This window comes from Amphiura filiformis, chromosome 6 (assembly GCF_039555335.1).
Source record: "Amphiura filiformis chromosome 6, Afil_fr2py, whole genome shotgun sequence".
Lineage (NCBI taxonomy): Eukaryota > Metazoa > Echinodermata > Ophiuroidea > Amphilepidida > Amphiuridae > Amphiura > Amphiura filiformis.
This window is the reverse complement of record NC_092633.1, coordinates 23,254,325-23,326,413: the sequence shown is the minus strand read 5'-3', so window position 1 is coordinate 23,326,413 and position 72,089 is coordinate 23,254,325. Positions and strand designations below refer to the sequence as shown.

General features: G+C 36.4%; 1 protein-coding gene across 2 annotated transcripts; it reads right to left on the bottom strand.

Moving 5' to 3' along the window:
• Window positions 1–31,459: 31,459 nt before the first annotated feature.
• On the bottom strand, window positions 31,460–71,881 carry LOC140155166 (uncharacterized). Of its 2 annotated transcripts, XR_011859350.1 has the most exons (9): window positions 71,761–71,881; window positions 67,044–67,153; window positions 66,355–66,433; window positions 65,276–65,343; window positions 64,166–64,277; window positions 63,266–63,384; window positions 61,747–61,892; window positions 33,606–35,447; window positions 31,460–33,522 (listed from the first exon to the last, which is right to left on the bottom strand). XR_011859350.1 is itself a non-coding variant. In XM_072177897.1 (8 exons), the coding sequence occupies exons 1-8, from the start codon at window positions 71,834–71,836 to the stop codon at window positions 35,342–35,344; spliced, it is 816 nt and encodes a 271-aa protein (XP_072033998.1). In that variant the 5' UTR covers window positions 71,837–71,881; the 3' UTR covers window positions 31,460–35,341. The 2 variants fall into 2 exon arrangements, 1 of the variants encoding a protein (XP_072033998.1); XM_072177897.1 differs by having other exon boundaries at window positions 31,460–35,447.
• Between the last annotated feature and the right edge of the window lie 208 nt (window positions 71,882–72,089).

Genomic DNA, 72,089 nt, shown 5'->3' with positions numbered 1-72,089 from the left:
CTGTTATAGACAATTTCCAGTCCCAATAACAGAACTCGTAACTTGTGCCGTAAAGACTCGTAAGCATTTCCGTTTTCAGATTTAGTTGTCGCCTGAGATTTCTTGCGTCGCCGTGGCTAGAGTTTCAGTACGGCTAATGTCTGACCATTTGGCAGTGGATAATGCTGACTTAATCATGTTTTGGTGCAGACTATATTACCGCTTTACGTAGACTGATATTTGCGTGGGCAAACTTGCAATGTGTGATACTTTTAAGAAAACCATACACGATACTGATATGAAGATAAACAGCTCATCCATTTTTGCGGTTGTTTTATGTGCAAAAATGTTCAAAATCAACTTTTGACCACATTTATCAACAGCTATAGAGAATATTTTGAAACGTGCATCTAATCTTTAAATAACCCAATATTAATATCATGTTATTAAACTGTTTTACGGAAACGTTTTACAACACTTTAAATCATTTTTATGTTTGCTGGTTTTTACCCTAAAATCTGTGTTGAGCTTGCGTGGCTGTCTAATGATGACTGTGACTGCTTTGGTGAATATTGGTTTCATTTTTATTTGCATATAGGAGCTTGATCGTATCTGTCCTTCAGGCTTTTGGCCCATTTCCAGCCTGATACTTCTGACGTTAATTGATCATTTATTTACGCCAATATTCCAATTAAGCTAGACAAGTACTATCTGTACCATAGTCAACAGCCATAGGTAACTACGTTTTCCAGAACCAGCCACTCATCATCTTGTTTTCATTCAAGACCAACACAAACAATTCAATGGTGTGCCACAAGGCAGACTAACTTGACAGGCAGGAGCTTCCTTGAACATAATTAAATCACAACATAAATCAGATTATTATTAAATATATATTATTGTACATAAAATCGCCGAACCATGTCTTATATAACGGAGAAACCTGTATGACATGCCAGCAGTCACATTCCACAATCCTGTCATTTGAAACCGACTGAAGCGAAGCTTGTAATACAGATAGGATTTTGCGCAGCTGCAATTCATGATGCTCATGGAGACATATTCTCAGATATTTTGTAATGCTTCTGGTAATTTTAGCTTATGAACTACAAATTCGCAATTAAAATACGGAGATATTTTATTTCGGGTGGGTGGTATGAAGAATGTTATATGTATATTGTGTGTAGGTACGCAACCGCCTATCTTATCCCGTATATTCTACTCAATAAAAGTAAATTTCCCTCTACCTATATCTTGCTTATGCCGTCAGCTAGCTCAACAGCAGACAAATCTCTCTTGATTTCGAGTAGGCGTTAGGTGTCAGATTTTTCATGACTCTTTTCAAGCTCTTCGCGATTTTATATTTCTATTTATGGAAACCTCCGGAGATGCGCATCTCGGTTAATTTTGTTCTAAATGGTTGATTGAGATCTAAACACAAGTAATTTTAGATCACATTAATATTTCTTGCTGCACAAATCAAGAATAAAGACAGACGAAAACATATCGTGTTCTATAACTATGTAATGATCCAATAATTTCTATGCTACATTAAATAATCTTCACTCCATAATTTGTCCAGATTTATCCTTATAAAAATAACCATCTAACTTTCAAGAAAATAGATTATTAAGTAAGGGTTTCTGATGAATGTGCGCGGATGTTCTTTTATTCTTTTTACCTAACCATCGCCCGAATAAAAGACTAATGGGCACTGCGATTCATTAAAATGCGATAGAATAATTTAGATAATATAAAAGCCACATAATACCGCATGCGTGTCACAAGGCATGTAACATATGTATGAAGGTGATTTTTTGTACAAAATGCACGGAAACAGCTATCACTCGCGCTTTTCAATAAGAATGATTTGAGGTATGTCTAGTCACAAACCGACCGGCGTCTTGATACAATCCAGTGACAACGTAAAGATTGGGTTATCTTGTCCATTGTTGTTAAAAGCGCGCTATGTGTCGAATAAATCGATATATGAGATGACTTAAACATACAGCTTTTCTGACACATTACACTGTGAAGTCGCTCATATAACAAAATATGGCGATTGTTATCTTTACTTACCTTATTCATGTATTGTATTACGTAAGCTAATGGCTCTGTAATACAGCCATTTACGGGTTAAATAAGTAGCTTTAAATATATTATTGATTCTACGCAAAACTTGGATTGGGCATTTTGCTTTGGCAATGCAAACCACTTGTTCATTTATTCACAGGGTCGATACTTAAAACTGCTTGCAAGTGCAAATTGGCATGTCAATATTTATTTAAAGAACACTGGATTAAGCAACTTGAAAAAAATCAACGAATGCTGAAGTTCAATTGCATTACAATCCTTTCCTGTGAATTCATGACCATTTTTGTTTTCAATTTTGAAGTTCAAAAGCATACATTGCATTTGAACTTGCGCACATTGTTGTAATGTTTGCAGTGTTCACTAGAAGACGTCTCCGTAGTCCACTTGCCGTTGTGCAAACTCTGGCTATTTACATAAGGCTCCGATCTGTAGTAATTTGTGCACAATTGTTAGATTTTCTTGATCTTTTCAGTTACCATACTCCCTCTGTTTGCTTGCGGACATAGGATCACTAACGTGAGCAATCCTCCCGAAATAATGAAGAGAGCCCTCTTTCAGCAAAATAACAGACAATGATTGTTTAGCAAGGCAGGACAAGAATCACTCATAATTATGCCTAGATTTGAAGTACACGATATCGAGATTATTTCAAAATTTATTTGACTATTTATTCCATCTTTATTATATCGAATAAAGCTGAAAACTTTGATCAGGATTAATAAAATTATGTTTATATTTCTCAAAAGCCGACTGTGACATAGTCTACCTACATTGCGGAATATATATGCATTAATTATAGTTTGTACGTACATAAACTTCAAGTTATCACACCAAAGTGTCCTTGAATATACAGGTTTTACATATTCAATGAACATTCGTAGTTATGGATATCTCAGCTCCGAGGATTAGAGGTGCTGCAAAACAGGAATTATCCAACATGTTCTTTGTACATATATCAATAATTTTTAACACTCGATGGAATCTTAATGGAATTAAATGATATTATCCATTCACTGAGTCCAATTATTCAAAACTGATTTCCTAATAAATCTCTTAACATTATTTAATTTCTTTTCGTATTGAACAGACCCGGTGAACAGATCATTCACTTCGCGACTAAGATCATGCACTTGTATTTCTAAAACTCGATTATTTTTCTTCTTAATTCGCAGCTGTAGATTTTATAGCTAATTTATACTTGCAACTAAGAAGCTAAGCATTACAAAACGTGCGATATTCACGGGAACTTACTCAGCTACAGGCGACTGATGGTTAATAAACTCAAATTTTGCCATTTTGAGATTGGAAATAGTGTTTTCAAGCAGCAATGGGTCGTGGAAAATACTTTAAGAGCCATCAATCTTCACTGCAAACTCTAATTGAAAATTCAATTTATTCTTGCCCGAATCATACATTATTGTGTAACGGTACTTTCGTTTTGTCTGTATCGCTGGCAGTACACTGTAAAAACAAGAGCTCAATACTTACTTAATAAACACTAAAACGCTTTTATGGCTAAGGTTTGTACAGTGGAGGTATAGGGGTGTTAATTTATAAACACTAAAACACGTAAAATATGAAAATGTTTTACGATTACCTGCCAACTCATCTGAGGACATCAAGTAGTTTCCGGAGTTTCGCAGGAGTCGATCCTTGGACCCTTGCTTTTATTTTGTATATCAAGTGCATGTCAGTGTTGGCCAAAATGCAAAGATAGCTTTATTTGATAATGATGCAAAATGTTATTGGATATAAAGAATGAGCATGATCGTGTCTCCACAGCACCTAAATGCACTACTTGATTGGAATAAGATATGTTGACTACACTGCCAGCTATCTGTATGTCAGGTCTTTAGTATGTCTAGGCGTAGAAATCCGTCAAATTTGATAAATCAAACAAATGGTCACTATGGTTGGTCAAATTAAATTAAGCCATCGTGTCTTGAAAGAATGGTGAATAAAATGTAACGGGAAATTAATACGTTGTTTTATATTAACAATTGGGTGAAATGCAATAAATCTACTCTTTCCCAACAAATATTCAAATGATTGTGAATTAAGTCTGACACATTATTGTAAGTTGGGGTTTGGATGCAGCATATTTGTTTTAATTTGTTGAGGGTTTTTTGCCACCCACCTTTCATCATTATATGTAATGTGTAATGTCTAATATAGACGTTAGATACACTAGCCAAAAACTAACTTATAATTTTTAACAAGGTCATATCTTGAAATCATGTGCATCAAAATGAACCAAATTTGTACTCCAATACTCTACTCTAAACACATGTAAATAACCAAGCAGTTGTGCAACGTACACAACAGCCAAATGCACTGACATTGTACAACATTCCCAGTCCAATAATTGGCACCCAGTTGGTGCCATTTATTGGGCTGTGAATGTGGTCCAGGAAGCTGTTCCATGTTAGTTTATTTTGCTGTTGTGTCAGTTAGATAACTGCTTGGTTACTTACATGTGTTTAGAGTAGAGTATTAAAGTAATCCTTTGTGTAATTTTGGTTCATTTTGATGCCCAGGATTTTAAGATATGACATTGTGAAAAAAATACATGTTTCTTTTTTGGCTTAGTGTATGTAGGTTTTTCATACAGGGACGTATCGGGTATAAATTGCACAATAGACTTACCGGTCTCTGGTTATCCGTACAAAAATAACCTTGATCTATGATAATCAAATGAACTGGCCTTGTCCAAGCATCGTCCTCGCCATTGCTATCATAGCATTTTATAACATCAGCTACTTTTCTAGATGTAAAATGAAGACGAAGTCTGAAATATAACATTTGTTGAACCCGGTATCATAATAAATACACAAACGTGTTGTGTTTTCTTTATTTGCTATTTCAAAGTGCGTGGTTTAATGTGAAATCCAATGATTGTATGACTACGGGCAGTTTGTCTGGATAAACAAGAATACCCCAGACACACGTAAATCTTGTTAACTTCACGTAACCAGTGGTTGCAGGCTAACACACATAGATTATCACATAAAATAGTATATAAAAAGCATATCATTAATGTTTAAAACATATACCATTGCATATACATGAATATGATTTAAAATTAAAAGCCATTATTATTAATGAAAATACGCGGGACCTAAATATTATGACATTGCATGTATTTTACCGATTGGTACCGAAGGTACTTCTCCTTTCGCTTCCGCTCCACTGTTTTCCCAGCATCGTGGATCTTCTTCCTCCAATTGACCCGGTCACTAGCTTTCGTCTCCCATCATTGCCCATGTATCAACATCCATGTCCGCTGTCTTCAGATGACGCTTCACAACATCTCTATACCGAAGTTTCTGTCCACCACGTTTTCTCTTTCCTTCTGTGAGTTCAGCATACATCACAGCTTTCGGTAGTTTTTCATCAGGCATCCTCACGACATGACCGGCCCAGCGCAGTTGGCTTTTCACTAGGATGGCTTCTACGCTCTCCATTTTGGCTCTCTGAAGCACCTCTCCATTAGGGACTCAGTCCTGCCATGTTATTCCCATGATACATCTAAGGTGGTGAAGTTGTATGGAAGTTAACTTCTTGATGTGTCTCCGATAGAGTGTGTAGGTCTCAGTAGAATACAGCAGACAGGGTAGGACAAACACGCGATACAGTTTACATTTGGTCGCAAGTCTTATACCACGCTGGGACCAAACTCTTTTTTCCAGAGATCCAAAGGCACTGGTGGCACTCTGAATTCGTCTTGTGATCTCCAGATCGACGGAATTGTCCATGGAAATCACACTCCCCAGGTAGGTGAAATTGGTGACCGATTTGACAGGTTCCCCATGTATATAGAGATCAGGATCTTGGTGCTGAGTTCCAGGAGCAGGTTGGTAAATGACCTCAGTTTTACTGATGTTGATTGTAAGGCCAAATGCAACTGATGCAGTCACAAAACAGTCCAACATGTTCTGCAGGTGTTCAATGGATTGAGCTACCAGGGCGGTGTCATCAGCATATAGAAGCTCTTGCACACAGACTTCTTGACATCGGGTCTTGGCACGTAGACGGGCTAGATTGAAGAGTTTGCCATCTGTCCTAGAACGGAGGAAAACTCCATGCTGACCATCTGATAGGTTGTCAGATGACATTTCCAAAACAGCTGCCAAGTAGAGACCAAACAAGGTTGGTGCCAACACACATCCCTGCTTAACACCATGACAAACCGGGAAGGACTCAGTTGTATCACCATCAACTAGAACAGTTGCCTGCATTCCATCATGAAATTCACGAATGATCTTGACAAAGATGTCTGGACAGCCATAATGCTCCAGTAGTTTCCAAAGTAATTCTCTATCGATGGTGTCGAATGCTTTGGTGAAGTCGATGAAGACCATGAAAAGTGGTCTTTGCTGTTCTATTGATTTCTCCTGAAGCTGGCGCAGGGTGAAGATTGGATCAATTGTGGATCGACTGGCTCTGAACCCACATTGGCTTTCAGGTAGTATCTTACTGGCAACTTGTTGTAATCTGGCTAGGAGAATCTTTGCAAGAACTTTACCAGCAGTTGAGAGCAGGGATATCCTCGATAGTTACCACACTGAGTGCGGTCACCCTTCTTAAAAATGGTGATAATCATTGCATCCTTAAATTCTTGGGGCAGTTCAGCTGCACCCCAGCAATTTTGGAAAAAAACTGCACAGAGCTTGGATGATGCAAGGCCCGCCAAACTTGTACACCTCAGAGGGAATTCCGTCCATTCCATGAGCTTTACCATTCTTCATAGACTTGACAGCATCTTCAATTTCTTGCATGGTTGGCGGCTTTTCCATTCCAGTTTTGCTTGATGGTTTTACAAGGTTATCCAAGACATTTGGTGCAGTGCTAGAGGGTCGGTTAAGGAGATCCTGAAAATGTTCCTGCCATCTGATCTTGATGTCATCTTTGTCAGTTAGAAGAGTTGTACCTTAGCTATTGAGAAGAGGAGAGGCAATTGAATGCTTAGGTCCATAGACTTCCTTCAGGGCTGTGAAGAAAGCTTGAGAGTTACCACTCTCTGCCAGCTCTTGCACGGCTTCTGCTAGTAGGTAGTAGGGGTGCTTTTTAAAGGAGGTTTCTATGTAGCTCTTGTCTGTAATCCACTAATAGTGGTTTATAAACATTATTCCAAGCATGTTTGTAATTTACAATAATCACAATAATTTAGATAATTCTGAAAGCATTACTGGAGTTTAAATGGTCGACTCATACATATGACTGGCTATCATTGAAGACTGTACTGAGTTACGCAGTCTATAGCCATTCACGCACGAAAGCGCGTGAAACTTTCGTCGCTCTATACATTTTTATAATGTGCACAATTGGCCCAGATTCAAAACCCCCTTCCTATGTGCGCATTTCATTGGGCACAGCTTCAATTCGCTAGTGTTCGCTCAAAGAGCTGGTGTACACGCGCACGCGCTACCTGTTTAATAGTTTTTAAACACATAATAGGCTGAAGGACATCCGACTAAGGCTAATGACATTAGCCTGTGACTGACCTCTACGATAGTCTCCTACACAGCCAGTTTGTGTCAGTCGGTCTGACACTCGTCGATCCTGTATGTTCGTGATAGCCACATACAGTCTGGCCCGAGACTACCTCCACGAGGGTCTACGCTGCGCTATTTAAAATCTGAATTTTGGTCACTTTTTCAGCTCAAGACGCACGCTAGTTTCTCAAGACGCTAGCTAACGACGATAATATCCGTTGAACATAATATGTTCAAGTGCAAGGAACCAGATCTGGTTTCTTTATACGAAATCATTTACGGGAGATATTTATCATTTTGTACCCCGGTATCCAAAGATTTATCGTCTGAATATCAATCGTGCATAGCACATTTACGTGTATCGATCCCGTGTATTCATTTCAGTGTCTCTGGTTGTACAACGTAAAATTTATTAACGGGGCGATGTCGGTGTGCATCGCTGTTTACCACCAGGAAATTAAATGAATTATAGGTTGAGCGATTGGAATTACGTCACGATTATATAATATGTCATATAGGCGCAATTTTGCTTCACAAATGATGTTGTTCCCATTTTTACAATTTTAAATTATAAGTTGAGAATACAATATATTCTGTTTTATGGAATAATGGTGATTGTTGAGGTGTCTAATATATACGATATATAATTAGACCGTCTGCGTCTTCTCCTCCGCAATCAGTGTGATTTCACTTAGACCCTGTTCACATTAGAAAATTTCTTCATTCGACGAAGATAAGTTAATCTTAATTAACTAATTAAGCATGCGTACACATTACGCTGAACGAAGATCGAACGAAGACATTGCACTGTACACATTTCATGCAAATTAACGAAGCTCGAACGAAGCTATTTAACGCCCGGCTATTATATATTAAAGCCGGCGAAGGTCACTTGTCTCATGATCAATTTGAGCGTGCACATTACAAAATTAGCTTCGTCGAACGAAGTATTCCTTCGTCGAAACAACCTTTTTAGCTTCGTTGAACGAAGCAATTGTAATCTTCGTCGAAGGAAGAAAAGTGCGTACACATTAGGAAAAAACGATTTTTAATCTTCGTTCGAGGTTCGTCGAAAGAAGAACATTTTCTAATGTAATTAGGGTCTTACTCTCACTTGAGATCAAACTGGCGTCCCGGACTGGCGTATAGCGAAGTGTCACGTAGACTAAAGCTATAGTTGATGATCACGTATGCGTTACAACAGTTTGCAAAGATCTTTCCCACTGCCAGATTTGGCGCAGTTTATGGCGTAAACATGAAGTCGTGGTTCTGATTGGCTAAATGAATCGCATCACATCGGCACTTCGTTTGCCGATCCATCTGAGTAGTATCACGTGACACACGATCGGTCGGCCAATGCGTTAGGTCTTTGCAAAAGAGTGAAGTCTAGCAGTGTTTGTAACCACTCACCCGACATTGCTCCTATGATACGCTCTCACCCTTCTAGGCAATCCGGGGGGCATTGGGCAACCATTGGATTTACACGCGAGTGCGATAATGTTGAAACGGAGGATTCCGTGCGATCAACAGATAGAAAATCGATCTACTATAAATGTAAATTGTTGTTTTAGTGTACATTCGTGTATGACAAAATTTAAAAAAATTAAACACACAATGACATTATGCCCATGTGTTGTATTCGTGTACGCGGTCTTTGAACGTCGGCATTTTCCCATGATGCATTGCGTATTTTGACCTCTCCCAAGCAACCGCTGGAGGCGCATTACATTTTTATTCGGGCTGTATAATATACAATATATTTATCACACACATTATATTGCCTTATTACATTGAACCATCAAATAATCAATCTCATGTATGTCCTTGGATCTGGTTACTCACATACGAGTCCCACTTACATAATATTACTTCATATTAAGACATTTAATGACCCTAAACGATATGCCTGAGAATTCAAAGTTATTCATCACCTGATTCAACGGCTATAAATATCCCATTTTGCTTTACTGCTCCTTAAGGCATTCCAAACAGAATAGTAAAAGTATAAAATAACCAGTATTACATTTACGGCGCCTGGTTTTCTTACGTGGTTTATTAAAGAAGTCATCGCAATATCGCGTTCATTGCCCTAAGCGTACATCGGAATGCACCAGTGAGCACTGAAGATGCCTTATCACTTGATAAACGCCTTGATATATCAAGTCTTTAAAGCAGTTAATTAAATTTAACAAAATGAATTCCGAGCAATTAGGTTCGAATAACATTGTCTGACATCGCTAAGTTGTACTAACTGTATGGAATTACAATAAGTGTTATAGAGAGCAAACAGATAAATGCTGGAACAGGTACAGACTCAGACTAGAAGGGAAAGTATTAGAAACTGTAACGTTAGTATACTGTGAAGTTTCTAATTATGTGAAGTTATTTCATAATAAAATACAGCCTGTCTCAAAAACAATGTGCAAGTTGAAAGCGCCATCTTCAATGGAGACCCTGGATTTGGAAAACGCACATTAGGATCACGTTAGTCGGGTATCTACCAGGTTTTAATGTGCATTTGCGTTGAAATCGGAGCATTTTTAATTTTTGGCCCCTGTGTGGCCAAAATAACTGACCACCGCTCAAAATGACCACCGCTGACCTTTTTGCTTATAACTCAAGAACGGTAAGTCGCAGGTAGGTCAAACTATACTTTTTCTGAATCCTTGCAATGAGATGAACAACTTTGAAATTTGACCACTGTGTTGACCTTTAACCTTAAATATGGCCGGAGTGGCAGGAAATATTTTTGTTAACATCTTGAATGTGTTATAGGACCATAAAAGGAAGCCAAAAAAGTTGGTTTGGTAGAGTCCTGGGGGGATGCACATTAAAACCTGATCGTCTCTAATATAGCTTGTCTCAAACAAATTGTACAAGTGAAAAGCGCCATCTTTGGCAATTAGAAAATACTGTTGTGACATGATGCTTTACATCAACGTCAAGGGAGTAGTCCAAGCTTTTAAATACATTTGTTTCATTCATTTTGGTTTCGGCAATCCAGAGATCTGCTTCACTAAACGCAAATGTATTGAAAACCCGTTTGTGCTGCTTTTGAGAAAATTGAATAGAATGTTTTATCCCAATACCTGTACAATTACCGGTGATAAAAGAACATTTGTAGAATTATAAATGATTATGTAACAATTGCTCACTATGTATATAATTGTATTGATCTTGATATTATTTTAATTTTTCAACACTGTGTAATATTTGATTGTATTGTAACATGTCTTTAACATGCATTGAGTGACAAAGAGAACAGTATTTAGCATTGACATGTATTTAATTTTACAGCAGAATGTGAAATATTTATTTATCTTTTAATCTGTGGAAAAAGAGAATCATTATACCTGTATCATGATTAAACAGTAAAAACAATTTTGTATTGTTGTATAATCGATGCATTCTTTTGATTTCACGAAGGAACTCTTGATGTACTCTATGCTATCATTGATTTGCATGCACAGTCCTCTTTCCTAGTAAAAGTGACACAACTGTGATTTTGCCCTTTCGTTGTTAACTATACATATCTCGAAATTAAAACAAGCAAATTGAACAGCACAAACGGCATTTGAAAACTAAGATGTGCCTGGGACGTTGATAGCATCATCTCACAACAGTATTTTCTAATTGCCAAAGAGGGCGCTTTTTACTTGCGCGTTTTCCAAATCCAGGGTCTCAGCAGTGCAGATAGCCACATTTACCCCCACCAACTTCCACCTATACACATCCCCCAACACAACCCCACCCCACCCCTGGTCCCCTACACATATATCCCTACCTCATACCCATATGCATAAACACACTCTTTGCACTTGCAATATCTTTAGGCATGCTAGTGGACTCTCTTGATTTTGTAGGATAGATCACGATCTCATTCTATCTCATGCACTTGAAGATAAAAGTACTTTTATACCCCCACGCCCCCCTCACACCTTTGTTTCCAATGGACATTTTATAGTGAAATGTCATTGTACAAGGAATACATAAAAAAAAATTCCACATAGCCCCCGAATGAAAAGTATTTAATTATCTTTGTAATCACTCAAAAAGCATTTGGTGTGAATTTTACATGTGGACTAGAGGCTATTAAATTTTTATGTGCCTTTTTATTTTACATGTAAAGCCTATGGGGGTGACGATTAGAAATGGACGGCAATATTGAAAAACCCTCATTTTGGGCCATTTTAGACACTAAAATGTCCATAAAAAAAGAATAGCCTCTAGTTCGGATGTAAAATTCACACACAATGCTACCTGAGTGAGTACAAACATAATTAAATACATTTCATTCGGGGGCTATATCAAAAACAAAAAATGTCCTATACCCTAATGGTTATGGAACAAAGGTGCTCAATCTACCCCCACACCCCTACACACCCCTACACACACCCCATAACCGCGCGCACTAATTTAGAACAATAATGTACACATTTTGTGCTGGGACAGCGTGATCCTACAGTGCGTTTTCCAGATCCTGATTCTCATTCGAAGACTATGTAACTATGTCGAAGACTATGTAACTATTCCCCGCACAGGCAGGTATGTCCGGAGTTTTTTCTCTGGTATATCTGCCTATGCATGTTATGTTTCCATTTGTAAATTCATGTTTAAATGTGCTAGTGTGCGATGCGTAATTCTTCTTTCCCCTGTATAATTATGTTATCATGGTTATAACATCCACCCTCGCCCTCAACACCACCACCCACAAAGTGCGAACACACCCCTACGCACAAACAAACACCCCTAACACCAACACCGTCAGGCACACACGACACAATTAATGCATTTGAAAGTCTGTACTTCATGACGTAGCCGACGACGGAAAGAGAATATTAATGTAATAGAGCTTTGAGCAAATAGGTCATATCAATTTTAAGAAAAATGTTGATGCATATCAGTGTCACATATTTACCATTCAAGCAAATGTATTAATATTTAAAATGGAAGGGAATGGGAGCGTGTCTTGACAGTGTAATATTACAAGTTATTCTTCCAAGAGCGCAAAGAATACGCAAACTCTATATTGCATAAAATATTAGTGATTCTGTACTTCCTCGGTCTAGCCTACGTGTGAAATGACTTCCCCCTCTGAGTGCACATAACCCAGATTTTCCTGCTCTAGCATTTCAGATTATATACCAGCTTCCATAACCGCAACCCCATTACACTACACTGTTGATCAATCTTACGGGAATTCGTCTCCTATCTTCGATTCATCGGGGAAAAAATATAAATGTGTAACTATATCAAATTATCAGTTCTCACAGTAAAATTTAGATTTTTCAATCTGTTCAAGCTATTCTTTGAGATTAAATTTTCGACGAAGTAATAATTAACTTGCGCGGGAAACTTTTCAGAATAATATGTAAAGTCCTTATTATTTTAAAATTGATTTGTGTTAGACACACGCTATAAAACTTTTTCAAACTTGCCGATAGCGTACTAATTGGCGTCGATGTTGACTAATCAGACAAAACTGTGAATTAACCCAACAGTGTTCATTAGTATGCTACTGATTCGACATAAACTATATAGCAAAACTTGAAGGCATTTTCTTACTTATCGTAATAGTTTGAACAAACGAAATTTTATGTCCTATTAATAATACTATTATATTAGTTTATTTTAATATTGAAATATTCATACAATATGAATAATGTGATTCTTAGTATTATACCATATTTTAATTCACGGGAATTAGTTCAGATCAAGTACATAACTAAACACTTCAACAAAAAGTAACTTCCACTCGCGATTTGATCTTTTATTTTCAAAAATGTGTATTCGATTGAAAATAGATCTTGGCAAACACCGCTATGGTGCTGGTGCTGAGCATGTATTGAATGAAGGAATGGCCCATTTCAAAAACATGCTTGTTGTTTGATGGATGATGATCAAGCTTAAAAGGAGGCAATGTCCCAGTGTCGAGGAATCCAGTTAGCAAGGATAGGTGAGTCAAACTAGTTGGCTTCCATTTTTATTTGCATATAGGGGCTTGATCGTATCAGTCCTTCAGGCTTTTGACCCATCTCCAGCCTGATACTTCTGACGATGACTGATAATTTATTTACGCCAATATTCCAATTATGCCAGACAAGTACTATCTGTGCTATAGTCAATAGCCATGGGTACCAAAGTTTTCCAGAACCAGCCATCTTGTTTTCATTCAAGACCAACACAAACAATTCAATGGTGTGCCACAAGGCTGACTGTAAGAAAGGCAGGAGCTTCCTTGAACATAATTAAATTACAACATGAATCAGATTATTATTAAATATATATTATTGTACATAAAGCTAAAGTACCCGAATTATGTCTAATATAACGGAGAAACCTGTATGACATGCCAGCAGTCACATTCCACAATCCTGTCATTTGAAACCGACTGAAGCGAAGCTTGTAATACAGATAGGATTTTGCGCAGCTGCAATTCATGATGCTCATGGAGACCTATTCTTAGACATTTCGTAATGCTTCTGGTAACTTTAGCTTATGAACTCCAAATTCGTAATTAAAATAAGGAAATATTTTATTTCGGGTGGGTGGTATGGAGAATGTTATATGTATATTGTGTGTAGGTAAATTTCCCTCTACCTTTATCTCGCTTATGCCGTCAGCTAGCTCAACACCAGACAAATCTCTCTTGATCGAGTAGGCGTTAGATGTCAGATTTTTCTTGACTCTTTTCAAGCTCTTCACAATTTTCTATTTTCTATTTATGGAAACCTCCTGAGATGCGCATCTCGGTTAATTTTGCTCTAAATGGTTGATTTGGTATTTATTCCACTGCCAAAGAAGGGAAATTTGAAAGAGTGTGCCAATCACCGGACCATCAGCCTGATTTGTCATGCAAGTAAAGGGCTTCTGAAGATCATCATCAAGAGAATAAAGAACAAAATGGAGCAAGAAATATCTGATGAGCATGCAGAATTTCGTGAAAGAAGGGGGACTAGGGACCAAATTGTCAATATCAGGAATGTGATTGAGAAATGCAGAGAGCATAGACTTCCTCTTTACATGTGCTTCATAGATTGCAGTAAAGCTTTTGCCTGTGTTAGCCACCCTCAGATGTGGGAAACTATGAAAAAGATGGGTTTCCCAAGTCATCTTGTGGATCTGATCAGCTGCTTATATGAAGACCAAGAATCGGCAGTCAGAACAAGTAGTGGGGACACAGATTGGTTCAAGATTGGAAGAGGCTTACGACAGGGCTGTGTGCTATCACCAAACCTATTTAACATCTATTCTGAAGACATAATGAGAACAGCTTTGGAGGGGTTTGAAGGTGGAGTGAAGTTTGGCGGTACAGGAATGACTAAACTGAGGTACGCCGATGATACCACTCTTATTTGTAGCAGCTGAGTAGAGCTGATTGATCTTTTGAAGCGCATCAAAGAGGCCAGCGAAGAAAAACACCTTCTCCTAAACACAAAGAAGACAAAAATAATGGTTGTAGACAGAGAGCGGAAAAGTGATGAGTTTGTGATAGATGGACAGCAGATTGAGGAGGTGAAGCAATTTGAATATCTGGGTTCAATGATTAACAACAGTGGTGACAGCACAACTGAAATTAAGAGAAGACTGGCAATTGCAAGGACAACTGTGCAGGGCATGTCAAGCATATTGAAAAGCAGAGGCCTATCCATTGACCTCAAGGCACGCCTACTTCGTGCAACTGTGTTTTCCATTGGCACTTACGGATGCGAGTATTGGGCTATGACCAAGAACGATAGGAAAAGAGTAGATGCTTTTGAGATGTGGTGTTACAGGAGGCTTCTACAAGTGACATGGAAAGACAGAAGAACAAATTCCTGGATAATTGGGTAATGTGGTGAATGTGCGCGGATGTTCTTTTATTCTTTTTACCCAACCATCGCCTGAATAAAAAGAGTAATGGGCACTGCGATTCATTAAAATGCGACATAATAATTTAGATAACATAAAAGCCACATATACAGCATGCGTGACACACAAGGCATGTAACATATGTATGAAGGTGATTCTTTTTTTACAAAATGCATGGAAACAGGTATCACTATTTTCAATAAGAATGATTTGAGGTCTGTCTAGTCACAAAACGACCGACAACGTAAAGATTGGGTTACCTTGTCCATTGTTGTTACAAGCGCGCTATGTGTCGAGTAAATCGATATTGGAGATGACTTAAACATACAGCTTTTCTAGCAAATACTCCGTGAAGTCGCTCAGATTATAACAAAATATGGCGATTGTTATCTTTACTTACCTTATTCATGTACTGTATTACTTACACTAATGGCTCTGTAATGCAGCCATTTACTGGCTAAATAAGTAGCTTTAAATATTTTGCTTGTGCAATGTCAACTACTTGTTCATTTATTCACAGGGTCAATACTTAAAACTGCTTGCAAGTGCAAATTGACGTGTCAATATTTACTTAAGAACAACTTGACGAAATTAACGAATGCTGAAGTTCAATTGCATTACAATCCTTTCCTGTGAATTCATGAGCATTTTTGTTTTCAATTTTGAAGTTCAAAAGCATACATTTTAGTTTTAAGCAAAGGTGTAGGTTACTTTTTAGCATTTGAACTTGCGCACATTGTTGTAATGTTTGCAGTGTTCACTAGAAGACGTCTCCGTAGTCCACTTGCCGTTGTGCAAACTCTGGCTATTTACATAAGGCTCCGATCTGTAGTAATTTGTGCATAATTGGTAGATTTTCTTGATCTTTTCAGTTACCGTACTCCCTCTGTTTGCTTGCTGCAAAAGTTTTTTTTCGCGGATATAGCGTCACTAACGTGAGCAATCCCCACGAAATAATGAAGAGAGCCCTCTTTCAGCAAAATAACAGACAATGATTGTTCAGCAAGGCAGGACAAGAATCACTCATAATTATGCCTAGATTTGAAGTACATAATACCGAGATTATTTGACTATTTATTGCATCTTTATTATATCGAATAAAGCTGAAAACGTTGATCAGGATTAATAAAATTATGTTTATATTTCTCAAAAGCCGACTGTGGCATAGTCTACCTACATTATGGAATATATTTGCATTAATTATAGTTTGTACGTACATAAACTACAAGTTATCACACCAAAGTATGCTTGAATATACAGGTTTTACATATTCAATGAACATCCGTAGTTATGAATATCTCAGCTCGGAGGATTAGATGTTCTGCAAGACAGGAATTATCCGACATGTTTTTTGCACATATATCAATAATTTTTAACACTCGATGGAATCTTAATGGAATTAAATGATATCCATTCACTGAGTCCAATTATTCAAAAATGATTTCCTAATCAACATAACATTATTTAATTTCTTTTCGTATTGAACAGACCCGGTGAACAGATCATTCACTTCGCGACTAAGATCATTCACTTGTATTTCTTAAACTCGATTATTTTTCTTCATAATTCACAGGTGTGGATTTTATAGCTAATTTATACAACTAAGAAGCTAAGCATTACAAAACGTGCGGTATTCACGGGAACTTACTCAGCTACAGGCGACTGATGGTTAATAAACTCAAATTTTGTCATTTTGAGATTGGAAATAGTGTTTTCAGCAGCAATGGGTCGTAGAAGGGAAATACTTTAAGAGCCATCAATCTTCACTGCAAACTTTAATTGAAAATTCAATTTATTCTTGCCCGAATTATACATTATTGTGTAACGTTACTTTCGTTTTGTCTGTATCGCTGGCAGTACACTGCAAAAACAGGAGAGCAACACTGCTACGCTTTTATGGCTACAGTTTGTAAGTAAAGGTATAGGGGTGTTAATTTATAAACACTAAAACACGTAAAAATGTGAAGATGTTTTACGATTACCTGACAACTCATCTGAGCAAGACATCAGAGAGTTGTTATGAAGGCATTGAATCCCTTGTAGTAGTTTCCGGAGTTTCACAGGAGTCGATCCTTGGACCCTTGCTTTTTGTTTTGTATATCAAGTGCATGCCAAAATGCAAAGATAGCTTGCGCACATTATTGTATTCTTTTGTCAAGTTGGGGTTTGGACGGAGCATATTAGTTTGAGTTTTTCTTTTTTTTGGGGGGGGGGGATTTGCCACCCACCTTTGATCATTGTACGTAATTCCTTAATAAGATATATGTAGGTTTTTCATAAGGGACGTATTGGGTGTAAACATTGCAAAATAGACTTACCGGTCTCTGGTTATCCGTACAAAAATAACCTTGATCTATGATAATCAAATGACCTGGCCTTGTCCAAGCATCGTCCTTGCCATTGCTATCATAGCATTTTATAACATCAGCTACTTTTCTAGATGTAAAATGAAGACGAAGTCTGAAATATAACATTTGTTGAACCCGCTATCATAATAAATACACAAACGTGTTGTGTTTTCTTTATTTGCTATTTCAAAGTGCGTGGTTTAATGTGAAATCCAATGATTGTATGACTACGGGCAGTTTGTCTGGATAAACAAGAATACCCCAGACACACGTAAATCTTGTTAACTTCACGTAACCAATGGTTGCAGGCTAACACATATAGATTATCACATAAAATAGTATATAAAAAGCATATCATTAATGTTTAAAACATATACAATATATATGTATATTATACATTGCATATACATGAATATGATTTAAAATTAAAAGCCATTATTATTAATGCAAATACGCGGGACCTTAATATTATGAAATTGCACGTATTTTACCGATTGTTTGAGTTGAATGTCGTATTCAAACCACGACAGCACTATACTTCTCTAGGAGTCTGGTAGTAGGGGTGCTTTTAAAGGAGGTCTCTTTGTAGCTCTTGTCTGTAATCCACTATAAATAGTGGTTTATAAACATTATTCCAAGCATTTTGTAATTTACAATAATCACAATTTTAAAGGCATTACGGGAATTTAATGGGTCAACTCATACATACGCAGTCTATAGCCATTCACGCACGAAAGCGCGTAAAACTTTCATCACTCTTTACATTTTTATAATGTGCACAATTGGCCCAGATTCAAAACCCCCTTCCTATGCGTGCATATAATTGAAGCAGAGCTTCAATTCGCTAGTGTTCGCTCAAAGCGCTGGTGTACCATCCTTGAAATAATACAATTGAATTCAAAGCGAGCATATGGCGTTTCATGCGTTGGACCGTATTTCTCGCGATTCACAATATGATGCGCCACCAGCGGTTGCTCTTGCCAGTCCAATTTTTGACCTCCAGAGTTGACATCGCTGTTTACCACCAGGAAATTAAATGAATTATAGGATGGGTGATTGGAATTACGTCACGATTATATAATATGTCATAGGCGCCATTTTACTTCACAAATGATGTTATTCTCATTTTTACAATAAGTTGAGAATGCAATTTATTCTGTTTTATAGAATAATGGTGATTATTGAGGTATCTAATATATACGATGTATAATTCTTCTCCTCCGCCATCAGTGTGATTTCACTTACTCTCACTTGAAATTAAACTGGCGTATAGCGAAGTGCCACGTAGACTAAAGCTATAGTTGATGATCACGGATGCGTTACAACAGTTTGCAAAGATCTTTCCCACTGCCAGATTTGGCGCAGTTTATGGCGTAAACATGAAGTCGTGGTTCTGATTGGCTAAATGAATCACATCACATCGGCACTTCGTTTGCCGATCCATCTGAGTAGTATCACGTGACACACGATCGGTCGGCCAATGCGTTAGGTCTTTGCAAAAGAGTGAAGTCTAGCAGTGTTTGTAACCACTCACCCGACATTACTCCTATGATACGCTCTCACCCTTCTGGGCAATCCGGGGAGGGGGCAACCCCTTCTGGGCAATCCGGGGAGGGGGCAACCATTGGATTTGATAATGTTGAAAACATTTCCACGGAGGATTCCGTGCGATCAACAGATAGAAAATGGATCTACTATTGTAAATTGATGTTTTAGTGTACATTCGCGTGTGACATATTAAAATTAAACACACAATGACATTATGCCCATGTGTTGTATTCGTGTACGCGGTCTTTGAACGTCGACATTTTCCCATTGCGTATTTTGACCTCTCCCAAGCAACCGCTGGAGGCGCATTACATTTTTATTCGGGCTGTATAATATATTTATCACACAATACATTGCCTTATTACATTGAACCATCAAATAATCAATCTCATGTATGTCCTTGGATCTGGTTACTCACATACGAGTCCCACTTACATAATATTACTTCATATTAAGACATTTAATGACCCTAAACGATACCTAAACCCTGAGAATTCAAAGTTATTCATCACCTGATTCAACGGCTATAAATATCCCATTTTGCTTTACTGCTCCTTAAGGCATTCCAAACAGAATAGTAAAAGTATAAAATAACCAGTATTACATTTACGGCGCCTGGTTTTCTTACGTGGTTTATTAAAGAAGTCATCGCAATATCGCGTTCATTGCCCTAAGCGTACATCGGAATGCACCAGTGAGCACTGAAGATGCCTTATCACTTGATAAACGCCTTGATATATCAAGTCTTTAAAGCAGTTAATTAAATTTAACAAAATGAATTCCGAGCAATTAGGTTCGAATAACATTGTCTGACATCGCTAAGTTGTACTAACTGTATGGAATTACAATAAGTGTTATAGAGAGCAAACAGATAAATGCTGAAACAGTTACAGACTAGAAGGGAAAGTATTACAAACTGTAAAGTTAGTATACTGTGAAGTTTCTAACTATGTGAAGTTATTTCATAACAAAATACAGCCTGTCTCAAAAACAATGTGCAAGTTGAAAGTGCCATCTTCAATGGAGGCCCTGGATTTGGAAAACGCACATTAGGATCACGTTGCATTGTCCCATCATCTCTAATATAGCTTGTCTCAAACAAATTGTGCAAGTGAAAAGCGCCATCTTTGGCAATTACAAAATACTGTTGTGACATGATGCTTACATCAACTCAAGGGAGCAGTCCAAGCTTTCAAATACCTTTGTTTCATTCATTTTAGTTTCGGCAATCCAGAGATCTGCTTCACTAAACGCAAATGTATGAAAACCCTTTTGTGCCACTTTTGAGAAAATTGAATAGAATGTTTTATCCAAATACCTGTACAGTACAATTAATAGAAGAACATTTATTTGTAGAATTATAAATGATTATGTAACAATTGCTCAGTATGTAATTGTATTGATCTTGACATGGTTTTAATTTTTCAATAGTGTGTAATATTTGATTGTACTGTAACATGTCTTTAACATGCCTTGAGTGATTTGATTTGATTTAGCATTGACATGTATTTAATTTTACAGCAGAATGTGAAATATTTATTTATCTTTTAATCTGTTTTAAGTGGAAAACGAGAATCATTATACCTGTATTATGATTAAACAGTAAAAACAATTTTGTATTGTTGTGTAATCGATGCATTCTTTTGATTTCACGTAGGAACTCTTGATACACTCTATGCTATCGTTGATTTGCATGTAGGCCCTACAGTCCTCTTTCCTAGTAAAAGTGGCACAAATGAGATTTTGCCCTTTCGTTGTTAACTATACATATCCCGAAATTAAAACAAGCAAATTGAACAGAACAAACGGCATTTGAAAACTAAGACGTGCCTAGGACGTTGATAGCATCATCTCACAACAGTATTTTCTAATTGCCAAACAGGGCGCATTTTACTTGCGCGTTTTCCAAATCCAGGGTCTCCCACTGAAGTCAAACCATTTAGATCTGATTGAGCAGTGAAAATAGCCACATTAACCCCCACCAACTTCCACCAATACACATCCCCCAACACACCCCACCCCACCCCTGGTCCCCTACACATATATCCCTACCTCTTACCCAAATACATAAACACACTCTTTGCACTTGCAAAATCTTTAGGCATGCCAGTGGACTCTCTTGATGTTGTAGAAGCACGATCCTAACGTGTGTTTTCTATCTCATGCACTTGAAGATAAAAGTACTTTTGAAAGTCTGTACTTCATGGCGTAGCCGACAACGGAAAGAGAATATTAATGTAATAGAGCTTTGAGCAAATAGGTCATATCAATTTTAAGAAAAATGTTGATGCATATCAGTGTCACATATTTACCATTCAAGCAAATGTATTAATATTTAAAATGGAAGGGAATGGGAGCGTGTCTTGACAGTGTAATATTACAAGTTATTCTTCCAAGAGCGCAAAGAATACGCAAACTCTATATTGCATAAAATATTAGTGATTCTGTACTTCCTCGGTCTAGCCTACGTGTGAAATGACTTCCCCCTCTGAGTGCACATAACCCAGATTTTCCTGCTCTAGCATTTCAGATTATATACCAGCTTCCATAACCGCAACCCTATTACACTACACTGTTTATCAATCTTACGGGAATTCGTCTCCTATCTTCGATTCATCGGGGAAAATATAAATTTGTAACTATATCAAATTATCAGTTCTCGCAGTAAATTTTAGATTTTTCAGTCTGTTCAAGCTATTCTTTGAGACTAAATTTTCGACGAAGTAATAATTAACTTGCGCGGGAAACTTTTCAAAATAATGTGTAAAGTCCTTATTATTTGTTTTAAAAATTGATTTGTGTTAGACACACACTATAAAACTTTTTCAAACTTGCCGATAGCGTACTAATTGGCGTCGATGTTGCTTAATCAGATAAACCTGCGAATTAACCCAACAGTGCTCATTAATATGCTACTGATTTGACTATTGCTACTGATTTAACTATAGGCCTATACAGCAAAACTTGAAGGCATTTTCTTACTTATCGTAATAGTTTCAACAAATGAAATTGTATGTCCTATTAATAATATTAGTTTATTCTAATATTGAAATATTCATACAATATGAATAATATGATCCTAAACTATATACCGGGCGCCACTAGTAGTAGTATTATACCATGTTTTAATTCACGGGAATTAGTTCAGATCAAGTACAGAACTAAACACTTCAACAAAAAGTAAGTTTCACTCTCGATTTGATTTTTTATTTAAAAAAAAACTCATTGAAAAATCAAACGAATATCAACTTAACTTAACTTATGTATTGGATTCATTAATTACGAGAAAGCATTTGATTCCGTAGAACATCAGGATCTGCTCCAAGCACTGAGAGAAATAGGTATAAATGAAGGGTATGTTTGTATTCTGGAGGATATATACACAGATGCAACATCTCGAATCCATCTGGATAGTGACGTTTCAGTGATGAAAGAGGAATCAATGTAGATGGAGAAAAATTAACAGACCTCCGATTTGCAGATGACGTTGCCCTTGCTACCTCAATAGTAAAGGACATGGAAACACAACACAAAGCAAGAAGGTTTGATTGAAAATGCACAAAGGAAAAAACAAAATATATGACAAATTGACAATAGCAGATGAAAGATCATCATTGAAGATGAAATTGAAGAGGAGTATAAATATCTGGGCCAAACACTGAGGTTAAAGGACTGTTCGAAGGAAGAAGTATTGAGAAGGATAAAAGCAGGATGGAGCTACTTTGGAAGAGATAAAGAAATCTTATGCAACTAAACTATACAATCTGCCCAAAGAGCAACGGAACGGCAAATGTTAAACATCTCACTGAGAGACAAAGTAAGGTGCTCAACCATCAGACAGCTGACCGGTGTTGCAGACATTTTGAGAAAATTCAAACAATCAAAATGGAGATGGGCTGGTCATAAAAGAGATTAGTGAAACCAACTGGCAACTCTAGAAGACCTTCTAGAAACACTGATCTCAGCAAGATCTCACACACCATCACCCACTGAGGAAGGAACCAGTTGGTTCCGAAATATTAGGGAAAATAACCTGGTGAGTGCAGGGGCGTAACCAGACCTGACCTTCCGGGGGGGCAAGATTGAAAAATTTCCCAATTTTTGACCAAAAGTTGTATTATTTATGTGCGCATCGCGAGCGGCTTGCCGCGAAGTGATACACGGGTGGGGTCCAGGGGCCCGCCTTAGGCCCCCTGGTGGGGTACAGGGGCAAAGCTCATGGTTTTTGGCATATTAGAAGCTAAAAATCCAGTGTTCAGAGTACAAAATTTCACAATGAAAGTAGTATAGATCTTCTTCCCTCTTTCTTTCCCTTTTCTCTTCTCCCTTCCCTTTTTCTCTTCTCCCTTCCCCTTTTTTCTTTTTTTTCTTCTTTCCCCTTTCTCTTCTTCCCTCTTTTTCCCCTTTTTTTTCTTCTCTTTCCCTCTTTTTCTTCCCTCTTTTCTTTCCTTCCCCTGTTCCCCCTCTTCCCAATTTTTGTGCTCTTCTTCCCAGTTTTTTTTTTTTTTTTTTGGCAGCTTGCCCCCCCCCCCCCCACTGGTTACGCCACTGGGTGAGTGCAGTTGGATGTTTTAATCTTTCTCTACTTCTTGTTTACTACCTGCACGTATGAACTTACATAACTGTATAAAAGTAGGGATGACAATCATAATTTCATGTTGCCCTTTTTGCTACAAAAGATTGTTTTCTGGAAAGAACTCATCAACAGAAGTATTTTGGTGGTTAAATGGTCAAAATCGGTCAAAAACTTTTCGAATTATGAATTTTCAAAGTTTCCCATTCTGACCGGTCATTGGAACGAAATAAATTGACAAAGTCTAAATATAGCAATGTGAGCAAAATTGGTATAAGCATATATATTTACCTTTTTATATTTCTTTATTTTAATATATATGCAAACATGAAACAAGCATATTGTGAAAGTATCAAAGGGGTTTCTTATGAAATGGCACTTTACTAGTCAATAGCATTAAGTATTTCTTCAAACCGAGGCACTGAAATCATGCTTTTAGAAAACATTTGCCAAAAATCATCCATAATGGCCAAAGTGGCACAAAATCAAAAGTCCAGGTGAACTTTTTTCCACAACAATATACACTACACATAAGAAAAATACTAATGTACTACAAGGGATTTTCAACATAGGAATCCAAACAATCAAGTACCAACATGCACAGCTTTGTCCTGATATCACTTCTGGGGTTTTAACAAAATGTTTAACCTCTATTGTGATTGGCAGCAGCATAAGGTATCTCTTTGATAGCTGATAATGCCCAGCCATTCAGCAAGTGGCTAATAACAGACCTTGATAGGCTTGAATGAATACTGTCATGTGCTACAAAACCATCACATCCAGGGCCTGGTCATTCCATATGCTACAGGGAGCACAGTACTTTAACAATGGAGTGAGCGCGTATTTTAAAAGTACAGCTCCTGTGCGTGTATAGCAGCAAGTCAGTGCAGATGGTATAAATATAAGAAAATGTTTAGGGTTGAGATCAGGTGAATAATACAACAAAATGAGCATAAAACTTCACATTTATGTTCAGAAAGGTGTCTATTTAACATGATTCGAAAGGTGTTTGGAAATTCCAAAGGGAAGCTGGTGATTTAATTTTTAACTCGAGATCTACTTGTCCGTTTTTTTTTCCTTTTTACAGAGGGTATGATAGAGGTAATAACAACAACTCTGCCAAATTACAGCTCAGTAGGTCAAGGTGTTCACCTGATCTTTTTCATCTGAATATTTTGTGCCATTCTGAGCAGTGCTGCACTGGGCCACTGGCAATTAAGCGCACTGTGGCGATGGACCAATTTTGACTCACACTTACAGAAAAACTAAATAAGTTATGATGCTGTAATTTGCAGGATAGTTACAAAACATAATTGGCATTAACATCTCCAATTTTTACAGAAAAATTATGAAAAATAAAAGAATGAGCTCAATTTAGAAATGTCTGTGCAAGCAGTGCACAGTTGAGCTCCCTGCATGTCTATGGGAGTGTTCTAATCAAGTTGATGGTTCATTGGTCATCCCTAATAAAAGAGCTTATTAGAATGGCAAATCAAGAAGAGGTAGACAGAAGAGGAGGCGGAGAGATGATAGGTTATCCGTGTTCTATAAGCTGCATATCCTATCAACGACTGCTATGTACCTTGTTTAGGACTTTCAAAAGAAGTACCTGCATGTGCAACCATTGACTGTTTCAAAATAGCCCGCCAAGAGTCATGCAGGTAACTCCGAGGTCATGCATTGAAATGTTTTGAATAAGGAATACTACGGGAATCAGCGCCTTTTGTTAGAGTCACACATGAGTAAAGTGGATAACCTCTATTGGCACAACATGGGCGAGAGTAGCAGCAGGGCTACGACACTCAGCTCATTTGCATGGCAAAATTACCCGTCTCCTCCGCAGCCAATATGGTTTCGCTCCATCGAAATCAAGCTGGCCACGGAGGAGACTACCCTCCTTTGTGTTTGTTCATTTGTGTATGGAGAGCCATTATTGGAGTCTATAATGACTTAGGCTACGCTCTCAGCTAGAGTCCGACGCTGCATTGTACTAGAAATACCTTTTCTGTGAAATCGCTATAGAGCCAACCGGGAACACGTATTTGTTTTGAAAAGATAGCATTAAAATTAGTATCACCCTTGTGGCCCCCGTGCAGTGGTAAACCTCAATTCTTTCATTAAAAAGAAATGAAAATTAAAAACAACACGGCTCTACATGTGCACCTATAAAATGGTCACAGAAATTTGTCTCAAATATGAGTGAATTTCAAGAAACATACGAGATATGATGAACATTGACCTGACGCCATGATAGCAGGATCTACTAGTCGTTTTATATACAATGTATATATCGTATTGTCATAATACCAATATTTGTCATGATATATAATGAGTAATATTTAGCAACGTAAACGTGCAGTTCATATGCACAAACGAATACTGATCTTTATGATATTCAGGTTTTTGTACATCACATATAACATGTCACATAGGAGGTCATACGTGTTGACCTTCATCTATTGTATTTGTTCATCTGTGTATGGAGAGGATTAACGCCATTAAAACTCCATCAGTATTAGGGCGTAGTTCAGTGAACTCATCGGATTGCTATTCCAAGTACTTTGATAATACAGATAATATGTATTAATGGGTCGAGGCGATTGCATTGAAAAACCTAATAAATTATTCATAACAGTTACGTAATCGATCGATAGTGCGGACACTTTTCATTTGCAAACCACCAAAATTCGTGATCTTTTAGCGTTGGAAAAGAAACCACGTGAATAGAGTGCCCTCTCAAGAATAGGTTCTCTGTGGTAGCAGTAGATAGAAAGGTCTGGAGTGATCATGAGGAGGGCTACAGGATTGACATAGCCTAGACCAGCGCACTGAATGGTCTATTGTTCTATTGTGTCCGATTTGAGCGCTGACATATTGGAAAATGTTGCCAATCAATATTCATGAGAGTGTACATTCAATGTCCAATTTTCGAAATTGGGTGACTTGTGCTTGGCAGGTGTAAAATACAACGCATAAAGGCATTGACATCATCGAATGGCTGCCTATAGTGCTGTTAGTGTTAGGCCTTTGTGTGTGTGTGTGGGGGGGGCTGTGTTTAGTTTCTATAATAATTATTATAAGGCCTACATTTATTTGTTATTCCTTTCTTTTCCTTTCTCTGTACTTATTCTTTCCTTGCTAAAGTATCACTCCCTCTTCTTATCTCCCTTCCCTTCTCCATCCCCTCATACTTTTTGTCTTTCTTTCTCTCTTCCTCCAGCCCCTCTCATTCTTCATGTCCCCTCCTCCACCTCTTCCTCCCTCATCCCCTCCCAAGACCTCTCACAAAAGAGCTGCCCCCTTCAGTACACCACTATTTATGACATTCTCCTTCTTAAAATAAAATAAAATAAAATGTCAATTTGTGAAACAACTTTAATATAGGCCTACACCGGTTACATGTAGGCCTATACGTAGCTATTACCATTATACAGTAATAGACATGCAGACATGGCAGCCTTGATATGTAATCATTCAGCAAGCGCATTCAATTTATTTAAATGAAGCACCTACAGTGGGGTGGCAACGAACTGCATCAGCGGCTAATGTGTGCCTTTTGAGCTTACGGCTACTCAATTACACCCTTGAGTGGTATAACAACAAAAGGTACTTTTCGTTATAGTAAGCGCTTTCACGCGACTTTCGTTTGATCACTTATTGACAGTAGTCTGCTAGGTAAAGCGTTAATACACTGTCTGGTCAGCTTACCAATTTAATGGTGGAAGCCCTTTGTCCCAAACAAAAGGTACCTTTCGATGAATAGCTTCTCAGATTTCAAATCGGCACAAGTGTACAATGCGTTATATAATCTATTGCCTCTCCATTCTTAATAGCTCCATGGCCTAGACAGATAGATAGATCAAGCTATATGACTTTCAGTGCCCGATGTTGTGTTTGATTCAGTGGCGCACACCGACATCGCCTGGCTAATAATTATTTGGTGCAGCAGAGACACTAAAATGAATACACGGGATTGATACACGTGAGTTGCTATGCACGATTTTGATATCAGACGAAAATCTTCGGATACCGTGTTAGAAAATGATGAATATCTCCCGTAAATGATTTCGTATAAAGAAACCAGATGTGGTTCCTTGCACATGAATGTATATTTTGAACAGATATGATAGTCGTTAGCTTGCGCTTTGAGACAGTAGCTTGCGTCTTGAGTCAAAAACTGACAATAATTCCGCAATAATTCTGATTTATATGTGCCGAATTATATAGCGCAGTGTATAGGCCAATCGTGAAGGTTGTCTAAAAGAATATGACCTATGGCATACCATGCTTGACTGACACACAGCGAGGTGAGTCACCGAGCTAATCAGGGCTATTGTCAGTAGCCTTAGTCAGATGTCCTTCGGCCTATTATATTTAACAGGTCGATATGTATAATGGCCATGTGTGGCGGTGGATTCAATCTACCATGGCGATTTCTGCCATGAAGATATCGGGGCGATGTCACTGTGTGGCGTATTAAGGACTTCTTTTAGAGTGGGGGGGGGGGCGAAAATGGGCTAAAAATTACAAAAAATGCCTCTCACGGGGGGGGGGGACCTGCCACCCCCGGGCTACGCTACTGATTTGATTATGTGTATGGGACTTACTTGTCCACATTGTGGATGTAGGTCAAATCATTTTTCTTACCCATACCCCACATCGTCATCATCCCTATATCTTCGTGTTAAAAATTGCCGTGATAGTACAGCGAATCCTATCGTTTTTTAACAGCTACGCATCGCGATTTTGTTCGAGATAGGCCGAGCAACTCAGACTCAGCATACCATGACTATCATATGAGATACCACAGCGTTTCTATATTCTACACATTATTACGATTTGTGTATGCTCTAGTACCCCATATGATGTTTCTATCACAAGAAAAAAATATGTTTTCAGGTAAAACCAGAGTTTTTTGTTTCCAGTACACTCACTCGAAAATCAGTACACTAATTAGCGGGGCCTTGCAGCTTGCTGTGGATATCTTTTACTGCATTTTTAATGTAAAAAATTTGAAATCCAATGTCAAAATTGAGATATATTTAATTTTGAGAATGACATTTATACTATATAGGTATAAAGGAACGCGTTAAGCCCATCCAGGTGCACGTCCACTAACACAATGCATATGTAAACTTTCTTTATCTGTGTCAATAATAGAATATTGATTTCAACGGAGTATTGAGCTGTATGGAAAAAAATATTTATAATACAGGGTGTTGACACTGTGTACCCCAGACGTTGCCAGGGATACAAAGGGATAAGCATCCTAGGTTACATAACCAAACCGGAAGATGTAGCCTAGGTCTAGACAATAGGCGGATTAGCGGCCATTTTGTCTTCAACATGATTTTATTTACGTATCAATATACTTTGGTTCACAAATATATAAGTTAACAGGTTTACAATTTTAAAATTATATTTTGAGTATACAATATATTTTATAGTAAATCGATGAAATGACGGTGATTGTTCAGGTATTATATGCTTGATAGAATTAAACTCTCTGACCAGCTAGTATTCTCCTCCGCCGTCATTGTGATTCCAGTCACTCCACGTACCGTGTTGCGAAGGTGGAGGAGACTAAAGCTGTATTGACGAACACGCATGCGTTAAAAATGATGTAGCCTAGGTCGAACAATAGCGTTCCGGCATTGTTCCTATGCACTTTCACCCTCCTGACGTTGCCCATTTAGGTCACCCCAAACGCAATAAGGAAAGTGTGCTTGAAGTTCCAGTAGACTTAAGAAGTCAAAGATCTGCCGAGAAATGGAAGAACCAAGATCACAACTCGAGGGAAAAAATCGTCGGATTATGAACATGACGCTTAGAAAAAGGTCACCATATCAAGATTGCATGCAGTGAAAGTACAGAAGCATCACTACATGATCCTCTAAATTATGTTTTTGTAATTTTTGAAATGGGTCCTTCCTTTATTCAATGTGTGCTCATGCATGAAAGCATCTGTTGCATTCAAATTATCAGTTTGTGCTTGTATCCCTTTAATGATGTGTGCCAAGACCCATTCCAATTGAATGTATATATATACAACAAAAGTTTGGAAAGTTTTTTGTCGCATATCAATGGATAGCTACTTCATTCCCCTTTACAATGACACCGCATTTGAAACAATCACCCTTTTCATGGCTGAGTACACGTCTTGTGAAGGTAGTGGGTCTCAAACAGAATGTGCCAAAATAACCATTATTTTGTGCTCAAACAACATTAGTCACTAATCTCAATAACGGATGGAAAACTATACGCTGCCACAACAGCCAGGCACCTCCTCCTCATGCTGCCCACCAGCCTTGGTTACTGTGGGATGGCATTCAATTCTTAGCTATTCTTCAACCAGGATTCATCGGAGGTCATTCAATGTGGTTGCATTGGCTACTCTGGCACGAAGAGCATGACCATGCTGGTCCCAGAAGTCGGTTTGAGGTCTGGGCTGATGGCAGGACATTCCATTCTCTCTACTCCCATATTCTACAGGTAGTAATTGACTACCCTGGCTATATGGGGGCGAGCTTTGTCATCTTAGAGGATTGCATCAGGTCCCAGATTGTGAAGATATGGGATAACAGCTTGCTGCACAGAATGATCAATTTGGCACACTCTGTTTAAGACCTACATCCACAAGACATGCACTCAGGCGTGAAAAAAGTGATTGATTCAAATGTGGTATCATTGTAAAGGGGAATAAAGTAAGCTATCCATTGATATTCAACATGATATGTCACAAATAATCTGAGATGCAGAAAGGCAGAATCATAAAATTTTGAAGTTTAAAATATCTCCTTCAAAATGCAATTAAATGAAAGATGACAATTTTCTTTTAAAAAATGATGCATAGTTTGTTCACCTCCTAATCATGGCTTACCATTTAGCATGATTCGACATTTTCCCATTGAAACCTGTGCTAAATTTTAAACCATTTTAGCTAAAATGCGCTTTACTTTCATGATGTCCAGTTGCTTGTGTATGGTTATTTAGGCATCTGTGAATACACCCTACTATAAGAGACTTTACAACATGGGATTTATAAAGGATAAATTGAATGTTGAATTTTCCCCCATTCGCTTACACAGTAAAGTACATTGCCAAATGCTGCTCACATGGCATGCCAGGATGATCAATTTTAGTATGCTATAAAGGACACCTCTATATCAATGATGTGAATCTGCCTAATAAAGATGCCTGTTGAAAAAACTTTCCAAAATACTGTTGAGTTTATATACATTTTTTAAATATAAAACGAAATCGGAAGGAGAACTTAATGCTTTCGTTAAAGTGTTTTAAAATTCCTTCTTCCATTTTGGCCGACAGTTAACAGCCATATGACGGTTAACAGCCAATACACTCAATCTAATAGGTATCTCCCAAAATACTATCAACGAACAAAACAAATGTATATCCATTTGGCATCTTTGCTAGAGATATCTCTGCATGGCATTCTGTGAATCATCCTTCCAATTGATAAAAAACACTTTCTTATTTGAGAGGATAAATTAATTCTGTACTAAAGTAATCACAACATGTAAAGAATTAGATGACAGAAAAAGATGACAGAATAGATTCATTTCCTTTATATTCCAAAGAATCACATCATATACAATTATCAAATTTATCACAAATTTGATGCGGCAATTATATCTTTGTGTTACTCCATGCTGCATCTCTTGCGCTTCCTCTCTGAATCACACCATTACAGGTATCATACCGTGTAATTGAAAGTCCAACACTTTTTGTGTACTAAATAGATGTCTGCTCTCACAAATATGAACTCTCTGCATCCAAAATATAAATGCAGAATATGCCAGATTATCTGGTCTTGTGAATACTACCTTTTTACTTTGGCAGCAGATTCATTCAAAAACACTTGATCTTATATACATGTATGTCTTGACTTTAAAAATATCTCTTCGTCCATTTTAGCCGATGTTTAACAGTCATAATCTCCAATATGTGACACGATCAAGGGGAATAAAACGGATGTCGCTAACATTGATTTTGAGATATTGGCCAAGAAAGTGTTAAAATTCTTTTGTTTTCTATTGTTTTCAGCGATTGATAAAGTGACATAACTGCGCAAGGAAAAGTCCTATCAACTTGGGGTTTTCAGTTTCTGAAAGCTCTAAATGTCCTCTTTAGAATCATATGTAAAACTCATTTTTGACCAGGGTCGACATGTGACTCATTCCCCTTGATCATGTCACATATACTTAATCCAATACGAACCTCCACTAATTTTCACAATTGTCCACAGGCCAGACAAATGTGTTTACCGGAATATCCATTTGGCATCTTTTCTCAGGATGTATTTGCACTGCATTCTATTCAACACTTTTTGTGTTTCAAATAGAAGTCTGCTGTCATAGAAACAAAGTAGCCACTGAACTAGCAGACAACAATTCGCAAATATTTTCCTCCAAAATATAAATCCATTATCTGGTAGATTATCTGGTCTTCTAAATACTGCCTTTTTCATTTGGGAACAGACTCTAATTGCCTCTCAAGTATCTACAATGTTATACATTCACAGATGCTGTATATAATTTGAAGGGCAGATATAGGCAAGACATAATTGCACTTGACAGAAGAAACTCAACTTTTTTGTGTTTTTGTTTGTATTGTTTTTGCTTTTTCGAAGATCAATAATACCTTCGGATATCACAGTCAGAAAATAATAAGATGAGCTTCATTTTTACTTACTCCTAAAGGCAATATATGAATAATTGGAGCTTTTTGATTCAGTTGTGTGATGAAATTTAACTCTTCCTTGAAATTTCTCTTAATACGTAAGTGAATTACTTTTGTTGAGTATAGCGCTCATCAAACAGTTCCAATTGATAATTTACTTAAATGGTTTATCATAAACACAATACAAACACATTGAACATAATGATGCATGCCAATGTCATTGCACATTAATACAGGGTGTATCCAAATGATTGCTACCCATCAGTTTGTGATTACGTCATATCAAAATGCAACATTTTAGTGATCCACCCAAGATAGTGTTACAAAAAAAAATGTGGTTCCAATGTTGTGTATGGAAGCAGGATTTTCACTTACAAACTCATGGGTATCAATCACGCTGTAGTACATTACTTGGGCAATACATAAGTATTTTATGTACTGACTGCTGACACAAAACAATCAGTGCTACTTCCTAATTTCCAAGTAGCTTTTCATTCTCATTTATCCAAAACATTTGTGGATCAGTACCAAGGTGCAATTAGCTCACCATGCCGCAGTGACTGACTCATAAGTAGCCAAATTTTTAACAACTACAATATATAGCACCCAATACTCATTATTTGGGTAGTTTTATCTGAATTTAGAACGTTTATTACCCAATTGGATGGAAGAGCACTTCAATGACACTTCCAGTACTCATTCACTGACCAATCAATAACTGGTCTCAAAACTCATTGTTATTGCCATTTGGATCTACAGTGTCTCAAATCCCTTTATAATTTGTCAAATAAAAGAAAAATATATCAAGATTATGATTTTCTGAGGTGCAGAAAGTGATCTTCAGGTAGCCTAATCACTGGTTGGCATACTACTTGAATCTTCCTGTGGTGGGTCGCACATGCACATATTTTACTTTGTAGATCAAACTAACAACCTGTTTTGTAAGGCTTAATAAGAGGATCTTCCTGTGGTGGGTCGCACATGCACATATTTTACTTTGTAGATCAAACTAACAACCTGTTTTGTAAGGCTTAATAAGAGGATTAAATGTTGGTACACGCATGTGGTGCTTTTATGTACAACAGCAAAATGATGTTCCCTACCATGCTTACCTAAATGTGAATAAATCACTTGAAAGTCAAATCAATGCTACATATACATATGCGGTGTGGAAATACATGGTGTACATATAAGAAAATCAAATCCTATTCGCTGGCTAAGTGATTTAATAATCGGATTAACTACCATAGCAATAGGTGAAAACAATTTTTGAATGTACCACGCTGTAGTATAAGCAAGTTGCACTCATCACCCGTGTATGTCTGCAATCATAGATTGAATACAATACAGCTCTTTTCAAATATACTAATCTTGGTGCCAGTGATCAGCATGATATGGTTCAATGCAGAGATACCGCATGAACGTACTAGTGCAACACTTAAGTTGTTTTCACCTATAGCTATGTTAGTTAATCCAATTATTACGTCACTTCACCAGCGAATAGATTTTTCTTATAACTAGCCAGTTCCAGCCTTTGATGCCGTTTGGCTAGGCTAACTCCAATCAAGCCGGAATTTGAAAAGCGGACAACTGAAAGTGAGGGCGATTGTGCAGGCTGATTACACTGTCATCCTAGCTTTCAGTTTCCCGCTCCACTAATTCCGGCCTGATTGAAGTTAGCCGGCCCAAAACACCGTCAACGACTGGAAGGGGCCAACTACAAGAAAACTCTTGCTATACTACAGTTTTTCAGGTGGATAACTTATCACCTATGGAATATTTCCAATTAAATAAATATGAATCAAAATTCAAATCCTTGACACTATCTACCTTGCATTAATTTAATACAAAAGATATATAGTTTGAAAACTAATTTACAAATTAACAGTTTACAAATGTGTACTAACACAGAGCTGAGTTTATCATTTGTGAACATTCATTTCAACATATAAATATTATTCAAGTATTATTTATTGACTTCATTTACAAATAACTACATAAAGGTGGTTTTATCATCAGCAATGAATACTATTGTATCCTGGCAACAGATCTGCAAAATAATTACATGCCCAGCTGCAAAACGTATATGCACTAAACGTCTAGCTGGGGTATTGTTTTCAAACATAGGACACCTAAACAGTAGTACTAATCACATAATAGTATCAAAGGCATTGTAACTAACATGTTTTGCCAAATTTATTATAAAATCAGTTGCACCAAGAGGTATGTCCTACAAAACTATACAGAACTAAAAATAAATGTATTTTATGAAGCAGTTTGACAGACTTCTCTTTTAAAGATATATTCTCCCTTAGCAAGCTTCATATTTAGGTGGTGGTATATCCCAGTAAATTTATTTTTCCATTTTTCAACACATTTATATGTTGTGTTTCAAGTACAACACTTGCTAAAACACTAAACGATAAGCTGTTCTTACTTTTATATAACAATGTAAATAGAAGCCATTGAAGATGGATCAAACCATTGGATTTTATCTACAAAAATAAAACAGTATTTCCAGATAGTGGCAAAAAAAATATATTAAGGAACCAGTCCTGTATCAGTATGAAAATACTTAATCAAATAGAGCCATACATTCTCACTAATTATTCTAACAGTTCAAATATTTATTGAAATAGGAAGGTAAATTTGAATATACCCCAAACACATTCCTGTATTTTACATTGCTTCAATATTCACTGATATGCTCCGAGTTTTTGTACTGATTGCTATAATTTTCCCCATTACGTATGCTAATGTTTCTGCTGTAAAAAACCAATAGCTGGAAGGAGAGGATGATTGATTTCCATGGCAAATGATGAGATGAGATTCACAAGGCCAGATGTTAACTCAACCAACCTGCAGGTAGGAAAACAAGATACAAGATAACATAGATTAAATGAAAACAAAATTGGCAAGTACTGGGAAGGGGTAGTTTTAACATTACAGTGTTGTTGTACATCACCAACAGATATACCTCAAGCAGATTAGGAATTGTGGGAGCTTTGCTTTTATTGATCAGTTTTGAACAAAATGATTGCATATATATTTTGCACCCAAAGAAAACTAATTTGTGACCTATCACATTGAAACACGGCAGTTGTCGGAACAGACATCAAAAAAATCAAGAAAATAACAAGGAATTTGGAATACAGAAACATGCCTCATAAAATCACAATTTAACAATGGCCTATGCATCATTTTAAAGCAAAAAGGCAATCTTTTACATGGTTTAGAAATGTAATATTTCATGATGTCAAGCATTTGATCAAATGTGACTTATACATCCTGTGATTTGTTCAATATTATAATGATGTGTTGCGTCAAGCTTGAAGCAACTTGCTACTGTATTACAAAAAATCAAGCAAATGAGTAAATTATCACTACAAATGATTCTGAGATATGGCAAACACTAAGCATTTTGTATTTGATTCTTTTCTTTTACAAATCTAATTATAAATGGAATTACATTATTGTTAACTCAACCAACCTGCAGGTAGGAAAACAAGATCGAAAATAACATAGATTAAATGAAAACAAAATTGGCAAGTATTGGAAAGGGGTACTTTGAACCTTTCAGTATTGCTGTACATCACCAAAAGATATACCTCAAGCAGATTAGGAATTGAGGGAACTTTGCGTTTATTGATCAGCTTGGAACAAAATGAGTGAGTATATATTTTGATCCCAAAGAAAACTAATTTGTGAACCATCACATTGAAACACTGGAGTTGTTGGAACAGGCACAAAAAAATCAAGAAATTTGTAATACATAAATTTGTCACATAAAATCACAATTTTTCAATGGGTGATGCGTCATTTTTAAACAAAAAAGCAAACTTTCATATGGTTTAAAAATGTAATATTTCATGTCAAGTGTCTGATGAAATGCGACGTATACATCCTGTGATTTGGTCAATATTATAATGATGTGTTGCGTCGCTGAAAATTGGCAAGTACTGGGAAGGGGTAGTTTTAACATTACAGTGTTGTTGTACATCACCAACAGATATACCTCAAGCAGATTAGGAATTGTGGGAGCTTTGCTTTTATTGATCAGTTTTGAACAAAATGATTGCATATATATTTTGCACCCAAAGAAAACTAATTTGTGACCTATCACATTGAAACACGGCAGTTGTCGGAACAGACATCAAAAAAATCAAGAAAATAACAAGGAATTTGGAATACAGAAACATGCCTCATAAAATCACAATTTAACAATGGCCTATGCATCATTTTAAAGCAAAAGGCAATCTTTTACATGGTTTAGAAATGTAATATTTCATGATGTCAAGCATTTGATCAAATGTGACTTATACATCCTGTGATTTGTTCAATATTATAATGATGTGTTGCGTCGCTTGAAGCAACTTGCTACTGTATTACAAAATCAAGCAAATGAGTAAATTATCACTACAAATGATTCTGAGATATGGCAAACACTAAGCATTTTGTATTTGATTCTTTTCTTTTTACAAATCTAATTATAAATGGAATTACATTATTGTTAACTCAACCAACCTGCAGGTAGGAAAACAAGATCGAAAATAACATAGATTAAATGAAAACAAAATTGGCAAGTATTGGAAAGGGGTACTTTGAACCTTTCAGTATTGCTGTACATCACCAAAAGATATACCTCAAGCAGATTAGGAATTGAGGGAACTTTGCGTTTATTGATCAGCTTGGAACAAAATGAGTGAGTATATATTTTGATCCCAAAGAAAACTAATTTGTGAACCATCACATTGAAACACTGGAGTTGTTGGAACAGGCACAAAAAATCAAGAAATTTGTAATACATAAATTTGTCACATAAAATCACAATTTTTCAATGGGTGATGCGTCATTTTTAAACAAAAAAGCAAACTTTCATATGGTTTAAAAATGTAATATTTCATGTCAAGTGTCTGATGAAATGCGACGTATACATCCTGTGATTTGGTCAATATTATAATGATGTGTTGCGTCGCTTGAAGCAACTTGCTACTGTATTACAAAATCAAGCAAATGAGTAAATTGTCACTACAAATGATTCTGAGATATGGCAAACACAAAGCATTTTGTATTTGATTCTTTTCTTTTTACAAATCTTATAAATGGAATTACATTATTGTTAACTCAACCAACCTGCAGGTAGGAAAACAAGATCGAAAATAACATAGATTAAATGAAAACAAAATTGGCAAGTATTGGAAAGGGGTACTTTGAACCTTTCAGTATTGCTGTACATCACTGACAGATATACCTCAAGCAGATTAGGAATTGAGAGAACTTTGCTTTTATTGATCAGTTTTGAACAAAATGAGTGAGTATATATTTTGATCCCAAAGAAAACTAATTTGTGAACCATCACATTGAAACACAGCAGTTAACCGGAACAGGCACCAAAAAATCAAGAAAATAACAAGGAATTTGGAATACATAAATTTGTCTCAGTAAAATCACAATTTTACAATGGCCTATGCATCACTTTAAAGCAAAAAAAGCAATCTTTTACATGGTTTAGAAATGTAATATTTCACGATGTCAAGCATCTGATGAAATGTGACTTATACATCCTGTGATTTGTTCAATATTATAATGATGTGTTGCGTCGCTTGAAGCAACTTGCTACTATGTGTTACCAAATCAAGCAAATGAGTAAATTGTCACTACAAATAATTTTGAGATATAGCAACACACTTTTTGTATTTCTTTTCTGCAATAATCACATCTTAGCAACTGTAAATCTAATCATAAATAGAATTACATTATTGCAGCTTCAACATGAAAAAAAATACAATTTGATTTTGCTTCACAAATTACTTCTTTTGATTGATTATGTTTCACATGCTATATGACTGAACAAACTACAGAGACATAACTAAGTGACATAACTACAGTTGGATGACAACCTTGGCAAAGCAAATGTCAACAACAATTACAGCTTTGAGTGGAAATCTTGCCTTGTATACAAGATCTCAGACAAGGTAATTCATCACAATTTTTCAACATTCAACTGCGCCAAAGTGCCCATTTATCTCCATATTCGATCATTTCAAGTTGCAATGGCTTCAGTGATTCAAGATGGGTTTATTTTATAATACAATTGAAGTTGCTTGGAATCAGACAGTGCTCAAGAACAAAAGGCCCTGTGGTTAAAAAGTCCCAAACATACACAAACATTTTAAGCCCCAAACCATGACATAATCCACCATGGCAAATGGAAAACAACACGATATGAAATCTGTATTCAATAAGATTTGTCTGTTAACTGCTAAACACAAACCTTGTAGAGCATCCATGGGAGAGCATCCTGAGCATACACTCAGTACAAATAAAAATTAAAATTATGAAAAAAAGCTGATAAATCTTAGTTCATCCTGGCAAATCTCACACACAAAAATCTTGTCCCTTAACTTGCAGAATACCTGTCATTAGCAAACCAATTACTGTGATAAAACTGAAATGGACACCAGCAGCCACCCCTGCCAAGTTGCCCAATGCTGCTCACTATCTAATGATAATCAATAATTTACGGCCCAGATTTTCTGCTCAATGTCAGTAACCCAAGAAGGGTAATGAGGAGCAAAAATAGGTGGCCACAAAGAAATCAAAGGAATAGAGCTAACTGTGCATACTAACTGTGCATACGTGCGGCAGGAAGCTTAACACCGGGTAGGAAGTTTTAATAGCATGTATCAAGTATCTAGGTTGTCAACGATCCTGCGTCAGTCTTAGACTAATCAAGACTGCCAGGTTTTGATGTTACAGGTGATGGAAGATGTGGCTAAGCTTGGCTAGGTTGACATCTGATGTGAAATTAAGTCAGAATTGATGACTTCATGGAATATATGCCACAATTCAAACCCCTTGTCTGCATAGGCTTTATTGACTGAAAACACCCCCCCACTCCCACCCCTTCTTGTAATGTGTGTGTCGAATGGGGCCTTTTTTTTTTTGACAACTGGGGACTTTTTTTATAAGTTGTGTGTCGACTGGGGACTTTTTAAGCACCATTTGTGGCTGAACCAAACTCCTATCAATTGGGGACCGGTGTGTTCTCAAGTTTAGCACAACCGGGGACCTCACCCTACCCCTAAAAAGTACCCAGTTGGAGTAATGCCTTTTTTTGACATCTTCACCCATAGGGGGAGCCCTAGCCCAAGTATTACAACTGGGGATGTCCCTGCTTGGAGCGAAGTCCCCAGTTAGTGGGAAAAAAAAAGTCCTCATTCGTAGGGGTTTACAAGCGCACACACACACACACAAATGCATATCGATTAGGGTTTTTGGCCAAAGGAAGAGACAAACCTTTTTTTTTTTTTTTTTGATTTTTGGTCTAATCAAGCAATTGCTTACATCAACATGCTAGTGCTTTAAACTAAAGAAATGTAATGTATATCACTAGCAGATCTGGGATGGATTTCAAATTGGTCATATAAATGAGAGGCTAGGCGGCTGCAACTGACTGTTAATAACCCAAAATAGGCTGATTAGCCTATTTATAGCCACCACCATGGATGCTTAAGTATATATTACAACATAAACTGCAAAAGATATCAAGTAATAACTAAAAGCAAAATACTACAATTCACAAAAATAACATGTTTAATAACACATTGTTCAAAGTGAGAAAATTTGAGATATAAATGTTTCACAAGTGGGCGACCCAGAATGATACAATTCAAACCTTTAATGCTTTTATGTTTGTAACATTTTCACACCATGAATTTTTATGAGGTGTACAGAGTAATACCAAGCTGCAAACATTGGCTCAATTCAAGTCAGATACTCCATACATGTGTCTTCACACATGTTTTATTCAACTTTCATCTGAATTGCAAGTGTTTATATCTACCTTATTTGACAACACCAAGCTTAGAATTCCTGACAACTTTTTACATGCATGTATGCAAGATAGAGTTTCCCTTCGACTTAGAATGTCTACCTGCAAGTCTTGAGTTACCACTTCTTAAGTGGTTCTTGTTTCCATCTCTATGTTCAGACAAGATATTTTTAGCACTTCCCAATTTAGAGGATGGGTTATCAAAGGAAACTAGTACAGATGCTGCCTTTGGAAATAAATTACACACTTGACATACCAAACTATTGGTCAAATGCTTTCAAAATAGGCGACTAGCCTGGCCTTTGCATAAGTCTGGACTATGTTTTTTTTTCATGAGCTCAAATGTGCACCTCTTACACACTAGCCTCTATGTCAACAAATAAACAAAATCAAAATAATATGTACGTATATGTATATTCCTTTATTTTTTTACCTCCTCCTTTTCTCATATCTATTCCGTTTCTCAGTTTATTTCCTGAAAACTCTACCAACTTTGTCTGATTAGAGTGCATATCACTTCCTTAGCTCACAAATACAACACCATCTCTATTTTCATCAGGCATGAAAAATGCCTCCTTAGGGACGAACCATTTGACTTCTAGGGGGCTGGAAGTTGGAGTTGGACAGCAGTTGTTGTTGGGGGTTTTTTTTGCAGGCTAGGCTAGGATTTAATTAATGTATACACAATTAGTTGGGGAAAGGATTTTTTTAGAATTTTCTTATTTTTGCTCATGTAGTGGGGAAGTTTTTTTTTTTCAAGAACTTCCACCCCCCCAGTAAAATTGTTTGTCTACTTGTTTCCAATGCCTAATTTCATGACTGACTCAAGGTGCACTATTTTAGGATATTCTGCACAATGATGAATTACATATCTTTCGATTTTTACTAATAATCATGGCAAATATCTAGCTTGCAAGGGACCGTTGAACTATTTGAGGAAGACCTTACACAAGACTTTATGTCACAGTTGCACCAAACCATTGAGGGACCCATCATAGACTGTCTACACAACCTACACATGTAGCAGCTACAGGTCTTAACTACCTTCAATAATTTGGCAACAAGTAAGTACAGTGTGTCCCACTTTGTAGAGTTTTGTAACCATTGGCAAATTACACATAGATTTGCTTGGATGTTATAAGCCCCCCCACCTTTGTTTCCAATGGACATTTTATTGTGAAATGTCATTGTACAAGGAATACATAAAAAAAAATCCACATAGCCCCCGAATGAAAAGTATTTAATTATCTTTGTAATCGCTCAAAAAGCATTTTGTGTGAATTTTACATCCGAACTAGAGGCTATTAAATTTTTACGAGCCTTTTTATTTTACATGTAAAGCCTATGGGGGTGACAATTAGAAATGGACGGCAATATTGAAAAACCCTCATTTTGGGCCATTTTAGACACTAAAATGCCCATAAAAAAAGAATAGCCTCTAGTCCGGATGTAAATTTCACACACAATGTTACCTGAGTGAGTACAAACATAATTAAATACATTTCATTCGGGGGCTATAGCAAAAACAAAAAATGTCCTATACCTTAATGGTTATGGAACAAAGGTGCCCCCCCCCCCAACAAAGAAAAGAAAAAGAAAGGGTGGGTCGATATCCATGGTTGCTTGTGTTTACACAAGGGTGTTTGTTGGGGGGTGGGAGGGGTGTGCCAGAGGTGCTAGTGTGAGGGAATGGCCGATTTTCCTCCAGAAAAAAAAAAACCATTTGATATCTGAATATTGTATTACCTGAAGACAACAAGATAAAAAGCTTCCTCAAAAAGCACTTCATTTGTAACAATAAAGTGACAGGCCTGTTTTTCAACCACAGTACTTAGTAATCTTTACCATTTTCCCTCTTCAAAACTTTTACTATGAAAGCAAAGAGTTGAGAATATAAAATAGCTAGAAAACAGAAATGTTACAGTTTTAAGAAACTTTTTAACATCTAGAGAAAAATACATCTTTATTTTGTTTCATGAATACAAACTATTGATTTGATAGTATAGGTTTTCACTAACGACCTACATTGTGGTTGCTGATTCAACTGTAAAAAAACATGAAATATGGATATCAAATATTTGCCTTGCAATTTCTTTTTGAATTTCATGTGCAAATGTGGCTCTTACTTTACAAGGGTGCTGCGATATAAGTAAAACATTCAAGTATGTGATGCATGATTGATGAGATTGATTTGGTTCAAACAGTCTCACTTATTCCCACTCACTTTTGCTCTCTTCATCTCTATTTTTCCCTTCATCACACAAAACTTCAAAAGTGAGTATCACAGATAAAAAGGTATTCAACAGATAAACCTGACAGATTCTAGGCTATCTAAATATGTAAAAATAACAGCAATTATCTGTTCCAATAACGCAATCGTAGTACTTTTCTTTAAGAGTTGCCGTTTTTCTAGGATACACTGCATACTGATTGCTTTTGTTACAGTAATGATGTGAGATTTTTTGGGCCAGGGAAGTGGGTTAATAGAATGCAACAGGTTGAAAGACGAAGACTGACACCAAGTGGCTACGGCATGATGAGGCGATGATGTTACCTCAAGATACCCACTTGGTGGACAGCTTTTCCATGTTTGCTTATACTCAAACAACCCGAAATAACTTGACGTATGCCTCTAATCTGCACAACTAGTACTAGCCTCCTTTGCACTAATTGCAATAGATGAAACACACTTGACTTACTTTGAAATTCATAAGGTACATTTCTACCATTCAAAGGTGTACTCACATTTACATACATGTGCCAATAATGATACTTTGAACATTACTTGCAGTAAACAAAACTTGGAGCCAAACCTACTTGACAAATAATAAGATGCAATTTGTGAATCTAAATACGAGAATTTCTGTAACATACTATCTTATTCACACTGAAGTACCTGTTTCTGGATAATTAAATTCAACATTGGTGTAGGACTAAAAAGCCTACTTCTTCAGAATTGAAATGTGAGACTTTGGGTAAGTGGGTAACAAACAATTGAAGCTTATTTTACACTTCCGTTGCTTTCTAAAGTCTCTATACACAGATCAAATCTAGTAGGTATTTTTGTGATCCATGCATACCATTTGAATTTAAGGAGAAACACATTTTCTACAGATAACTGATAAATGCAGTGAACAAAAGTTTTCACATAAAATGATTTTAATTCCTTCTAATTCCGAATTTCTTATATAGTGATCTTTTCAACCACAATACCATTTTCCCTCTTCAAAACTTTTACCATGAAAGCAAAGAGTTGTGGCTATAAAATAGCTAGAACACATAAATGTTACAGTTTTAAGAAACTTTTAAACAACTAGAGAAAAATTCATCTCGATTTTGTTTCATGAATACAAATTATTGATTTGATAGTATAGGTTTTCACTAGCGACCTACATTGTGGTCGCTGATTCAACTATAAAAACCATGAAATATGGATATCAAATATTTGCCTTGCAATTTCTTTTTGAATTTCATGTGCAAATGTGGCTCTTACTTTACAAGAGTGCTGCAATATAAGTAAAAGATTCAAGTATGTGATGCATGATTGATGAGATTGATTTGGTTCAAACAGTCTCACTTATTCCCACTCACTTTTGAAGTTTTGTGTCATGAAGGAAATATAGAGATGATGATCTCTATATTTCCTTCATGACACAAAACTTCAAAAGTGAGTGTATCACAGATAAAAAGGTATTCAACAGATAAACCTGACCAATTCTAGGCTATCCAAATATGTAAAAATAACAGCAATTATCTGTTCCAATAACGCAATCGTAGTACCCTTCTTTAAGAGTTGCCGTTTTTCTAGGATACACTGCATACTGATTGCTTTTGTTACAATAATGATGTGAGATTTTTTGGGCCAGGGAAGTGGGTTAATAGAATACAACAGGTTGAAAGACGAAGACTGACACCAAGTGGCTACGGCATGATGAGGCGATGATGTTACCTTCTGATGCCCACTTGATGGACAGCTTTTCAATGTTTGCTTATACTCAAACCAACCCGAAATAACTTGAAGTATGCCTCTAATCTGCACAACTAGTACTAGCCTCCTTTGCACTAAGTGAAATATATGAAACACACTTGACTTACTTTGAAATTCATAAGGCATATTTCTATCATGCAAAGGCGTACTAACATTTACATACATGTGCCAATAATGATACTTTTAACATTACTTATAGTTAACAAAACTTGGAGCCAAACCTACTTGACAAATAATGAGATGCAATTTGTTGATCCAAATACGAGAATTTCCGGAGCATACTATCTTGTTCACACTGAAGTACTTTCTGGATCAATTAAATTCAACATTGGTGTAGGGCTAAAAAGCCTATTTCTCCAGAATTGAAATGTGAGACCTTGGGTAAGTTGGTAACAAACAATTTGAAGCTTATTTTACACTTCCGCTGCTTTCTGAAGTTTCTCGACACAGATCAATTCTAGTGGTTTTTATTTGTGATCCGTGCATACATGTATATCATTTGTGTTTGAAGAGAAACATATTTTCTAAAGAGAAACATGAAAACATGTTTTTAAGGTGAAACACTGATAAACGTTGTAAACAAAAGCTTTCACATATTCATATGAACTTAATTCCTTCTAATTCCTAATAGTAATCTTTTAAACTACAATATTTCGTAATCTATACCATTTTCCCTCTTCAAAACTTTTACTACGAAAGCAAAGAGTTGAGACTATAAAATAGCTAAAACATAAATGTTACAGTTTTTAAGAAACTTTTAAACCAGACAAAAAATTCATCTTTATTTTGTTTCATGAATACAAATTATTGACTTGATAGTATAGGCAGACATGCCAACTTTGAAATCCAGATTCCCGTACTCAGAAGAACAAAAATCCGTATTTTGCACCCAAAAACCGTATTTTATAAATATGTACCTTTGCATACCTGCCAACCCCAGAAACCCCAAAAGTAGAACACATAATTGCGAGGGAGCACTTGTGCGACCGAAAGCACGTAATAGCCAGGGCCCACCTCACAAATTTGCAATGAAATTTGGCAATACCTAAGAACCATTCCATCAAAGTAATAAATCAATACAGAAAGATGCTTCCTTTACGAGTTATCACTCATTGAAAGTGCTACTTTGCTATACTTTACATAAAAAGCGGCCATCTTAAAGTCGTCATATTTCCTTAATTACATGACTGATCAAGCTGATTTTCGAATATGTGATGCACGGTTGAAAATAAATTATTAAAAGATTTGGTGACCTCAGTCGACCTTTGACCTTCTATGTGACCTTTGACCTCACGGAATTGGATAAAGTATGTAGACCAAACAAATTGATATATTTCTGGAAACATTGGGTTTTGTTACTTCTAATGTTGTTAGAAGCATGCTTTGTTCAAACTTTCCAGAAAATAATTGATCATCATCATCATCATCATCATCATTATAGAATCAGTCGGTAGACCTGCCTAAGATCGGATTAATGTCAATGTCAATTAGAAGACTGTACTGGGTATAGCAGTTGTCTATGCATGGTTAAAGAAAAATATTAAAATATTACAAATATTAATGTGCCACTGAGTGCACCCTTGAGAAAACAAACTCGGAAAGCATCTTGCAGGCTTATTCTGACCTAAATAGTTAACTAAATATCTCCAGAAGACATAGCATGTGTAGCAGTTAGATGAAGATGCTTAATAAAAAATATTAATGTGCATGAAAAATACGCAAGTCAGGAGAAAATTATATCAAAAATTCTTGTAGGCCTATAAATATTTCTTTAATGTGCATGCATCGTGCGAAAGTCGGAAGTAAAAGGAGGTCGTAAACCTTCTTGTAGGCTTATTCTTTTGCACCAATAGAGCTAAATAGTTAACTAAATACCTTCAGAAGATAGCATTTAAGGTGGTTACTAAAAATATTAATGTGCATGAAAAATACGCAAGTCAGGAGAAAATTATATCAAAAATTCTTGTAGGCCTATAAATATTTCTTTAATGTGCATGCATCGTGCGAAAGTCGGAAGTAAAAGGAGGTCGTAAACCTTCTTGTAGGCTTATTCTTTTGCACCAATAGAGCTAAATAGTTAACTAAATACCTTCAGAAGATAGCATTTAAGGTGGTTACTAAAAATATTAATGTGCATGAACAATCTGCAAGCCAGAAGAAAATTATTTCGGAAACCATCTTGAAGGCCTATTAAATATTTCTTTAATGTGCATGCATGGGGCGAAAGTCGGAAGTAAAAGGAGGTCGGAAACCTTCTTATATGCTTATTCTTTTGCACCAAAAGAGCTAAATAGTTAACTAAATTACCTTCAGAAGACATAGCATTAGGTGGTTAATAAAAAATATTAATGTGCATGAAAAATCTGCAAGTCGGAAGAAAATTATTCTGGAAAGCATCTTGTAGGCCTATTAAATATTTCTTTAATGTGCATGCATGGTGCGAAAGTCGGAAGTAAAAGGAGGTCGGAAACCTTCTTATATGCTTATTCTTTTGCACCAAAGGAGCTAAATAGTTAACTAAATACCTTCAGAAGACATAGCATTAGGTGGTTAATAAAAAATATTAATGTGCATGAAACATCTGCAAGTCAGAAGAAAATTATTTTGGAAAGCATCTTGTAGGCCTATTAAATATTTCTTTAATGTGCATGCATGGTGCGAAAGTCGGAAGTAAAAGGAGGTCGGAAACCTTCTTATATGCTTATTCGTTTGCACCAAAGGAGCTAAATAGTTAACTAAATACCTTCAGAAGACATAGCATTAGGTGGTTAAAAAAATAATAATGTGCATGAAAAATCTGCAAGTCAGAAGAAAATTATTTCGGAAAGCATCTTGTAGGTCTATTTAAAATAATAATTTTTAATGTGCATGCATCATGGAAAGTCGAGAATAACGATGTAGGCAACCACTTTAACAGACCAAGAAAGTGGTCAAATGATACCAGTAATTCAGTCGGTAGACTAATCTTGCAGCTGTTTATCTTTTTAAGACACAACATTTTATTATTTTGGTCAAAATTCTGGAATACCGTATTTTTGGGGGGTTTGACCGTACCACCGTATTTTTCACGTTTTACCGTACAAAATACGGTGAAACCGTACTAGTTGGCATGTCTGAGGGGGGCATGTGGGGAGGGGCAAAATCAATGAATTTTGCGCAAAATTGTAACAAAAAGTGGACCTTTTCGTAATTTGGGGTTTTTACTGGGGGCAACAGGGGGCAAGAGTTATGACCCCCCTGCCCAAACTTGTGCCAAGTTTCTGACTTCTGCAACTGCAATTTTAAGAAAACATGCAAAATTGCATCTTATTGGCTTATTTTTCCTCAAATTGCAAATCTAGTATAATTAGACTTTATTGCCAGTAAGTACATATTAAATGATTAATATTTAGCTATGTTTCATTTGGCAAAACAGATTAAAATTTTATTGATCGAAAAAATTAGTGTTGTATTTTTCTGGAATCCTGAGTATGTCTTTAACTCAAGAACCCCCAAACCTTCAGAACTGTAAGTGCAATCTCTAAATTGCTTTTACATTCCCTAAAAACATTCACATTACCTTGATTTTTTTTCTTTAAATACGTCACGATGCTATCAAAAAGGCTGCAGGCTTGAGCGTGACCTTAAAGCTACTATCGCGGGTAAAGAAAGCCTGTAAGTCTTTCACACAGACATGCAAAATGCCCTAATACAATCGCCTGAAAGCGCACACTGTTTTTACTTAAATCGCAATGGACAAATTTAGCTCAGATGATGTAACTGAACCCTGGTAACATTTTATACTACTGAATTGAGTTTTACTCCTTGACACAGCACTGAAATTGAAGACAACAAGAGATAAATAAGGAACAAGAGAGTTTTCTATTAAGTGAAATGTGTAAGATATACGAACCACAGACAGTTGGATTCGGGGACTTTGCAGTAATGTAATTAACTTAGAACAGTAAATGTAAGACAACAGAAGCAAATTGGTTGATGCACTTTTTTGATGCACTTTTCTAACACCAGGGCACTATTTTTAGAAAGTTTTTGTAAAATCAGTAACATTACATGAGTGAATCTTATTTTGCATAAAATTAAATCCAATGAATTATCTGTTGAACAGAAAGCTGTAAACAGATTCAAATTCAACATGCAAAGAGATTTCCTGTTCTTTAATTTTAAGACTTTTCCTGACTAGGAATTCCATGAAATTACACATCAACTGCAAAGAAAATATTACACTTACTTTTGTTTACATAAAATTAATGTTTCCTCCTTAATACAAATATATCTACAATTATATTTAAAAAATTATTTCAAAACAACTTTTTGTGTACAAAATTGTAGGTTTGAAGTATGTGACATGTATTTTCAACCTAATCAATCACAAATATTTTTCATTAAACTACCATAGAATTAGGAAGCTATTTATAGTTCTTTTCCCCCATTTACTATTAAAATTCTAACACAATGTGCTTCACTGGGTTTAATACATTGCACAAAATCAGCTACTCTATCATTCGAGGCCGTTATTTTCATATCATCTGTGGATTTCCTTTGTGCACAGGTCAACAATTACCATCCTAATAAACATAATTGGTTTATATAAACTTGATTTTCGCTTAAAATTTACACAAAATGAAAAGCTATGTTTCCTTTGCTTATTCGATTGATTCAGTCTAGCAGAATGCATTGATGTGATTATTTCTGGCCTCCCTGCTGAATATAATGATGCATTACTTGATTTCTAGTCTTCTATTGAAATACTGATCTGTTTAGAGCACAACCAGCGTCCATCATCATGGTGAAGATGTTACTTACACTCCCAGAGCGCACACAAGGAGCCCTTTAATCAATCACGAGACGTGCTTGGCACTCCGTGGCAGCATTGTTTTGAAGGTTCCTAGGAAATCATTTGAGTGGAAATCAAAGACACCTGTCAAGTAATGGGTCAAGAAAACTCACTCACAAGAGCTTCAAGTAGCAGTTTATAGTTTCTTGGGTCTATGTAGGTGTGTGTATGCATGTATTGGCGTGTTCGTATCCACATTCAAACTGTGGAGGTGTGCATATTATACAACTGTGGAACCTTATCGCAACCGCGGAGGTCCACGGTTGGAGACGGCTTTAAAAACATTGTCTATGGGCCATAGGGGGTATCACATCCCCAGTTATTGATATGAACACCTCCACAGTAGGTCGTTGTGTAGGGGGGTGTGGGGTGCGTATGTAATACATGGACCTACATTAGGAGAAACACAGTACAACTGTGGACACACCTGCAACCGTGGACGTCCACGGTTGCAGGAGCATTAGACTGTAGCATTAGACAATACAAAATGACAATTACACATAGAAATTAGTAACAATTGAAGTAAATTATTTGCTGCAACCTCAGAAGATTTCCCATATTCCCTCCTTTTATTGTGCCCTGGCATGGTGAACGGTTCAGTGAGAGAAGGGGAGTCAGAGGAAGGAGAGAGAGAGAGAGAGACAGAAAGAACTTGAGAGCGAGAAAGAAATGTAGAGAGATAGAGACATACATGTGAATGAGTGAGGGATGAGTTAGTGTCAGTTCAAGGTGAGATTGTGATTAAGCTTACTTTATGCTTCAGGATTCATTCAACTCAATAATTGACATTTTCAATGCCTATCTTAGCATACAACCTTTGCCAATTTTATTATTTCAAGAATATAAAGAGAAAATAGAAAGAAAAGGAGAGAATACCCGAAATAAATCCATAAGAAATGCTGTACCCAAGAAAATTTCAACTTCTTGCTACATGCTATTCCGGATTTAATTGCCACAGATTGATATCTTCATGCCTACAGCGACAAGAAAAAAGACCGTTTTAGAGGTGGACCGTCCTTTTAGATAGGGTTGGTCAGCCTGGCGCTGCATTTTTTTCACTCATTTCCCTTCAGTGGCGCAGCCAGGAATTTCCTTTTGGGGGGAGGGGGAGAGGGGGCAATGCAACTTTCAAGGGGGATGAAAATGTTCAAAAATGGGTAAACAAGCACAAAAAAGACATAAAAATCGTAAGTTTTGTGATGTCTCATTTATGTATTTTATTGTTTTTTACTCATATTCTTGCCTTTATCTCAATTTCAAAATAGACCAGATCATGTCACATTTTATGTGTTTGTTTGTTCCTTTACTTTGATCCTTGCTTTTTGTTTTCAAGGGTTTTTTTATTGGTCTCATTTATTTGATGTTCAACTTGTTATATTTTCCTTTCTTTACTTTGTCGAGTGATCTTTCTGGCAAAATTGAACAGCTTTTAGTTTATTGCAAATTATACAACTTTGATTTTTCTTACCAAAGACAGGTGCAAAGGAAGGTTACAACCCAATTAAGATTCCACACTGCACCTAGCTTTAATGAATAGGCATAAACAATTCCAGCTTTCGGCGGGCTCCCTCGTTCTGGTCAGTAATATGGCTCTCTTAAATTGGCTCTCATACATCGAGTTCAAGATCTTGAATTTTGAAATGGCTAAGATTACATCAGGGTAGTAGTGCCAGCTTGGTGAAGCTGAAACTTAATGCCAACTTCTTGAGATTATATCTTTAAAGGAGCATTAGCTAACCTTTCTCATAATTTTGTTAATATCTTTATTTTCTTTATATTTCTTCTTCTTCTTCCAATATAGTACAGTCTGCACATAGCGTATATTCATACTTTTTGCAAGGTAGGTGCAGAAAATTGACAGTGCTGACTACATCTAAGGTGCGATAAAAACTGGAAGTATTTTTCTTTACTTATGACTTATTTGTTTCAAATCAGTTTATAATATTTGTATTTTTTTTTTTTTTTTTTATTCACTTATTTCTTTCTAATAAGTTTGTAATTGTATTTACTTATAATAATTATTCTTTTTTTTTTAAACTCATTTTTGCTTGTGTCCATTGACCACTTTAGGTCAATTTGTGAAAAATCTTTAATCAAAATGTTCACTTATTTTCTACATATGTTGCATCCTGGTCAGAAGCTTGAATCGCACCAGGCTGACATGTAACACTGTGCTATTTGCTCACAGGTAATGCCTCATAAATCATTTTGTCCACTATAAGACTAGTCCATTCAGACAAAAACTGATATAAAAAATAATTTGTATTTTGAATATGATCTAATTGTAAATGACGCCAAAGGATAACAAGGGATTCTTTTTAAATTACAAACAAATATCAGGCCATATAAATTACATGAATTAACATTATGATCAGGCCTGCAAGTGAGTTAGTTGCCTTACTGTTATAGTAAAGACATATGTTAAAATGAAAAGTGATGAAAATGTAGGAAGAAAGAGAAATAAAAATCTGATATCTCTTATTGCCTAATGGATTTTGTCAAATCCTGCCTATGGTACTGATAATGATGACTATTAAAGATGTTGCAGCCTCCATCCAAATCAAAATGTAAGGCTGACCACAGCCTGGACCATGCACATTATCAGTTGAACATCTCCATCCTCTTGTCGGTTTTAGATGGTTGGCTGGGCGCCTGGACAGTTGTGTCCATCTGCCTCGGGCCAAGCTCAAAATGCTATCCCTAACAGATCTGCCAATGCCATATGACATCATCCATTTATCTTTGAGTGAAATCTATATGTCTTGCAGCTAGAGAAATACCTCCCTGGTACCAGTTTGATTTATATAAGTTTGTTTGAACATGGTGAGATGGTTGTCTGCGGCTAATATTATAATACTTGGAACTACAGAAGATCTTCAAATCGAAAGCAATAAAAGCAGCTTCATATGTATAACAATGGCGTGAAAAACATCAACATTTCAATATATCTTCTTTCTGTCAATCTCGCTATCCTTAATAGATACAAGTTCATATGTGACTTAATCTGATCCTATCAGGCCAAAGATGGCAATTTTAAAATTGAGATACACACAAAAATAGGAGACAAGAAACAATAAAAATATGTACGAAAATTGGCACTAAAAAGCTCGTAACATTACACTTACAGGTAAGTAGGCTAGGGATATACAAATTTCTGAAATACACTTCCCAAAGTAATTAAAGGATCAAAACAATTCATCCAGATTATCTTGACCATATATCTTTTTATATTATGTGGCCTTGTCCATGCTCTACTAAACACTGTAAAAGTCTCGTCACAACTGTTTCATCTGGCAATTAAAACATCTTGAAAGATAATTTCATTTTATAAAAAAATATCAAATGAAATTTATTGATCCTTTAATTACTTTGAGGAGTGTAGTATGCTTAGTTACTGGACAAGAAAAAAACAATCATATTAACTCAATTTTCAATATTGCTACCTTCGGCCTGATTGGATCAGATTAGTTCACATAATGTGATGCGATCAAGCAAAATGAGTCGGATGTCGGGAATATTGATTTTGAGATAAAGCCATTATAGTATACAACTTCCTTTGTATTTTATTGTTCTGAGCAACACTAAAATGGCTATATCTCCCGAACAGTATATCAAATTATGATGGGGTTTTCAGCAACATAAAGCTCTGAGAATGGTTCAAGTAATAAAATTGAAAACTGAATTTTGATTTTGATTGACATCAGACTGATTTTGCTTGATCGCATCACATATATACTATTACTGTCAGTCAATAAGTTAGATTCTTGATGTTCATTGGCATTCAATTTATTTCATTAACTTGGTCTAGCTGTCAGATCAATTTTGCCCCATGGTAACAGTGCAGTCTGATTCTATGCCACAGGAGGGATTTTAGCAAAATTATGTCCAAACAATTATTGAATGATTTAGCGGGAAACAGGTGATATATGAATAGATCTCCAATTATGGCCAAGACTAGAACAGGTGAATTTATTGGCTGCAATCAATGATTCCCAAATTATGGGTTGCAGGCCTTTATAATCCTGAAGAAAAATACTGATGCTCCTATTAATGGAAGTGGAAATGCCATATAATGTGTCATATGTTTGGTGAACACTAATTCCACTTCTCAGAAGGATGTAAAACATTGTGAGAAATAGGATTAGAAAAACAATTAAGCCATGGAGGAAAAAAGGTGTGACACTTGTTTTTTTTAATGCTGTTATTTTGTTTAATGAGTCGGTCGATGTGGACACATGCTTGGGTACAGATAGGACCAGGCTCAAGCAAATTGCTTAAGGGTTTTAAAATGCTTATAAGTATGCTGGCCTGAATGGAGAGGAAAAGAAACAAAAATAATGGAAGAAAAAGAGCAAGGAAAAGAAATGCCATTCCAAAAAAAAAGTGAACAATTTTGATCTTAGCCTGGCTCATATAACCAGGAATTATTTGGGGGCTGATTTTGAAAAAGTGGACCTTCTTTTTCAAAATTTGAACCTTTTTTTACCATAAAGGCATAAAACCTCTATTAATGATGCACTAAAAGTGTATGTAACTGGGAGGAAAAGCCATCCATCATCTGAGAATTTTGACCTTTCGTATTGAAGATACACATTTTTCCCCAAAGAGGCCTAAATATTTGAGGTCTTTTGGGGGAAAAATGTATTTTCAAAACGAAAGTTCAAAATTTTCTTAAAAGTACATATCATTAGATACTTTTAGTTTACTTAAAAGTACATATCATTAGATCTATAAAGTTGACTTCGAGCACTGTTATATATCAAAAATATCAATTTACCATAAAATTTGTATTATATGGCAATTTTTTTTTTTTTAATCAAAATTATTTGATATCAGAAGGACATTCCTCATATTCAGAATGCAATTCAATGTGTCTGATGGGCTCTCATGTCCCACAAAAAATACTGTGCAAACGTTGTTATCCGAAACAAATGTAATACATTAAAATACCTTCAAAAGGCAAAGAACTGAAATCGAGTGCCATAATTTACACAAAATTTAAAATGAAAAAAACAAGAACAACACTGTTGTACAGCAAAAATATATTACTTCTTAAATATCTTCACATTATATTACATTCAGCAGTACACATGATACTTTCCCCCGAAATACACTCTCACTCACCGCAAACCAGCTTTTGCGGTAACAAAACTCTCTCGCTGACATGTATCCGTGTTATAGATTTAATTTTTACGACTAGCGTGCAAAGATAACACAGTGGTAAGCTCCTGTTTGATCACAACATAGAATTGTGTGTAGTTTCAGGGTCAACAGATTGTAGATGACAGCCCTCTCATCACTCAACATGGCTAGTCTTATGTTGTCTTGTCATATTTTGTTGTTTGTCTATTTATTATTCTAAAAAAAAATTCTTTTGTTGGTGCATAAAACATGACTGATTTTAACATGATAAATCAATTGGGCTTGTTCTTCATATTTCAGACAAAAACACTAGCTGTGGATAGTCACCTTGGTACAATTGTATAACGTTGCTTTACTGATAAAATCTTGTATCTCAAAAAAGTGATATGTTCATGATGGTGAAAAAACATTGCTGTATTGAAATTTTAGCACCAATAACATGATATGCCTTCCTTTCATCAAGAGAAGATGTTTTGTATGCAATTTGTTACAGCCATGACTCAATAACTCCAAGCTCAAAGAAAGACACAAAAATGGAGTTTCATGGTATTGATTTTTGGAGATTCAAGGTTTTTGCACAATACTTTTAATAACCATTCCTTTTGATATTGGCTGAAATGTGTAATGATTTATTGTTGCAGATAGACAATAGACATAAAAGGTTTTGCCAGTATAAAGCATGGCTTGCTAGCTTAAAAATCAGCACAAAATCTCAATTTCACCATAAAGTGAGATACAAGGTTTTGTCATAACAGCGATGACAAACTAATGTTGAACGGTATAGCTTAAAAACAAAAGAAAACATAATTAAAACAATAGTCAAATAAACATATACATGTATTTATTCACCATAATTTGAATGTATCTGCCAGTTACATACTGCTATCATATCCAATATTTCATTTTTGTACATGTTTAAAACTAAACATGTATTTTTTGGTAATTGTTACATACATACAACATTAGCATAAAAAAATGATATTTCTGTGAATTTTTTTTTTAAACAGCCACCTTCTTCATTATTTATTTAAAATAAAAAACTTAAAATTAGCAAGTTCCATGACTTAACTACCACAGCATATAAATGTAGATAAATTTTTAAAACTAGACATCCAAATACTACAGTAACACACCCAGAGACAATAAACCACTTAGAAGTGTTAGTCTAGGTGTTATATTTCTTATCAGCTACTTAAATATTACAGCTGCATTGAGATAACCAATTGTGTCTTTCTTCACATTGACTGCATATAACACAGCTCTATATCTAAAAGTTGATCAGTCACTTGGAAGGAAGGAATGAATAATTATGTGAAACGGTCTGCACTTATAACACAAGAGGGGGCTATTACAGCAAAGAGTTCTATGAGTCTTGGAATAGATATTAAAGGGGCTCCTTACAAGATTGTTTATAACATCCGAAAAACTTTGCAAGTAGGTGATGTTGCTGTTAAATGTCAAATCACACAATATGTTCTCAATTGCAACTCAACAGCAAAGGAGGAGGTTGGTTTTGTTCAGTGTATTCTGGTTAAAGCTAAAATGAATGCGGAATGACTGAGGTTTTTTTAAAGATTTAAATTTTATTTAAAGCTTTTTTAAACTGAATTTTGAATTAATATGTCATTTTCCAGTGTTAAAAAGTGCACAGGATAAAATTGTGGTTGAATTACACAATTCAAGTACAAATATCAATTGTTTTATACCTAAACAATGCGAGCATCGAATCAAGTAACCTTTCTTCCAAATTTATCTCAGAATTTCATGATTTTATAGCAAAAACTAAAAAAAAAAGGAAATAAAAAATGAATTTGCTGTTTCAGCTGACATGGATGCACTAAGAAAAACAAACATGCTTTGAGACATAACATTTTTTTTAGCCTAATGATATAAGAAAACAAAGGAACCACATTGACAAAATTGTCAATTAAATGATTCTCTACCAGACCCATGTCTTTTCAGATACCCGGTTAGACGTCTCTCTTGTCATTCCAATCAAAACTCCTGCATACCAATGCAAGCCAACAAAGACTGCTACCAGACATCTTTCATACCTCTCACTACTGTAGATTGGAGTTCATTTCCGGAAGAAACACTAAACTATTAAAAGCAGCCACTACAAAGCACTACCTGAAGTAATCAATTTACTGTATTGCACCCCAACCAATATTAATCCTGTCTGCATGCTCTGACATTGGGGCATGGTAAAGTAACCTAAACGACAAGACAAGACTTAAACAGAACCGACAAACAAGAAAATCTTCTCTGATCATCGCAATTGTACCAGTGGTACCATTCTGTGGAATTCTCAACGTAGAAGTCTGAAAACATGTTTTATGAATACCTTTATTATTAAACTGTTTTTATGTCTTTTGCTGTTCTTTATATATGCTTTTATAAGTCAAGGTATAAATGGCGTGATTGAACATAATCAAGTTTTCAATGAACTTATTTCACATGCTAAATCTAATAAACGTACCCTTCATGTGACTTTCTTCGACCTGGAAGACGCCTTTGGGTCTGTTCACCACGATCTTATCAGTTACTCCCTATCAAGGTTGAAGTTTCCTCCTAACATCATTGGTTACATTGAGAACCTCTACTCCAATCTTGAAGGCCGTGTTGTTACCCCCGAATGGGAGTCTACTAACTTCAGATTTCACAAAGGTGTCTTCCAGGGCAACCCACTGTCACCTATTATATTTTTGTCTGTTTTTAATCCAATTTTGGAAAAATTGCAACAAAATGAAAGTCATGGTTATTCCATAAATGACTCTAAATATGTCACAACTCCGTTCATGGACGACTTCAACCTAATAACCACAAACAAGAGAACGCATCAACGTATTCTTAATGAAATCTCTGAGTGGACTACTTCAATGAACCTTAAGCTGAAACCAATTAAATGCAAGTCATTATCCATCGTGAGTGGCAAACCCACTCCAATTACTTTTAATCTTGGAGAAAATGATGTTAATACAATTCAAGATGATCCTCATAAATTCCTTGGATCTCATTTATCATTTTCTGGGAAACAGGGTGATGTGTTTGATCATGTCTTGGACCATTTTCGCATCCGGCTCGATCGTATTGACAACCTTCTTGTCAGAGGTGAATACAAGGTGCAGATCTACAAAAATTACCTCCTTCCCTCTTGCCGCTTCATTCTCACCGTCCATGACTTGACTAAAACACATCTCCTTGCTCTTGATTCAGTTGTTCATAAGTACATTAAAAACTGGTGTGGTCTTGCCAGACCCGCTGCCACCGAGGTTATTCATATTCCCCACCTGATGGATATCAAGTCAGTGTATCAACTTTACCTTGAATGTCATGTTTCAGCTCATTTGTCTTCAAGAACAAAAGCCGACTCCAAGGTCAATGTTGCTCTTGACTCCGCCTTGAAAGGGAGAAAAAGTGGGCTAAAGAATTTTCCATCACAACTTATTGTCAAAACGCTATTGATCATGTTGATAATTCGGACAGCAATGTGCCATACAAGAAGCTGAAGACTGACTTGACAAAATCCATCAAGGACGAGGTCACTGAGAGCTGGGTTAACCATTTACAAAATCTTGTGGTCCAGGGCGACATGTTTCAGTATTGCACTCTCAGAAAAATCTGATTATCTTTGGAAATCTTTTATTTACAATCTTCCTAAAGGCATCATGAAATTTATGTTGAATGCTTTCCTTGACACCCTTCCCACTAAAAATAATCTGAGTCGCTGGGGAAAAAAGTTAAATACCAAATGTAACTTATGTGGTCATCAGGAGACCCTCCATCATGTCCTTAATCACTGTAAAATCATGCTTGATCAAGGTCGGTATACTTGGCGTCATAACTCTGTTCTCCGCATAATCATGGATACTCTCAAAGATATCAGTGACCAGTCCTGGAAATTCTACTGTGACTTAGATGGTGCCACTAAAATCGCTGGTACCACAATCCCTCCTGATATTCTTCCCACGCAGCAAAGACCAGATCTGGTTCTCGTTAACGAAAGCGCTAAATCCATCATCGTTATTGAGTTCAGCATTCCTTTCGAGCAGAACATCCACAAAACCCATGACTACAAACAAAATAAATATGCCGGTTTAATCGCTGATTTGCAAGAACAGGGTTATGACGCAAAGTTATTTTGTATTGAAATAGGCAGTAGAGGCCTCATCACAAGCGCCAACAAGTGTAACCTGAGTTCCATTTCCCCTTAGTTTCAAAAAGCCAAAAACCAATGAAACGGGTCTTTGATAAATGTTCAAAATCACTCAGTCAACGTGCAATCCTATGTTCTTACTCAATTTTTTATTCAAAATATGACCATGACTGGTCGATTTAAATCATAATGCCGTCTTTTAGACCATATTTTATCGTTTTGTGCAATTGTTTCGAAGGGTCCCTGTCAACATTTTTTATGCAATATTACTTCTAATTTATAATATAATATTATTGATGTATTCCTTTATAAACTGCATTTATGTGTTGTATTGTCCTGTTGTTTAATATGCCTGCGGATGTTTGAGCCTGGTCATGTACCTTCTCAACACTCCTGTCTGGCCTTAAATGTATTCTTTTCAATATATCTGTTTTATGTGTATTATGAATAAAATTGAAATGATGAAACTAAAACTGAATATGAAATATGCATAAAATGTTTTCCCGCAAGAAGGGCAGCTCTCTTGCTTTTGTAGTTCGTAAAAAATAAATAAATAACTGTACTGTAATTGACTGTACCCATCAAGTTTCATGCCCATATATGACAATTTTACTAATTTGACCTCAAATGACCCCTTGGTGACCCTGGATGACCCCAAATGACCTTCCAAAAATTTGGCTCTAAATGTTGACTGTACCCACCAAGTGTCATGCCCATACAACAGTTTTTGCTAATTTGACCTCAGATTGACCTTTGACCTCGGTACATGAACTTGAACCCCACCAGAAAAAAGTAGCCAGAGTTTTTTACCATGACCCAGACCCAGACCCACCTATCCCCAAAATCTGAAGTCAATCCGACCATCCATGCCCGAGATCCAGACGGATGGACGGAAGCACAGGACCTCGGACATTGCAAAAACAGTAGGGAAATTTTGCTTTTCTGGATAAAGAAATACATAAGAAATGGTGGGAAATTCAGCTAAGTTGGAGGGAAATTTATCTTCCTTGCAACTCAAGCGCCCATAACTCGACCAAATGATATCGTAGAGCAACAAAAGAGGCATCAAAATGCACAGGAGAAAGCTGCGCTTTATATACATTAAATAGGTTTTTGCTATATATTTCAGTTCCCGATATATCTGACCATCTATAATCGTTTCGATACTTTCTGGGTTGAGTTTAGAAGTAAAGCCTGTGTATCCAGTCATTATTTCAAGTACTATATTTCCTGAAGTTGTACAAAGTACAGGAACATTAGTTTATATGAAGTACCATATTCATATAATTAGCGCACCATCATTAATGAGGACCACTGAGGAATTTTCTAACTCACTTAGTGAGTGGGTAAACACTCAAAATTAGGTCACAGACAGATCATACAGTGTATATGCACCAAGTTATTCTATAGTTCATATTTCTTTAACTTGGATTACATTTTGTTATCTTTTTGTACACATTCAAATGCACATCTTGTCATTATCTTTCATGATGTAATCAATCAGTGCTTCCTTTATATAACTTTCTATACTGGCCCTTAGTACCACTGAAGGCAAGCCAAAACATAGCCCAGTAGTTGCAAAAGTTCAGTGACTGTAAAGAAAAAAAATTTAGGTCTTTTGAGAAAGAAATGTATATTTTTAATACGAAAAGTAAAAACTTTCAAATGATTCTTGGCTTTTCCTCCCAGCTATATAAAATATAATTTAGATTTATAAATTTTACTTTGAGGACTGTAAAAGAAAAAGTTGTAATTTTTATACCACTGGAATCCTCTGGCTACATAATGTTTATGTACAAAATATTTCTTGCCGATTAATTCATTTAGCAAAAATATCGCCAATTTTGAATTATGTTCTAGTATACCAGAACGAAATTACAACAGTGGTCTATGGAGTAGTGTGATACACATAATCATGCATAACTCGTACACGCAAATCGGAATCAACTCATGAACTGAAATCTTTGTTAGTGGATATCTATCGAATAATGTCACAAAAAGAGGATGCTAGGATCACGGAATCCTCCTTTAAGTGAAAATCAGAGACTTTCTGTACAGAATAATTTAATCAAACTGCTTCTCTCATACAAACATTTCTAAAATAGGCCCATTTGATCATAATATCTGATGGTGGCATTGTCACCAAACACACTTCTTGACATGCACACTCATTTCAGATCACTCAATGAAGAGGTTATTGTTGTCAAACTGTATGCACACAGAATATGACAATTTTTTGAGCTCATACTTTTTTACACCGCATTGTCCACAGCCTTCATTACATTCCAGATTCCAGAAAAATACAGGACTAGATTTTTTATAATAAAAAAAAATGGGGATATCCCTGAATTTCTTACCTATGCTAATGGGTTATATAACCTTACTGAACATGTGCTAAAGGTATTAGTTGGACATATGGGAGGATGGGGGGGGGGGGGGGGGAAATCCCCTATTGCATTGTAAAGACTCAGATGAAATACACATGTCTGATTCCATACTATCTAACTGGGGATACACACACACACATAATTTTTTCCAGCTAAGTGGGGACACAGCCACACATGCATAGCAACATAGCATAGTCACGGTTGGATAGTCCCAGGAGGATGGCTACACACAGATGTCCCTGATTCACACGTTTTACAAGTTGGGGTGTGGGGGTAGTGGGGTTTCAGTCTAGAGGTGTGTGTCAATCTGTATTGGTAAATGACACCCTGCAACCACCAATATCCATAGTTCCACCTCCACCAGCATCTTGTAAACAATATAATCTTTCTGACCAAACTAGCCAAGTTTACAAACACAGAATGTTTTACATGTTTAAATTTTGGGTTATATAAAGAGAGTAAAACATTTCAATAACATTCAAAAATATTTTTGAAAACTTGCTGCACACATTTTATCATGTTATTAAATATTGACATACAAACAAAGTTTTTCAAAACAATGCTCAATTAACAATTTGAATTGCAGTGTTTTTCACTTTTTCACAAAGAAATTTTAAACATGTTTCCATGACCTTTGTATAACCCGAGATTTAAATGTTAGAAAATTTTTTGACCAAGACCAAAACGTATTTATAACACAATTACCGAATTGTTAAGCGCCCTGGGTGCTTATTGGAATGAAAACGGTATAACAGTTTTAAACCTTTTTGTGTGTGCTGGGAAATGGAATTCCTCTCAAATAAACAAAGACACTTACCATCTTGAATATTCTGGTGGTAGTTGTGGAATAGTATCGTCTCCTTCTTTCGGTGTCAGGGCATTTTTCAGTTTTTTAAATGTTGTTTCTATGTTGGTTTTATGGTCTTGGATTACAGCAATGTTGCCAAGTTGATTAAGTGATTGCTGTTAAAAGAAAAAAGAATTCATAAAAATTAATTAAAATGAACTGGTTGATATAACTATAGGCCAGGACAAATTATCAGAAATGAGATGCTTCCCTATTTTGATTAGGCCCAAGAATTGTTTGACTGGCGTAATGTAAATAAAATAATTAGGGTAGATAGGTTGGGTTTTTACTTTTTATCAACCTTTTTTAATAAAAAGAAACCTCTTACTCTTATCTTTTTTTTAATACTAAACGAAAGTAATACACGCAGGATATCATGAGATAAATTAAATATTTTCTTTGTTTTTAACTTTTACTTCAAACAGCCACAAGCTACTTAGTTCCATTTTTAGAACAGTAATATTCATAGATTTGAAGTTCAGTTACTTGTCAGAATCATTGTAGACCCCCCAAATTACCAACTTGTTCACATTCTACTATGTAGTTCCCTACCTCCTTGCACCTCCCCCAAAATAATATTTCACATAGTATATGGATCCAGAAAGGATAAGAAATATGTATATCAGCATGGATGCACTTAAACACCTGCCCAGCAACCAATGGCTAGTATTGTAGCTTTGCAAAATTACATACCCAACAGACGGGTAGCAATTCAACCTGCTCAATAAGACTGGTGTATTGTGTGGGAAATATTCTTGCAGGGCTGGTAACTTTTAAATAGTGCCAAAAAGTTTAGGTACACTATAATACACAGCTGCATTAATTAATGATTCTTGTAAAGTTTTTGAGGTCTGCAATGGCAGTTAGTCAGTAATTAATTTGTGAGAATCAAATAATTCTTGCAATAAATTTATACAAATTAACAAAATACTTAAGTTCCCTGACCTGCTGGGGCTTATGGTTTGGTAATAGTGATTAAAGAGGTGTATTATATTACCAATGCCTTTTTGGTCAATGATCATCAACATCAAAAAATGACCAATATGTATACAGACCAAAGAGATTATGCTTGCAGTGTGCACACTCCACAATATTGGGGTGTCGCTCATGGAGCCCAAAATAGTACATGTACATGTATTGTACCTCTGCGTTATTTCGCCATGTGTCTGACCAAGCATTGATTATATGCTTGCTGCGTTCTGTATGGAATGTATTTTGCAGATAATAATACCATGTACTAAGCCCTACACAAGGCAGAAGCAAATTTTAAAAGCTATATATGTGCGCTGTCTTCTGAGACAAACCTGTTATACGCTCAAGCCTAAAGAACTAAATCGTCAGTCCGATTCCAGGCTTTTGCCTACAAAAGCCGGAGCTACAATATATTTTTCTTCCCAACCATGACAATCCAATATGGTAAAGTCGGACTCAAGTGTAATAATCTCTTTGATAAATACACACAACAAACATTGTTGCTTCCTATACTTACATAAAGTAAGGCAATTTGGTGGGCAATGTATTTGTGATTAGACAGGTTAGTGGCATCATGCCTTAATTGCTGACACATCATAGAAACTTGATTCAAAGTTGATAAATGTTGAAAATAACCTGAAAATAAAGAACATAAAAGTTAAATTTAGTTGTTATGAAGATGACAACAGATAGAGTACCGAAAACTCAGCCCTCTGAAAAGGACTTCTTTAGGGACAGATCAAATCCTACTAATGTTTTGAGTACCAAGAAATTTCAAATCATAAACAAGCATATCAGGGACTGCCTTTTGAGGGGAGCAAGAGCAATTACTCTCTACTGCTCTCCTTAAATCTGATACAGGAGAGTGATTTTTAGCTTTCCTTACAGTTGACCAGTCTCTCCTTAGACTCTATTGTAAACAGTCTAAACAAATTTCTTTGAAGGCTCCAGAAGTGCTATTTAATGCTCTCCTGCAAATTCCAAAAGATAGTCCCTTAATATACAAGTTTCATTTGATCTCAAAACAAATTTTCCAAAGGTCTAACTGAATTTTATCACTTAACTAGCTGTATCTTTTGAAGTCCAGATTGAAGTCCAGTATTGAAATTGTTCAAAACTCTTTTCAAAGTGATGATTATTACATGCAGCTGGAACCAAACACAATACTGCAGTCAAAACAGAATTTTTGATTAAAATCAACTTGAAGTTCAGATAAATTTTGTGGGCAAAATCTAGGACTTACTTATCATATACCTCTATCTTCTCATAAAAACATGAGATGCCATTATTTTTGGCACAGAACAACTCTGCCAACTTCAAATACTGGTATTGCATATCACCCATGTTATACGAGATGATAAGAGCTGAAAACAATACCTTTATTCTCTAATTTGACCAAGAAATCATGACTACTTACCATCCATAGGGCTTTTGCTTTTCACATGTGAAGCGGTAGGTTTGTAAGGATTACTAACATAGCTAGTTGATCTTGGGTATAATGTGTTGAGTCCGGTGAAATTAAGATATTCCTTTGGAAAAAAGAGTAACAAATTTTTATTTTTTATAGTATCTACCATCTACATGTAAATAAGAGTACACCATCAGTGAGGATAGAATATTACTATGTCTTATTGTGTAAACTCTGTTAATTCACAATATTTTCCATGCTGTTTTACCATCATTTTGTAACATTTGTACAACAACTAATAATGCAAATATTAAAGGGACATGTTCCGATCCACAGCTGCATGCCTGCTTTTTCACCATCAAAATGGAGATTTTGGTATAGTGGAAACCCATATTTTTTCTCAATGACCCTGAAAGATGTTTTGTATCAAGTAGGTTTACCTATTTAATTCTTCAGACAGATGGGATATTCAATGCACATTTTTGGCTCTCACATCAAAGTGGATTGAGATATCAGCATGGAACTTCAGGGGAAGTGGGTGTTCGAGCCTCAAAGCCATTCAACTAAAGTGAAAACAGCATGTAATGTAATTGTATCATGTTCTTTAAACTGTGCACCAAATCTCAAACTACAGTTCTCATCAAGGTCCTTTAACACTTGCCAGCTCTCCTGCACTATTTTCATGTGAAAAGAGCTGGATCGTGCAATGCTACATAGCTAATTCTGTGATATGTGAATGAGGTGCCGTATTGCCATTTCATGTTATGAAATATCAATCAGCCAATCCCATATCCATATTTACACAATATGTGTATTAGCAACAGTGCAAAAGACCTTTGATAAAGGGTGTGGTAGTGCACAGCTAATCACATAAAATGCCATTAATTAGCAACAAATATATGCTTCCATTGTGATGCTTTTTTATTATGCTTGTCATATAATGGCTCTTCAGCATTCCTTTAATTCTGTGATACTGATGTGTGTTGTTCTGAAAACTGAACATGGTTATTACATGAATAAGAACAGTGAAAGACAATACAATCATTAAAATGGGTGCTTTGGTTTTCACAATGGTATATTCTTCAATCCATAGGGGTAAACAAGATTCTAACTACTCACCAATAAACTAGGAACTGGGGGTGTTAGATTCGCTATGCATTTTGTCATCTTATCCACAAGCAAATTTGCTGAAAAGAATAAAAATAAATAACAATTATAATTGCAAATTATCTTATCTCCCAGAGTTCCAACATTTGGCTTTAATTAATTTGCTAGAATATAATTTACTGAATAAAATAAAATTAAAAAGCACTAATCATTATGAAATTATGTTGAATAATTAAAGATTATGCTTATTTAACTAACTTCTACTTTTAAAATAAGCTGCTGGACACCCAGTGGGCAAAAACATGAAACATATTCAAATTTCAACAAACACATATTTTCACATTCGACTACAGCATCATATGCAATATATTCAGTGTTAGTTTAAGGGCTATTCTGACCTTTTCGTCTGAAACTCTATGGGCCCTTGTCAATTTTTAAAACTGACAATACGTCGCTACTGCTTTGAAGAATTTAATCACTGAGACTGAGCCACATTTGTGACACTTTCAAAGACTTGCAAATCAGCGACAGGTTATGCTTAATAGCAGGGAAGGATTGATGTTGAAATCAGCCAGGGCTATTCCAGTTGAAATCCACACTACCCCTGTTGAAGATTTTTTAAATATCTTCCACAGGGGGAATATGTTTTTCAAATGTAATTAGTCAGGGTTAATTATTTTGAAACCCATACTCCCTCCATATTATGGCTTTACCTATTATCTTCCACAACTGGAGTGAGTATTTCAAATGGAAGTTACCTAATTGTCTATTCTATTCATAACTTATACTCCCTCTGTGGAAGACTTTAGCTAAAACTTCCACAGGGGTAGTGTGGATTTTAAATGGAATAGCCTAATGAGTCCATGTTGAATTTGCTAAAGATATTATAGTGGGGAGGGGGAACTAAATCTCAACAATGAGTGGTCAATGATATAACTTTCATTTCAACAACTCTTCCTATGTACCTTTGTACAGGAGTCAACCGTTGTTAATCCGTGATGAATCCGCGCTTTTACAGTAGCGCATACGTGAACGCAAGGGCGAATACACATTACGTGTGCACTCTTGACACATTGAGAGCTTCAACTTACCATGTGTTTCAAATGTGTTGCTAAAAGCTCTTCTCCTGGTGCCTCTAGGACTTGTGGCTGATCCTGAGTGCTGTTCCACCTGTTAGAACAGTAAATTTTAGAATATTTGTGTGTTCACGGTACTTAGATAAACCACAACATCAACATGAATATGAATGGGGAATACAAGAAGTGCTACATGTTCCAAGGTTCCCAACTTTTCTTTCAATTCCTTTTTTTTCTTCAAAATGTGTACAGTAGCTGACCCTGTGCACTTTTAGTCATTTCAAAGAGGCTTCTTATCAGTATACATGCATGGCAAATGGCATTTTCAAATGTGACATGATCAAGGGCAATGAGTCACATGTTGGCAATTTTCAAATTAGAGGTATTTACATCAATTTCTGGCAGTTTACAAAATTATGCTAAATTTTGATGCAAACCCGTGGTTACTGTGTTCTAAGCCATTTATCAATGGCTGAAAATAATATAAAACAAAAGAATTTGAACACAGTTTTTGCCAATATCTAAAAAAAATATTGGCGACATCTGCCTCATTCACCTTGATCATGTCATAAATTACTAGAAATTTGTTATTTTAGCTGTACCAATACTACCATACTTTTAACTGGACTTTGTAAAAAAGACTATTTATAATGAAATGGATCATGCTCAAGAAAACCTAATGAGGAACAATGTAAAACACTTACCTGATCCACAATGAGTGGTTCCAGTTCAGCACACAATGTCATCAGTTCTACAGCTACATCTTCAGTGGATAAGGTACCTGCCCATAATGGTTCATGGGTAAGGGCTTCAACTGAAATGTACAAGGTCAGTATACAAATGAGTCACAAGATGAAGTAAGCGTGCCTCTTACTTACCAGGCTTTTATTTTCAACTAGGTTTCAGTTACTGGAACTAAACTCAGTTCTCAGTTTCATCACACTTCATTATGGGACAGAGACTCATTTGGACGGCTCCCATGACAGTCCCAAAGAGGTTGCCTGACTATGACATGGCTAGTGAACACAACACATTGTAAAAATTCCTGTAAGATAACTTTTGTTTGAACATTGTCAGATTTCACAAGTTGGCCTAAAAAGACATTCGACAACTGGTCTTTCGGGGACAAGGGAACCTGCCCATAAATGGTTCATGCGTGAACCAGGGGTCGATTTAGCCAATGGCCCGCTGGCCCTGGCCAGTAGTTATTCTCGTCGGGCCAGAATATTTTCCATCTGGGTGGCAGGTGGCCCAGTCAGGAATTTGGCATAATTGTGAATTTATGAATTTATGATGTTACAATATTAGAAACACTGAGTGAAGTACTTTATCTGGGCCAGCGCCAGTGGATTTGCCCTGGAAACCTTCCCAGCTGGGAACCGTACGGTACCTGCTACAACTTGAGAACAAGTCCTCAAAGGCTCAAACGTTCGAAATTTGTAGTTACTACAACTGTAAAAGAGATGACAAGACTCATGTTCAAATGAATGGCTCGCATTGGCGACATATGCACTCATGCATTGCTGGAATAATTTAGCGATTTTCTTTGTTTGACAAAAAGTTTTGTTTTGTATTGCCTAGCTTGTCTGTTCATGCTGTTTGGGACCAAATTAAAAGAGGACATATCTGACAGTGAAAACTAACATTCTATTCTCTTGGTCGGGCTGACGTCACAAAGGGGAAATAGCCTTGTAAAACCAGTGTGCGCATGTGCAGTTCCCCTTTCTCAAGCTGGTTGCTATGCGCGCGCTTGTGCAAAGGGGACGAAGGGGACAATGTTCCAGGATGTCCGATAGTTCCAGTAACTGTAACCATAGCCTGTATGGTTACAGCGCACTCTATTAATATCTATTCCACAAAGAAACATCACAATATGTGGGCTCATTTTGGGCTCCAAGGATGTAGCCGAGGAACTCTCTCAAGGACAGTTTTGGCCTGCATGGATGATTTTAATCCCATTGTACCAGAGTTTGGGCGTACATGGATGATTTTAATCCCATTGTACTATACTAACATACCAAAGTTGAGATAATTGATCTACATTGATCTCATCTTTTGGGTGGATTCAACATTCCCCGAGTTGGCAAAACCTGCCATCTTCATGGAGTAATTTACTTAGTGCAAAAGTGGTCAAAATATTGCTCTGCAAAATTGCTTTATTTTCATGATTTGGATTTATCATATTGAGCAGCATTCTCCTTATCTTGTGATGTTTCTGCACTGTGTAGAGAGGGTATACAACATCTCTTAGGTAAAACTGACAAATGCAAGGTATATTTCTTGATGCTTGAAGTTTGGATTTCTTAAACGTCAGTGCATCCCTATGTACCGCTGCAAGACTTCAGCCTTCAGGTCCGTAGATGTCATTCATAACCTCATTAATAAACGCGATGCGTGCGATCCAATCATATCTTATTATTTGCGAAAACGCGAACGCAAATCGAGGTCATTAATATCTCACAATTGACCGCAAAATGCGTAATTGTTCCAATGTCGCACACAATTGACTTCTGCGTGCGCCCGTGACAAAGCGTCCAACAAACTGCGCGCGCTGGCTGCCGTATTTGGATTGGGCGCTACCATATTTGTACAGATTCTGATACGCACTTTTGTTATTGGTCGTCTTGTTTTAGCCTGATCGATTTTGGGAAAGGGAAGATGTAAAAATAGTTTATTTTTATAAACATTTGAGGAACATTTTGTGTTATTTTGTAAAGTTAAGAGATCAAAGTGACGGTTATGAATGAGGTTAATAACTTTGCATCGGTAATATGTCGGGCATTGTGAAAAATCTAAACATTTTGCTTTAATTGGACCTCGGAATATCCTACGCCCCTCGGGATATTCCTCGGTTCCAAAGGCAAAATGTTTAGATTTTTCACAATGCCCTCCAAATAACCGATGCGCAGTTATTAACCTCTAATTATCAATATCATGTTTAATGATAAAGACTGAAGTCTTGCTGGCAAGACTAGGATGTCCGACCGAGTGAATACCATAAAAATACAATTCTATTTCTTATGGAAATGTTATATAAATAATATCATGGCTTAGATATAGATCTGACAAGACTGATTCAGTGAATAATACATGAATATACGCAGAAAATGGTACATACTTACAATCCACATACAAACTAGGAAAGCATACTTTCAATGTACAGCTGGTTTTTTTCACAACAAATGACTTACTCACCAATGTCTTCTGTGGCCAAACTTGATTATTTAAAGTCCTACTGCATTATAGTCCACTTAAAATATCAATTTGGTTGAAATTTGTTGCCAAAACTGTGTTTAAATGTGTTTATTCCACCACATAAATTCTTGTGATCAAAATTCCCACCATTAGAATGTGCTATCTCCAGCATGTAGCCCTTTACACATAGCATGTAACCTCATCTCTGCTTATAGAAGCTGTTACAGGCATGTGTATACAGCATGGTTACAGATTGGAGCACATTCAGGCTTGGTTAAAGTCTATCTTGTTATGATATGTTTGGTAAATTGGCCAATTAGGTCAAGACATGTCATCAATTTAACCTTGGCATGAGAAAGAGTTGCCACTCATGCCTAAAATCCACCACATTATGGTGGATTAAAGAATAGCTTAATCTATACTGAAATGCAGCAAACCTTTGACGAGCGCGACTACCGTGATGTTGCAAATTCGGTGCTAACAACGCGTACGGCGCACAGTTCATTCATAAATTTCCACTCGGCAACAACAGATCGCCTCAGCAGCCAATCAGAGACAAGTGTGTGCAACGCAGTAAGGGGCTGTGCAATAATTATGAGCCCCGGGGTAAAATTTCAAACGGCTCGCCAACAATCGCTTGTCCCCCCCTCTCGGCCCGCCAAAAATCGCATGCCCTTTGCCAAAAATGCTTTGTCCCTCCTTGCACATGCCAAATTTTTGGGATCCCAATTTACAAACCTTAAATGGTCTATATACCTGTTATGAAAGCGCAAGCGAGCAGGAAAATTTGCATATTTAAGCGTTTCCGTGCTATGTTTTCCTAAGCCTTTTTAGAGCGTTTTATTAAAAAGGCCCCATGAATGTGTGCCAAAAATCACTTGCCCCCCCTCTCAGCTTGCCAAAATTGCTTGCCCCCCCTTTGGCTCGCCAAAAATTTCTTGCCCCCCCAGTTTTACCCTCCCCCAGGGCTCATAATTATTGCACAGCCCCTAAATACGCGATGTATCCTTACAATACGCGCTCGTCAAAGGTTTACTGCATTTTAGTATATTATGTACAGCTGTGTGTGGTCAAAAGAGCATACTTCATGACTTCTAATATTATTTGCCCCAACACATGTGTCTGGCACTATAACACTTTGGGTGGAATATTTGGAAACAGGTATTTTTTTTTTTTAGTCCACAAAATGTAAACATGGAGACATGTACAATTACAGAATTTGACTTACTAGTACTGGAAATGGGTTTTTGCTGGACAAAAGTAAGTAAACATTAGGGATCATATTTTTCAAAAATGGATTACAGGGTTTCAGTGTATTTTGAAAATGATGGGTTTGTGTGAATTTTATAACTGGTGCAGTTATCATGTTTTGAAATATACACTCTTTGACAGCTCTCTCCGTGCCTGTTTGAATGCCTGGTTATACCATGTACCCATACACTAGGTATGGGTACATGAGACCAGGTATAATTATTAATTGTAATACATGAATTAGCCTCAATAGGCATTAGTTCCAGTAACTGTAACTCGTCGTACCTAGAGTTACAGTTCACTCTACTGCTATCTATTGCACAAATAAGAAACATCACAATATGTGGGCTCCTTTTGGGCTCTAAGGATGTAGCTGAGGAACTCTCTCAAGGACAGTTTGGGCATGCACTGATGATTTTAATCCCATTGTACCAGGGTTTGGGCGTGCCTGGATGATTTTAATCCAACTGTACTAGTCTATACTCACAAAGTTGAGGTGATTGATCTACATTGATCTTATCTTTTGGGTGAATTCAAAATTTCCTGAGTTGGCAAAACCTGCAATCTTCATGGGAGTAATGGTCAAAATATTGCTCTGAAAAATGTCTTGATTTTCATGATTTGGATTTATCATATTGAGCAGCATTCTACTTGTGATGTTTCTACACTGTGTAGAGAGGGTCCACAGCATCTCTGAGGTAAAACTGACAAATACAAGGTATATTTCTTGATGCTTGAAGTTTGGATTTCTTAAACGTACAGTGCATCCCTATGTACCGCTGCAAGACTTCAGGTCCGTTGATGTCATTATGTTTATGATAAAGACTGAAGTCTTGCTGGCAGGACTACAATAGGCATGCCATGATAGGTAAGCTTAAGCTAAACCTAAAATAGTACACGCTCGACACGAACTGAAACTCCTGTGAAATATGAATTGCACATCAATACATCGTTGGTACGAGTACTAAAACTTACCCTTAAACGTAGGATCATAGCTACAAGGAAATGCTATCGGAGACGTGTTTAAAACTGGAGCAAAAGTGGTCGCCATTCTGCATCTGCTGCACAAGTTTGGTATCAGGTCAAAGTTGAAAGGTTGCGTGATCGCGAGTATAGCAAGCCATTGGGGCCATAACAAGTTTGTGTCCCCGCGAGGGGGAAGGGGACAATTTTTCTTTCAAGAGATTCAGGAGAATTATTTGGTGGTTACTCCGGGGGTTACTCAAACACAGATACCGCACAGATCCGGATATTGCTGTCCAATGGGCCTATTTGCTACTCTAATTGACGTTTTGGTCGGGGGG

What these genes read in the sequence shown, in the direction of transcription:
- LOC140155166 (XM_072177897.1), bottom strand. Translation starts at nt 71,836, where the DNA reads ATGGCGACCACTTTTGCTCCAGTTTTAAACACGTCTCCGATAGCATTT. An exon ending in AAGCAAAAGCCCTATGGATG is followed by an intron (nt 63,385 to 64,165) that starts GTAAGTAGTCAT and finishes CTTTATTTTCAG; the next exon opens with GTTATTTTCAACATTTATCA. An exon ending in ACCAAATTGCCTTACTTTAT is followed by an intron (nt 61,893 to 63,265) that starts GTAAGTATAGGA and finishes TTCTTTTAACAG; the next exon opens with CAATCACTTAATCAACTTGG.